Genomic DNA, 72,089 nt, shown 5'->3' with positions numbered 1-72,089 from the left:
AGAAAAAATTTTACACGACTGTGCTTAAACTGACACACAATAGTTTTTAGCGCAACGCAATCTGACTTTCAAAAATCCCTACGAAAGAATGGCCCTGACTAACATTAACCTATACGTTTCACAAATCACTTACCTCACAAAAATCTTCGTTACTCAAGCTACTGCAATACAGCGAGCACCACTACTGCCAGCTAAATAAAATATTCAAACTACTGAAGGCACTAACTACTGACAGGCATAGTTAGCAAATGAAAGATTTTAATACAGAACATACAATGTATTTACCTTAATAGTCATAATATATAAATCAGTTCGTGACACCAATTCTTACAAATTTCAAAACTCCGCCATCTCTCTCCCCACGTCCACCACTGCTGGCGGCTCACCTCCAACTGCCCAACGCTACGCGCTGTTAGCATCCAGCTGCCGCTGCCCAACACTACAATGGCAGACAACAATGCAAACCAGCCACAGACTGCACACGGCACAGCCAGTGATTTTCATACAGAGCGCTACATGGTGTTATCAATATAAAAAACCTAAACAGCCTACCTACATAGCCCCCATGCTCCCCACAAAAAAATTTACAAGTTGTTTTGGGCAGTGGCCAATACAGATTTGAAAATTTTTTTCATAATTACAATAACAAAGAAATGAAATGCACACACTTATCGATACAATGTTGGTCAAAAGCTAAAATTTTCTCACAGTCCATATAGACAGTCCTGATCATTCATCACAGTAAAATAGTAGTGTTTTTCTCAAAGACTGAGCAATAAAAGAAAATGCACACGGAAGTAGTGGATTTCCATGCAGTCTTGAAGAAGTAGTGTTGTCCTTCCAACGAAAGACAGTGCTGACTCTTGACATACAGACAGGTAATGGGCCACAATAGAGTCAGTCGACGTTGAAGACTATCGGTAGGTTGGTCATCACAGAGCAGACCCACTGTAGTCCTGGTAGAGATTACGGTATTGTAGACCCACTGTAGTCCTTGTAGAGATGGCCAGCAGCCATCTGTTTGACTGCGCAGGCGCACAATCACCATTGAAGAGTCTTGCGAATAATATAGCAAGTCCATAACCACCACTTGTGCACTCACAAAATATTTTTTGAAATGTCCTTAGAACCAGCAATGCTGTTATCCAGTCCCTTGCTGAATTATTAACACACGTGCAAACACTATCAGTCCCTACTTCTCACATATTGTCCATATACTATGACCAACAGAAATGTGTGCAGTGAAATGTAATTTACAAGTTACTTAATTTGATGAACTGGTGTCAATTACAATTTTATAACATAAGAATACAATAACAAAGGACAAAATATATCATTAAAGAACGTAATAGTACAGATAACATTTTCTGTAATACAGGCTTTACAAAAGAATCGAAATAACAAATACATCAGTGTTACAAAAATTATGACATAAGTACATACATAAAAGATCAGAATAACTTTTGAAACATCAACTTCACACATGAGCATTAAAACAAAACACAATAAATAATGTCTGAACATATTTACAAAGAAAATAACATAGTTTTTGAAAAATTCTACAACATAAATCTTATTAGCTAAACACATAAAGACAGGAAAAAGACAAATACACAAGGGTACATAAACACATAGAGGGATAATACGAAAGGAAAGGACAGGGTTTGTTTTACTGCAGTATTTTGCATAGAGATCTCCATTAGTTCATCATTATTCCCAAAAAGTCCTATCTAAACCTGCTTTCTGTATTCTGTTCACATCCTCTTTCAAAAATAGTTTTTCTCCACTGTACACTACTTTTTTGGGCAAACCATTTTCTTAAAGCTTCTCAATGCTTTTCTTCCAATTCATCATAGTTAGTTTCTTATATAGTCTACCCCCTCTTAAGCTAACTTAAATCTACTGAGCTCAGATGCTTAACTAAGGGACAAGGCAGCAGCAGCAGCAGCAGCAGCACAAAACAATTAATACAAACAGCAATGACAAAAAAATGCAAGTAAGCTTAGCGAGCAGCAATAAATGTAATAATTTATATCTAAACATGACAAAGCTGAAACAGAAAAAATATTACAGTAAAAATGTGTATTACCTATGTCACATCTTAACACTAGAGTGTTGCATCACTAGAACATACGCTAGAAGATAAGTTACCAAATCATAAAAAAAAATATTTTTGTAAGTCCTGTGAAGGGAAATGTCTATTTGTGCTCTCTTTTCTAAGGAAGTACATCATAAAATGATTCTTTACTGGGTCTGTAGACAGAAAGTAGTTATATTAGTACATGTATTAAATTTTAATTTAAACAATGCTGCGTTGCAACAAGAAACTAGATATTAAACAAAATGAGTAAATAAATATATAAAGCAATCCATATGGCATTTCTCTCAACTAGCAAGACAATAGCCGTGTAATATTTCTCATCGTTTCATTAGGCATTTTAGTAAATATCATAAATTAAGAGCTCCATAGTATAATCATATGTTTTCAAGTTTGAGCGTGTCGTATTTGCGACGCTTTCTACAAAGAAATGTCAACAGCGAGGATAATGAGACCCTTTTTTACCTGTGCCTCTGAAAGGCACACACTAATGGCTTGTTTCCAGGTGGCTGTCACCCAGCTGGGTGCCCACGACGCATTATGTGCAGGTGGTCACTTAACTTTCTTACCGAAATATTTACGACACCAGTTTCCGCTACAGTGGCAGTCTCATATAAAAATATTTTCACAGGTTGAGAATTTGCGTTAAAAACGTGTAGAAAATAAAATCTTGTTGATATAACAGTGTCCAAAAAAATATTCGTCGGCATTGTAAAACATTCACACATTTACATACATTTCATAACTCTTAAAGTACGATTCTTGATTTCCAACAACCTTTTTCACAAATCAGAGTCCCTAACCACTACTCATTATTCCTTACCTTATTATACATATATATATTCGTCGACACTTTTTCAATATTTCATCATAACAGATATGTAGCATAACCAAATAACTCATATAGCATCAGCTTAAACATACCTCAGCAGCATAATTCACATCGTCGTCGTAATAATAACATCATAACACCTCAGTCAAATCTCAAAAATGTCATAGCTTTCTGCAATAATTTCAAAGCCTAAAAAAATTCTCTGCTCATGTTAAAAGTGTCATCTACCTCAAACTTACTTTAAAAATCATGATCCCATACCAAATATATCAGTCAAAGCTCTCATAGTGTCACAATGGTTCCGAAAAAATATGAACTGTTCACAAAGTACAGACAAAAATACAATTTCATAAGTGTGAAGTAATCAAACCGTATAATTACGTAAACATCTGTCACGGATGTAGTAAAAAAAATGTTTGTCTCTCAGTTAAATCATCAGATAGCTGTGTAATTCTGTATTAGAGAAATATGGTACCGACGTGTAAAGTTGTATAAACAAATACCATATTAGCTAGGGCTCCTTGTGCTTGCCAAACACATGGTACACAAAGTAAGCGTGTACCCCCCTGAGGAATAATGTAATTATATCCTCAGGTGTTACAGATTACAGCAATGGAATGAAATGTATCACGGAAAACTTTCTTTGTAATTCAAATATGTTGAAAAATAAATAGTTTAATGCGTGTCCTGTAGCGCTAAATGTGCGTCTTGCTGTAAGACAATCTCTGTGGAAGAGTCGTAGTTATTGTCCTCCGAAAGCTAAGTTCTGCAGAAGTCAATGTACTTACCTCATGATAAACGAAATTGAAATGCTTTGCGTATAGATATCTTAGTTATTACGCTTATTGCCGTGATGAAGTAAGTACTGTACTGTACGTATTGTTGTGCTACAGAAAAGGCTGTCTCATTGTAGCTATACCACAAACGTTACTACTAAAACATGTTTTACTTTCCAGAAAAATTCAGAAAAACTGTTCAGATATAAAACAGATAAACTGCAAAAGCAACATTGTAAATTGTCACTCATTAGTAGCGTCGTGATAAAATCGTGTAGCTGTCACATAAACTATCATCTGGTACTTTAAATCCAGAATGTATTTTCAAGTAAACCAAAATGTTGCATTAAAATCTCATTAGCAATACTGGTAAATGTTCTAAGTATGTGAGCCTTATAATCGTTACGTAATCGTGCAACTAACAAGCAAGAATGTACACACGAAATAACACAGTGATGTCTGTTCACTATAACAATGCATTCGTAAATACTGTCTAAATATGTTCCGTAGGTTCTAGACTGGATAGTGAACTTCAAAACATTATTGCATGTTAACAGTTTCTAAGTGTGACAAAGCATACTAGAAATGTGAAGTGAAATGTTTTATGGCAAAGACAAAGTTAAAAAGCAGATTATCTTTCAATAAACGGTTTTACATATGAAATGTGGTATAAACCTTTACTCTTCCTAGTACGCAGAGTTTCAACTTCAACGCAATTATCAAGTGGTATACGTCGGATTCTGTAAGGTCCATTGTAAACTAGAAAGAATTTGTGACTCAAGTGTTTCTTCTTATGTGACAATGGATGAGCTTTAATGAGAACTTTCTGACCAATATATAATTTCTTTGCATTTGCTTTACCATGTATTTTTTTTCTTTTGTCTGCAGCAGAATTTATATTTTTAATGGCCAAATCAATTATGTCTTTGTGTCGAAGTTTACGTGTATTCGGAAAAGGTACAAGCTCTGATTCTGTTTGGTGGTTCTTTACTCTTCAGTACAAGAACAGCTGGTAAAGCAGTGGAGTCATGAGGCATTTCATTCAGCACGTTTTGAAATAAGTGTAAATATCTGTCCCAATACTGATGCTTTCTGTGACAATAAAGTCTGCAAAGCTTATTGATTTCTTTCATAATCCGTTCAGACGGGTTACAATGTGGTGAGTACAATGAAATAAAAACAGATTTGATTTAATGGGTACGAAGCATGCGTGACCAAACAGCAGATCTGAATTGCGGTCCGTTATCTGAAATGACTTTACTAACGTGTCCAACTTCACGTAAGAAATTTCTAACAAAGGCGTTGGATACAGACCGTCCAGTGGCTTTACGTAACGGAGTGAAAGAAACAAATTTAGATGTTCTAACAAGCGGTCCCAAGAGATCAACAGCAGCAAATTCTTTTAATTTAGTGGGAATGATAGGAAACAATGGAGCACGATGCGAGACAGTAGATGGTTTCGCCTTTTGACAAAGTTTACAAATAGACAAGACTCTTCGAATTCTCTTTTCCATATTGTTAAAATAACAAGTCGTTCGAAGAATATGATAACATTTTCGTGGACCAAAATGTGCATAGCTGAAATGAATGTACCAAATGAGCTTATTAACAAAGTCGTCTGGAATGCAAAGTACCCATAGCTTGTCATCAACAGAGCATCGTTTGAACAGTATGTTGTTTCTAACCAGATAATAATGCCGAATCTGAGTGTGTGTCTTTTCATGCCATTTACTTTCCAAATCGGATCTTTATCTTGTTCATGAGCAATGTCCTTTAAAGATGTGGTGATGAAGTTTTCAAAGGCGACTTTCTGAATGTAAAGAATACTGAAATTTTTCTCGAGGTTGCTTTCTGTGTTACTTTTCTCAAACCCAGCCGGTGCGCGTGACAGTGCGTCCACAACAATGTTCTCCTTGCCGGGAATGTAGACTATTGTGAAGTGGAATTCTTGCAGAAACAATGCCCAACATTTTAACCTGTCATGATTTAATTTTGAAGACATAAGAAATTGTAATGCACGATGGTCACTGTATACTTTTACGTGCTTACCATAAAGAAAGAAACGGAATTTGTTAAATGCCCAAACGATAGCTAAAGCTTCTAATTCAGTAACGGAATAATTTTTTTCAGATTTTGTTAGCACTCGGCTAGCAAAAGCAATGGTTTTCTGAACAGTAATGTCATTTTCTGTGGCTTCTTGAAATAAATGGGCACCAAGACCGACTTTAGAAGAATCCGTGCTAAGGCAAAAATCTTGTGAGAGATCTGGATGAGCTAGTATTGGCGCGTTAAGTAACGATTCTTTCAAAGAAATGAATTCCAACACTGCTTGTTCGTCCCAGTTCCAAATAGTATTTTTTCCAGTGAGAGAACAAAGTTTTGGTGTAACTAGAATTTGCATATTCAGAAAACGACGGTAAAAATTTACGAGACCTAGAAAACTGCGGACTTGTTTTTTTTTGGATGGAACTGGAATGGCTCTGATTGCTTCTAACTTTTCAGGATCCGGCTGGATGCCTTCAGAAGAAATAATATGTACCAAAAACTTCACTTTTGTCCTACCGAATTCAGACTTTTCCAAGTTAACTGTAATTCCAGATTCTGCAAAAATACGTAACACGCTGTTGAGGATGCGATTATGTTGTTCCCATGAGGCTTCCGCTATCAGAATATCGTCCACATATAAGGTGATGAGACGTTTTAAGAACTCAGGTAATATGGAATTTAGCCCGCGAATGAATGCCGCCGAAGAAATGTTCAAGCCAAAAGGAAGTGTCCGAAACTGATAACAAACGCCGAAACAAAGGAAAGCTGTGTATTTCTACATTCTGGATGAAGTTCGATCTGATAAAAGCTGGATCTGAGATCAATGGAAGACAACACTTTTACACCATTAAAATTTTGAAGAAGTTCTTCCAACGTTTGCGGCCTGTCTGTTTCAGGAATAATGATAGTATTGATTTGTCTCGAATCTGACAAGCCTGATCGATCCATTTTTCTTCTCAACAACATGTAATGGATTGTTGTATGAGCTTACTGCAGGCTCGATAATGCCGTCGTCAAGCATAGATTGTATTTCTGTTCTAACACGGTCCCTATAATGCGCTGGAATTACGTATGGTCTAACACAAAATTTAGTATGCTCACGAACACGAAATTGGTATTGAAATCCCTTGATTGTTCCTGTTTTGTGAGTAAAAACTGTGGAATGTGCTTATAAAATCTCAAAAAGGTCCTGCCTATCAGTGTCATTACAATTCTCAATTGTTTGAATTTTATTCTGAATTAACTCATTAGTTTCAATTGTGCCGTCGATATCATCCCTGTCAGTACTTGCAGAGCGACTGTTAGTGTCTAGTTCCGTAGAAAATTCCGAACTGTTGTCTAACAGAAGGTAAAGCCGATTAATTTCCTCGTCATGGTTTGAGAGCCAATCTTTAAATTTCAAAGCTATTGACTTACCTTCTTTCTCTAAACTTATTTCAGCATCGTGAAAGTTTAAGGTTGCTTTGTATTCATTCAAAAAGTCTACTCCCAGTATAATTTCCGTCGACAACAATGGAACAATAAGAAAGTTCATAGAGAAGCTGTGGCTCTGACAAAAGAATTCTAAGTTGGTTTGTTGGCGTACATCTACACCTTTTCCAATGAATGCACCTTGTAATTTAATCTTGCGTAACGAAAGTGTGGGGCAATCGTTCGATTTGTTGCATTTGCTAAAAGCTGTTTCACTGATTACTGAAATGGGTCTGCCTGAGTCAAGTACTGCCGTAAATTTTACGTCATTTAGAGTAATGTGAATCACAGGATATGCAATGTTGTTATGTTTTACGTCGTGTTCCTGGAGTAATATGTCCCTAATGTCTTCCATTTTAACATAATTACTAGCTATGGCAGCTGCGTCGTCAGTTTCATAAGTACGTTTTGAGGCTGCCAGCGGTATGAGTCATTGCCTATTGTGTCTTTGTTGGCGCGCGTCGTTATTGGGATTTGGAGACCTAACTTCTACAAATTCACCTTGTCGAGAGGGCCCTGCTCTGTTTGATTCCCGCCAGTTCTGCTGCAATTCAGGTCTGTCGTTACGATCATATCGTCTGTCGTCATGTCGGCAGATTCCATAGTTTCTTTCTTGTCGGTCACATGGTGGAGAATTTCTCTCTGAATCGTAACTGCGCGCTGGACCGTTGCGTCTAAAGTTATTCTGTCTCCCTTGATAGTAATTATTTTGGTTCCCATATTGTCTGTTTCTCTGATTGTCTCTGTGATAGTCATTACCACGGAGAGGTGACCTTTCCCTGAAATTATTACTACTCTGCCAACGGTTGTCATATGGGTGGTGTCTGTTTTGGTCACGATTTGTATTGTGAGAATAGCCTTGTCGTGTCCAGTTATTATTTCTTTCATCGCCGAATTGCGACGGATGTGACCTGTAACTGTTGTGTTCCTGTTTTCGCGTTCCGCGATTGTCAGTGTCAATTTCTAATTCTTGTAAGAGTCCCTGAAAAGCTTCAATGTCGTCTTTGCAACGGCCTGCCAAAATAATAATCCGTAAATGTTCAGGCAATTTGATTAAGCAAATGCGGATGAGTTCTGATGGGCTGTACGGGTTTGACAGGGACTGATTCTTGTGCAACATGTCTTCAAAATATTTCACAAGACTGGAAAATTCAGATTGTTCGAAATGTTTCATCATCATGATGCCATGTTTTACTCGGTCTTGTGTGGCTTGGGACCAATATGCTGAGAGGAAGGCATGGTAAAATTCTCCTTCACTGTGGCAATCGTGAATGACTGATCGCATTCTTACAGCTGGTTCATTCTCTAAGTAGCCACACATAAATTCTAATCTGTGCTCTAGTGACCAGTTGGGAGAATTGATGGAGCCACGCTTGTGGATGAATGTCGTTGCCAGAATTCTTAAAATGTTTTGAATTTACGTGTAGTAATGAACAGCTTATAGTCAAAATCATCGTCTCGGCGGGTAGCATATCGGTCATTGTTACGTCGTGTCGGCGGTTCCATCTCAGAATTCGGTGTACCTTGCCAATTTCTTTCATAATTTCCGAAGTGCCCTGTGTTATTATTTTGTGGCTGTTCCGTATTTCTATGTTCCTCTTCCCGTATTGGAGTGCGAGTGTCCTCTGAAATACGTAATTGTTGTATTACCTGTGTCAGCTGATCTTGTACTTCCCGGATTTCTCTTTGGTGTTGCGTACTAATTTGATTCAGACTTTGTTTGAATTTCCTAATTTGTTCGCACTCTTCTGTGTTATTAAAGACTAGCGGTTTTGTGTCATTCAAATTATCGTCTACCTTCGTAGATAAATTATTTAGCTGATCCGAAAGTTCAACTACTTTCTCTGATAATGAACTAATGTCCTCCATGTGTCTTTCTGAACCAATTTTCAGAGTATCTACTGTGTCCTTTAAGTTTTCTTGAGTTTTTGCAAGTTGCGTAACGGAATCGGTGGATGTAACTGAGTCAATTTTAGCTTGCAAGGTCTCATGATTTTCATGAACAATAGTTTGCAGTTCTTTTATGGCTGCTTCGTGATTCTGTAATGCATTTTCATGCCGCGAAAAAATAGGTTGGAAATGCTCACAAATTTGTGTTTTTACGTCATTACAGACTTTTTGACATTTCGATTCGATTTTGTGTAATTCAGTAGTTAAATCTTCACGTGTTTGTTCAAGCGTATGTTCCACTGAGTCTAACTTTTGAAGCTTTTGCTCCATTGCGTCTAACTTTTGCTCTGTTTGTCTCTGATTTTATTCCATTGTGTCTAACTTTTGCTGTGTTTGTCTCTGATTTTGTTCCATTGCGTCTAACTTTTGAAGATTTTGTTCCATTGTGTCTAGCTTTTGAAGATTTTGTTCGATTGTGTCTAACTTTTGAAGCTTTTGTCCCATTTGTTGCATTAACTGTAATAACAGTGCACTGGTGTCTGAAACATGTTCCTCAGTGCTTTTCGGCAGTGCATTTGAACCGGCAATATTCGCATTTTGAAAAGCAGAAAATGTGTCTTGATTTATTTGAGAAAACGGTGAGGACGCAAAATCTGAATCTACAGTATTTGCAAGATTGTGTCCTGTCATTTCGGAATCCTGAGGCTAGCTGTTGCCGACCGATCGATCGATAACGCTTCCCTGTTCACTAATTGTTTCACTGCCTACACCATTATTTGCAATCCGCTCCATTTCCCTACACACAGTTACCAAATTACTACTTTGAACATTAGTTAATTCATTACATGGTGGCGCTAACACACTGCTTTCGTCTTTACTGTCATTTCTCAGTTTACTTTGGAGAATAGTATTACGTTTTTCACACGCCATTATTGTCACAATTTTTCACACGACAACACAGAAAAACACAATTTGAAGAACAAAAATAAGAGAACACATTAACATAGCACTGAAAATAATATCTAGTTAATTGCAAGCGCAACTGCGAAATACTTCGTGCAAAACTACATGCATGCCACAAATATTTTACTGTACGACAATGAAAGACTGCAACTACAAAGGAAATTCTCTCTATGATTACGCGCTAGCAATAAACAAAAGCTACACTAATTACACAAATTACAAGGAAAAGATCAGAAGATTCCAGTGAGGTATCCTCGGCTAAGGGTCGACATATGAAACGTCCCCTTAGAAAAAATTTTACACGACTGTGCTTAAACTGACACACAATAGTTTTTAGCGCAATGCAATCTGACTTTCAAAAATCCCTACGAAAGAATGGCCCTGACTAACATTAACCTATACGTTTCACAAATCACTTACCTCACAAAAATCTTCGTTACTCAAGCTACTGCAATACAGCGAGCACCACTACTGCCAGCTAAATAAAATATTCAAACTACTGAAGACACTAACTACTGACAGGCATAGTTAGCAAATGAAAGATTTTAATACAGAACAGACAATGTATTTACCTTAATAGTCATAATATATAAATCAGTTCGTGACACCAATTCTTACAAATTTCAAAACTCCGCCATCTCTCTCCCCACGTCCATCACTGCTGGCGGCTCACCTCCAACTGCCCAACGCTACGCGCTGTTAGCATCCAGCTGCCGCTGCCCAACACTACAATGGCAGACAACAATGCAAACCAGCCACAGACTGCACACGGCACAGGCAGTGATTTTCATACAGAGCGCTACGTAGCGGCGGCGTTACCAATAAAAAAAAACTAAACAGCCTACTTACAGTATAAACATTTTAGGTGCACTTTTTTCTGGTGGTGTTCGTTTTATACCTTGTGTATCTACCATCATTACTCCGAAATTCATTGATATGCATGCTTCTGCCACGATGAAAAAAGGCTGTTGAATATTCAACTGACTATTCGTTGTGATGGTGTGAGTGAGAACGATTAGGAATTCATCGGCATGAATGACCAGAAAAGTATTTTCGTATACAGTTACCGCATGTTTTCAATAAATCAGAATATGTAGCTTTGGTACATTTTTACAGCTTCTGCATCGTTCCTGCAACTAATAGCACAGTGTAATGTGCCGGAACGACGTATCTGTCGTATAGCTTTAAACCACTTAGCGAAACTAATAGACCTGTACGTCTAACCGAGAAGAGCAAAAAGAGCAGCATGCTAGTAATACCGATCAGCGTCGTCCTGCAAGTAGCCGGGTCAACTTTCTCCACACATGGAGAGATATACTTGCAGATTGCTTTCACTTCTTTCACCAATAGCCTACAGCGTATGGAACACACTCACGTTAAAGAATTTAGTCCTCAATTGCTTGTTATACCGGGTGTCCCAAAAACGTCGTGAAAAATTTCTAGGAGAGGTGGGGCACATCATAAGCATTGAATAAACGAGTACACATAGTGTACGACAGTAATACAACTCTCACGTTAAAATAGAAGTTTATAGAAGTTTACCCCATCAGACATCACGCATACCTTATACCGTTTGAACATCGCCTGTCGAACACATTCGAATACACCGGGAGTCTCTTTCACCGGAGCAGTTATGCAGAAGATAATTGCGACGAGATCATTTTTAGACTGGACAGGATCCGATACCTGAGAGATTTCATGGCTCCCCACATAAGGAAGTCAAGACTTGATATATCCGGTTAGCGTGGGGCTCAGCGGACTGGTCCACTATACACAATCCATCGATGCAGGAATGACCTTTCCAATTGCATTCGAACAACCAATTCAAAATGAGGAGGCCTCCCATCATGGTGGAACTACATGCTGCGCCTCACATGTGCTGGAATTCGTTCCAGTACTCTCCTATACAGTACCACCTAACGGCATACGGTGATGTTTGCGGCCATGGGTTGCTATGCAACTCTATGTCCATATGATTTGCCCAATCTCCCCCAGAATTTTGTCGCAACATTTATGGAATGTCCTATATATCTTCTGCTAATTGACTTCCCTTACAATTTGTTTCTTCCACTACGATGTACGTTATTTCCTGATGTACTAAAATAGAGTTTTGTGTATTTAAATAATCAGGAACCACTTGCATAAAAGAAATTTAATATCTTAATCGGCCACCACCCAACACAGCCTCATGTGTCATGTTTTGCTCATAGAGTTTTACCTGTTAGTTTTGTATCTTTTTCTCTATGTTTTTACCCATAAATGGTCTGCTGTAGTGGCAGTGTTTATTATGAGTTCCTGGTATATAATCAATTCCTCTCTTTTATGTAATTAGTTATAGGAACCTGTCAACCTTCATAATTGGAATGTAATCACTTAGCAAGGCACATTTAGCGGAACAATCATTCCACTACAGCCATAATCAGTAGGCTGCACTCCACAAATTACAACTAGTGTGTTGTTTTCCAATATTTTGCAGAATATTGGTATGATCATGGAACAACTAATTGTCACGATTACTACACCTAATCACTTGTAAGAATTTAGCTGTGGTAAGCCAGTTTTGTTCCTGTTCATCACATTCCCCTATCTCTCACTCCCAACCACATCACCTCACTCCAGAACGATTCCCAATTTAATATTTTTTTCATAATGCAGGGCCACAGTCATAATACATTTCCTTAATGTAAGTACCGCCATTAGACTGTTGTTTATTTACAGCATTACATTTACACTTACACAATCATGATTTCGGCTTCAAAGTGCCATTATCAAGTGTTTTAAGTGTTATAAATCGCCTAGGATGGCATACTATCTAAAGAGTATTTTAGTACGACAGTATGCTATCATAGGCAATTTATAATACTTAAAACACTTGATAATGGTACTTTGAAGCCGAAATCGTGATTGTGTAAGTGTAAATGTAACACTGTAAATAAACAACAGTCTAATGGCAGTACTGACTTTAAAGACTTCACATCTGGCTTAGCACCATGCCACACCTCATTCCCCAAGCCCCATTTCAAGCCACCGTCACCTGCTCACACAGTTTTGCATATACTGTTGTTTCTCTACCTCTTTTCCTCCATTTCTGTGTATTTAAAACTAATTTCTCCCTCCCCTCAATTTCCAAATATTCCCCAAATTTCATCAACTCTCCCACTCTTGACAGCTTCTCTTCAACCACGCTACGGCCCCTTCTGCAACTGTTTAGACATTAGTTCCCAAATTTCTCGCCCATAGCACCGCATGTCTTTGATACTAAGTTACTTTACTTATCAAGTTTTTAAGTTACTTCATATGCTGTTTATGTGCACTTATACTTTTGTTTATGCATTATGATAGCTATATGCAACGGCCTTGCCGCAGTGGATACACCGGTTCCCATCTGATCACAGAAGATAAGCGGTGTTTAGCGTGGCCGGCACTTGGATGCGTGACCATCCGGGCCGGCTTGCGCTGTTGCCATTTTTCGGGGTTCACTCAGCCTCGTAATGCCAACTGAGGAGCTACTCGACCGAATAGTAGCGACTCAAATAACACCATCATAACGACCGGGAGAGTGGTGTGTTGACCACACGCCCCTCCTATCTGCATCCTCAACTGAGGATGACATGGCGGTAGGATGGTCCCGATGAACCACTTGCGGCCTGAAGACGGAGAGTGCTATGACAGGTATAGTTGTGTACAGTTTTATTTTATTATTTTATCGTACTTTCACACTCTTCTTGAGACCAACTTCAAGATATGCATGTCATTACATGATTAGCTCCAGTTCTGACATGATGTATGCACTTCTTGTTTGACTTCTATATACCATTTTTACAGACACTATCAACTACAAGAATGCACTTACGAGCTCTTATTGTATTAATGGTTATTGCATTACATCTTGTATTTTTACGACCACCCCAATATGCTGCTTGTATCTTATTGTTGTCACTCGCAAATAATGCGATACATATAAATAGGTATAAATACACTCCTGGAAATTGAAATAAGAACACCGTGAATTCATTGTCCCAGGAAGGGGAAACTTTATTGACACATTCCTGGGGTCAGATACATCACATGATCACATTGACAGAAACTCAGGCACATAGACACAGGCAACAGAGCATGCACAATGTCGGCACTAGTACAGTGTATATCCACCTTTCGCAGCAATGCAGGCTGCTATTCTCCCATGGAGACGATCGTAGAGATGCTGGATGTAGTCCTGTGGAACGGCTTGCCATTCAATTTCCACCTGGCGCCTCAGTTGGACCAGCGTTCGTGCTGGACGTGCAGACTGCGTGAGACGACGCTTCATCCAGTCCCAAACATGCTCAATGGGGGACAGATCCGGAGATCTTGCTGGCCAGGTTAGTTGACTTACACCTTCTAGAGCACGTTGGGTGGCACGGGATACATGCGGACGTGCATTGTCCTGTTGGAACAGCAAGTTCCCTTGCCGGTCTAGGAATGGTAGAACGGTGGGTTCGATGACGGTTTGGATGTACCGTGCACTATTCAGTGTCCCCTCGACGATCACCAGAGGTGTACGGCCAGTGTAGGAGATCGCTCCCCACACCATGATGCCGGGTGTTGGCCCTGTGAGCCTCGATCGTATGCAGTCCTGATTGTGGCGCTTACCTGCACGGCGCCAAACACGCATACGACCATCATTGGCACCAAGGCAGAAGCGACTCTCATCACTGAAGACGACACGTCTCCATTCGTCCCTCCATTCACGCCTGTCGCGACACCACTGGAGGCGGGCTGCACGATGTTGGGGCGTGAGCGGAAGACGGCCTAACGTTGTGCGGGACCGTAGCCCAGCTTCATGGAGACGGTTGGGAATGGTCCCCGCCGATAGCCCAGGAGCAACAGTGTCCCTAATTTGCTGGGAAGTGGCGGTGCGGTCCCCTACGGCACTGCGTAGGATCCTACGGTCTTGGCGTGCATCCGTGCGTCGCTGCAGTCCGGTCCCAGGTCGACGGGCACGTGCACCTTCCGCCGACCACTGGCGACAACATCGATGTACTGTGGAGACCTCACGCCCCACGTGTTGAGCAATTCGGCAGTACCTCCACCCGGCCTCCCGCATGCCCACTATACGCCCTCGCTCAAAAGTCCGTCAACTGCACATACGGTTCACGTCCACGCTGTCGCGGCATGCTACCAGTGTTAAAGACTGCGGTTCCTGGTGTGTCCGCTGTGCCGTGCGTGTGATCATTGCTTGTACAGCCCTCTCCCAGTGTCCGGAGCAAGTATGGTGGGTCTGACACACCGGTGTCAATGTGTTCTTTTTTCCATTTCCAGGAGTGTATGTACCAATTTGTCTATAAATTTTTAGATTTTTTAAACATTTTGCGTCCTTAATCTTAATTTTCTTTTCTAATTTCCACTTATTTGTGGCATACTTTCCTGGACGGCCTTCTGGAAAAGGGCGCTAAGTTCCTGAAACGGGTTAAGAACTAAATTTCTTTAGCGCAACTGTTGGCCAATTATTTCGAGACGTACAACTACAGTTCCTGAAGATGGTAAGTACTAAAAAATATTAAGTCCTTGTGTCTATTCCTCAAGTTGTTTCCTTTCTCCGCCAATTTCTTATCCGTCCACATTATTTTCAATATTCCTTAAAACCGAATCTGAAACGCCTCGATTCTCTTCATTCGTGGTTTTCGGAAGATCCGCGATGATCCATTCTCATAACTTTATTTCTCAAATTAAGAACGATGTTTGATCTTATCAGATTTCTTCTAGCAAAGTATGCTCTATTTGTATTCGAGATGTGGAGGAGACATTGTGTGCTATAGTGGATCGTACGGGGTGTAGTAGTATACAAGTTGTGGCTCACGTTGGTACCAATGACGCCTGTTCTCAGGCCATTCTCTTTTCGTAACGACGGCTGGGGGAGATGGTAAAGGCCACTGGCCTTGCATGCGGGGTACAAACAGAGGTCGGAGTTTGCAGCATTGTCTCCAGGGTGGATCGGCAAAAAGCTTCGTTGACTTTGTCACGGTTTTGGTTGCAGATTTCTGTATCTGTGTTATCTAATGGGGAATTGTACGACTCTCCTTGGTAGGTCGGGACCGCTATACACAAAGAAGACAGCTAGTTTGAGAGTAGAATACTTGTGGAGCGCACACAGGGGTTTTTAGGTTAGGAGGTAGTTTGAGATTCTCTCATGAGTACTCGCCAGGCGACTCGCAGATAACGAAATCATACCGCATTCAGAGCAAAGACACTCCGACTATCAATATTTTATCGGTAAATTGTCTAAGTAAACAATTTACCGAAGTATTCTAGGTGAAATCTTGTTAATTGTTGGACTTTTTACATGCCACGTGGATTCAATTTGAGGATTTTAGAGTCACTGAAAGAAAGTCGACATTCAGTACTGCGGAAATACCCAGTTCATGCAATATTAGATAGAAGCGATTTTAATTTACTTTGTATAGAAAGGGACGTCTACAGATTCGTTCTGATATCCCTGCGAAGCTGTTTTGAACACGTTTTCCGTGAACTATCTTGAGCAGTTAGTTCGACAGACCACAAACTCTGGAAATATTTCAGATCTCGCAGCTACAAACCGGCCTCACCTAATCGAGGACATCAATATAGAGACAGAGATTAGTGACCATTATGTCATCGTAGTGACTTCGGTTACTAAAGTTAATAACTCAACCAAGAAGGCTAGGAGAGTACTTATGCTTGAAACAGCAGATAGACAGTTATGAACAACCCACTCAGACAATGAACTGAAAACATTTACTTACAGCACAATGGATGTAGAGGAATTATATGTTAAGTATAAAGGGATTGTGAATCACACTCAGCAGACGAATGTGTCCAATAAGTGGATTAAGAACGGAGAAGATCTACCGTGGTTTAACACTCCGCTATTCGCGCGGGTTTCGAGGACACAGATACTCGTGCGTAGTACAAATGCCCCCCCTTCTTTTGTTCAAAATACGTTTCTTCTATATTTAATTATTTTATTTCTATTCTACGACATTTGCGATGCACGAGTAAATTCGTTACTAATACTTTTGAAACGAGGGAAGGAATTAAACATTTAATTTTTTAAATGCAAAATGAGTTTTTGTCACTCCACCCATTTATTACTCACAACATTCTACATTACACAAGAAGTAATTAAAATATTCAAAATAACTTTAACGAGGAAGCTCATAATGTACAAATAATTAATCACAGTTGATATGTACAATAACAAATCACGTATAATTCTTACAAACAACACTAGTTGTCGAATGTTCAACATACACCCATTCGTTACATTTTGCGCACACTCTTCGTGTTCATTTATTTCTTGATCTACCACTTATTTATAACGTCTGTTCCTCTCTTCTTCTTAGTTTAGCTATTTTGAATTTTTTCTTTTGAGTCCCCGCCTAACAACATCAGTCCTCGACTTTTTAGCTATCTGGGTATCAAGGACAGTTTCATGAATTCATCAATCTGCGGTTTCAAAATTTGCCAATTAATTTCGTAAAAGGAATCAGCTCGTTTCACTTTGACCCAGTTTTTGTTTGCTGAATACATACATAAAGCACCGATAGCAGTGATTTTTAAATTACGGTAAAATTGCTGTTGGCCATCTTTTAGTAGTTCTTGCTGTATCATAATTCGAACAAATTTGATCGAGGACGTCTACTCCTACTTTTCTGCGATTGTAGAATGTATCAATCACTGGTTTGCTTTTTGAACTGGTGGATTAGTCAATCGTTGCATCAATGTGCATACTTGAAAGTAAAATTACTGCTTTCTTTTTCCTTTCGGGGTAGGATACAACTGTTGCATCAAGGCTAAAGCTGAAAATAGAAGTGTTTATTTCTTGAGACTTACTGGGTAAAAAATCCTGAGGTATTTCTTTTTTGTAGTGTCTGATTGTTAACCAACGTAAGTTGCCTTTTTCTCAAGCAGCTCTTGAAGCAGAGGATATCTAGTAAACCAATTATCGCCAGTGATGTTACGTCCTGTGCGTAAAATTAGTGTCGCAATCTTCCAAACAAAGATGACACATATAACATATAAGTGCAGCATGAATATTTGTCTCTGGGCAGGTATGATGATGATGTTTGGTTTGTGGGGCGCTCAACCGCGCAGTCATCAGAGCCTCTACACAATCACAATTTTTACACTGTCCAGTTTTTACAGAATCCACGAATGATGTTGATGATGAAATGATGAGGATAACAAAAACACCCAGTCCCTGGGCAGACTGGGCAAGTACGACTGTGGAAGTCCGACAGCAACTCTATGTATTCCACCTGAAAGTCTGGTAACGGATGGATATTGTTGGTAAAAGGTATCATATAAATAAAAAAATTTTAATTACTTTTTGTGACAATTCTGAAACCGATCTTCATATTCTTGCATCAAATTGAAAAGTGTGGCCCCATATTTCACCTCGTCCTTAGGATTATGTTCCAGCTTATCATAAATAACCTTACACCACCGGAATCTTATGGAAATTTTTTCCTGTCGTGTTACAAATGTTCACTTCTTAGGCAACACTGGTACTTGCTCAGAGCTGCATGCGGCCCGTGGCATTAGTAGGATATGCCTGATCTAAGCAGAGAGGCTGCACCTTGAAGGGCACATAAGACCTATAATAACGCACTAACACTGGAATCTTCTGAAACTGAAAGTGGCAAACCACAGGAAACCATTTTCAAGGTTGCCGGCGGATAGGTTAGAACCATCCCGCGTCCCGAATCCAAGGATTGCTAGTTCGGCGCTTCAAGGTGTGGCGCTACACCGTTCGGTGGAGAATTTGGAAGAAACTGATTGTTGTGCATCGTCCTCAAATAAAATAAATTCATCACAATGATAGATGGAATTCTGACATTTTGAGCAAATTTTTGAAGATACGCAACCAACGCCGTCTGGGCGAAATTTTTGTCGATCAACGCGATTTTTGAGTGACACAGCGAAATCCAGGTATACTTTCAAATTAATGTTATTTGCAATGACGTTTACCGCTCCACTGCCTTATAAAATTCTTCAACCCAAAAGTTGTACCAATCTTTAGATAACGACCCCACTGCTAACAATAAACCATTATAGAAGATTAATTATTCTATTATGGTAGTGCGTACATGTTTTTAACTTATCATAACGCTAGTGGACGAATAAAAATCGGATTTTCTCTTTTTCTTGTTACAAACTTATCCATAACTAGAAACTATCAGAACAGCACGTAGCACAGAAATAAACGGCAGCACTTACATTAAATTCAACTGTAAGCAAGACTGAACTAATTAACGAAACAACTGCAGGACTCAACTAATGCCAACAACGTACAGAAGCTGTCCTTGGCTACAGTAGGGATACAAGATATCCGATATTTCAAATGCTTCAAATGGCTCTAAGCACTATTGGACTTAACATCTGAGGTTATCAGTCCCCTAAACTTAGAACTACTTAAACCTAACTGACCTAAGGACATCACACACATCCATGCCAGAAGCAGGATTCGAACCTACGACCGTAGCAGCAGCGCGGTTCCGGACTGAAACGCCTAGAACAGGTCGGCCACAGCGGCAGGCTAGCCGATAGTGCTATTAATAAAACCATAGTTGAAATCTGTCAATGGTCTTGTTGAATATTGGCATTGTGGATCCATTTTTCGTCCTATGAAAATATAAATAAAGGGGGGACCAAAAATTTTGCGGCCGAAGAGCGTACAGTCCAGAATGGTATGCCACTCAGGCAAATCGCATTGAGGTAATTATCCCATCGACGCAAAGAGGGTGTCCTGTTGCGTGAAGGATTCAGAAACCGCATTCTGTACATCATCGTCGACCATGCAAGTTTTTTTTTTGTTTTTGTTTTTTTTATGGGACCAAATGAGTGATAATCGATGGGGAGAGATTGGGGGGGGGGGGGGTGCTCGAGTGTCCCCAACTTGAGTAGGCATAGCTTCTGCAATATGGGGATGTGTGTGTTATCAAGAAACAGCACTCGTTGTCACATCATTTCAAAACAGTCGTTTTCGACAGACTTGCTGCCCCATATACGTGCTTTATTATCCGATGGAAGTCTACTTGTGTTTTTACTCCAGCAGCTAAGAAAAGACTAACAGTAAGTTCGTCCGGTTTGGACGCATTGGTAATCACGTCGCTATAGATAACGTTTCCGCAGTTTCTGCAGTCACGTTGGAAAGTCGCAAACGCCACACTAATCCCTTGTCCATATGTCGCACTTACGCACCCATATAAGAGTCACGCTACCTTCCATATACGCTGTACCAACGCCCTCAAGCGGAATATTTTTGAGCGCCCCTTACATTTTTTTCATGTCTCTACATAGTAACTAGGTCGTGTGTAATTTTGATTGGTAAGGGCGAGGTGCCGGACCGCCTGGACCACTCGTTTGGCTTCATCTATAGTTAATGATACGCTTCACGGTAGGACATACACAATGAAATGGAGACCTATGGGCGACACAGCCGATGATATTGTCAAACTCATGAACAATTCGAACGAGACTTTTTGTGAAAATATTATTCTGACATTTATTATTCGTGAAAAGTGAATGCATTTACAGGAAGACGATCTGGAACACTGTGTCGGTACCAGATTCAGCTGACCTTATACCCGAAGATCTGAAGCCCAGCAAAAACCTGTACCTTGATTAAGAACAGCAATAACAGCTATTACAGTGAGTCGCCGCCGAGCCAGCCGCGCACGCAACAACACGGCAGCGGGCGATCGCCCAGCTTTTGCTATTCGCCTGTCACATTCGAAGTCATTCAGGTTTAATGCGAGCGATCTGACCAATGTCTGACGAATATGAACAGAAATAATAATAGGAAATAACAACCAGTATCATCTCCGTTATCAGGGAAATGAAAATGGACGAATTTACAGGAAAGAAATGCAAACCAGAGCCAGAGAAAAGAAAACAGTATTTACCCGTAGCATAGTCAGGCACCACCTGGTCCACTGACAGTGGCTGGCCCAATCATTGTCATTGTGTGCATATCACAGAGGTCACGAATGAAGCGCCACCCGTGTTCATGTCGAAGGTTCAAAGAAATGGCTCTGAGCACTGTGGGACTTAACAGCTATGGTCATCAGTCCCCTAGAGCTTAGAACTACTTAAACCTAACGAACCTAAGGACATCACACAACACCCAGTCATCACGAGGCAGAGAAAATCCCTGACCCCGCCGGGAATCAAACCCGGGAACCCGGGCGCGGGAACACTACCACACGACCACGAGCTGCGGACGTCGAAGGTTCAGAAAACTACACTCGACCTCAATAAGCCCTCCAGTATTGGTCGTATCAAAGTGTGGGGGCAATGTAGACAGTCAACTAAACATGTTGCGCTATAATCAAAGTAATGATATTAGAGAGGAATTGCACAATGATCAGCATACAGATTCGAAGGAAATGGAAGAAATGATGCAAGAAACTTTAAATGCTGCTCCAGGGACAATCCCTACCACGATAATCCTGGGTACTAGCGCCTCAGTGAATTGCATCAGACAACAATTATTTAACAGAATTAAGGTAGTAAACAAAGTACCAATACACCCTGAACAGAATCGTCGGATAGCAGGAGATTTTGGTGCAAGATAACAGCCACTCGAATGGCAAACTCAGGTAAAAGTTTTTATAGGAAATGGAGTGACCGTATGCTTGTTCATAATTGTAAAGAATCTTTTAGTTGACTGTTTGATAGATTTAGTATTTTATCCGTCCTCAGCAACTGTAGTTGTATGTAACGAAATAATGAGCAACCTGCTGTTTAAAAGAATTTTAATTTCTTTACTGGTTTCGGGTATTCTGCAGAAGGTGATACCTATAGCACTATTTAGGAGTTTCAACAATCATGTGCATACAGCAAAATGTCGTGGTCATGACACTATGAAACACGTGACCACGGAATTTTGCTGTATACCTCTTATTGTTGACACTTGCAAATAGCACGAGAGGTATAACGTTCAAAAGAAAAGCCTTGCATGCAACTGGTCGCTTTTTAATTCGTTGCATGTCTGATAGGTATTGAGTTTTTAAGGAATAAGGACAGATGTTATCGTGGAATACTATCGATCCTTCACACTCTCAGCATTGTGGTCCTTCATTACCTGTAATGAAACCTGATAGAGGTATACATCTGGTCCTAGACACACGAGCAGTTAATAAAATTACAACAACAGCATGTACTAAACCTGAGAGTTTCGAGAAGCAGTTATAAAATTTTCATAGTGTGCACTATTTATCTAGTCTCGATCTGAGATCTTCCTACTTGCAGATCCCGTCAACCATAATGCCTTGTTTACCTGCAAGAAACTATTAGTTTTGTGTTTTACCTTTCGGTCTAACTGTGAGCTGTGGTGTATTTATTACACCGCTGGACATTGTGCTTCGAACTAATTAGGTAGACCACATAATGTTATATGTTGATAAGATTTTAGTTGACCCTGGCAGATGGAAAGAACACCTGAATTTGTTAGGTAACTCTATTATGAAATTTAATAGTTGCTATCCACCGTATAGCAGAGATGCTGAGTCACAGATAGGCACAACATAAAGAAAGTGAGCTTTCGGCCAATAAAACCTTCGTCAGAAAAAAAACAAAACACTCTCTCTCTCTCTCTCTCTCTCTCTCTCTCTCTCTCTCTGACACACTCACACATATGTAACTCACACACATATGACCATAGTCTCTGGATAGCTGAGTCCAGACTCTGTGTGTGAGTGCGTCTGCATGAGGGTGTGTGTGCGTGTGCGTGTGTGTGTGTGTGTGTGTGTGTGTGTGTGTGTGTGTGTGTGTATGTTGCCTTTTTCGGACGACACGCATTCTTGGACGAAAGCTCACTTTTTGCCGTCTTTTTGTAGTGCGTATTGCGATTCAGCATCTCCGCTATATGGTGAGTTGCAACTACCCTCTTCATAATATTGTTACATTTCATGTTGGACTTTCCAGTGATTTGATAGATTTTTGTGGGGATTTTCAGAGCGGGGTCTACAAAAGTCGGAGTTTGGCAGAGAGTAAATTATGTTTGTAGGTCATATTATTTCACCATCATACGTGGTATCTGATGCCACCTAAACAAGTAACAACAAGAACGTTCCTACACCATACACTAAACAACAGTTAAAAAGCATTCATTGGTTTATTTTCTTTCTGTCGTCGATTTGTGTACAGTCAGTTACTGAACAGCCCGTCACCCTTAGGATTACTAAAGAAGAACACAGACAGTTGTGAAACAGACTTTGAGGCTTTTAAAGGTGTGCTTATGAATCTCGATATCCTACGCCATCCTGACATGAAGTGACATTGCCATTGACTTATCTTTTACAGGAATCAGAGTTTGTGTGCGTGTATGTGTGTGTGTGTGTGTGTGTGTGTGTGTGTGTGTGTGTGTGTTGCAAGAGATAAATGGTAAACTTGAGATTCAAATTATTGGTTTTTCAAGTAGCTACCGCGCCTGACGCTGTAGCTGTCATTTGGGATTTTAACAAACATAATTATTATATTTATGGTAAACATACCAAGTACTGCGCTCACCAGGGACTTAGGTTTCTATTAATAGGTAAGTTACTGTACCCGAGAATTGCTAAGTGGACAGCATTTCTTCATGAATATGCCCTTATGGTAATACCCATACCAGGTAAGGATAATGTGGTCGCTCACGCTTTATCGCGTTTGCTCATGGAGTAATTGAACTTTCTGATGTCACTGAACAAACCAAATACTACAGAAAAATTTAATGGAAGACGCCCACTACATCTGGTACTATTTAGACATGTTTAATAACGTGGCAACATCGAGGGATTCACATGCTAGGTCGCATAAGTTAAGATCATTTCTATGAGACAAGCCGTCAGAGATAATTCAGTAACAGTAGAAGATTCTTCATGGAGGACTGTTGCACCGACGCAACGCCAATAGTAGTAATAGTACATGCAGAGAATCTCTGGTTTGTAATACTCTTTACGTTTGCAGTCATTAAGGTGCTGCTAAATGCTTGAGGGACTACGATTTACACTGTTGTTTTCGAAACATGCGAATATACACTGAACAGCTTTGAAAAACCTGTCTCGTGTGCCGGAAGGCTAAGCCAACAAACAAGTGCTGTAACACTGAACTACACTCAATACTATCAACACAATGAATGCGTTTCGTATCTATCGATACAGCTGGGCCAGCGCCGACTACACGAGGTGGTGTCTGATATTTATTAGCTTTGTATTACATTTTCTTTAAATAAGTTACGCTATATGGCTTGACGTCAACAGCAGCATGTTCTATAGCTAAAAGGATTCACAAACTGCATATACCCACAGTTGGAGCTCTATTGCTTTCCTTAGCGTCAGTGCATCCAACTTTACATGTAGCAAATGGAAACATTTTCTGATAGACAATCACATTAAGCTCGTTTTCACACTCCGCTTTCAACCGCAAAGCAATCTCATTGAACATATTTTCGGGGACCTTAACAGATATGTAAGAACATATGCAAATACACAACACACACCCTGAGTCGGGCTCATAGAACCAAAATGGAAATAACATTCCAATTCACACCACTTCCTACACACCTGCTGAATTACTGAGTAACAACAAAGAAGCAAATGAATGGATAGTCCCTTGCAACATCTGCAGAAAGAAGTACCTTTACCAGAGAAGGTAAAAGACACACTAATAGCGCTGACAGAATACGCCAAAACTCGGATGCAAACACATGATGAAAAGTTAGGACGATTCCAAACATACACTCTTGGAGAAACATTATTTCTAAAATTCTATTCAAAATTTTCAGCTCTGCATAAACATAAGAGAAAATGGCAGTTGCTTTAAACTGGTCCATATAACATCATTAGCATACCTAAAACTGGCAGCTATCCTTTGGCTTTTCCGAGATCAGAGGAAATTAAATGTTTATCTTCCAACCAAGTTCTGAAGAGATATTTGCATAGTTATCCAGCAACTTTTGAAGCTGAGAATCATCATAAAGATACTTATTTACTACCGGCAGATTATGAAATCGTTGACGCTGGTACACTGAGTACACTGGATCGAATTGTTATTTGTATGAAAAACTAAAGGGTAATCTGATGTCCAAACATCCGTACTGTGTTTCCATTATTTTGGTTACCATGAAACGAAATGCACTTACGTTCTGAGACAGAACTCTCATTTTAACTGTTTGTTTGCGTTATCAAAAAAGTAGCAGTGTCTAGACATCTAGAAGCAAGAAATACAGGTGAAAATGATTTAACGTTTTCGTGACATTAATGAATAACAAAAATGAACATTTTTAACAAACAACTTATCTTAAAATAACTGAAGAGTGTGCTCCATAGATAAAAAACAGGCATGAAGTATGTTACGATTATATGTTGAAGAGTAATATGAATTGAAATCTACGTACTAGTTCATAAGTTTTTTCTACACAGTATAATGCCGTCGAAACTGCTATACGCCCACGAAAACATCCGACATAAGCCTTTATGGCGAGCGCCGAAAAAGTATTTTTAATTTCAAGACTTTACGTTAAGCAGTATTTTAAATGCATATATTTGGTTCTTATCGTAATTCATGCAAAAATGGATTTATGTAGAATAAGTAACTAGTGGATGAAGGTTTTGGTGAAGTTGACTGTATGTACACCGTTCTAGCGTGCTCCGTGTTTGAGCTTTTCTATGTGTTGACATAGCTCACCTGTGACTTAAACACGTTTTGGTTTTGCTTGCTGTCCCATGTGAAGATGTTTCTTACATGATACAGGGTATGCCGTATGTCTGAATTCGAAATACTGTAGCGCCGGTATTGTAATGCGTATTCAGAAAACTATATCGGCCTAACTGCTATTTACTTGCCTTTACTTGATGTTATGAGATAGAAATTAAGGGCTTTGTAGACGACTGGGATAGACTCGCAAATGCAAACTAAAACTGTTGATGTTCCTAAGTAGAACATGCAAAATAAGTAAATTTGTTTCTTGTCTAGAACGGCAGGGACGGAAATCTGAAGTGTTATTGTAGCAAGTAAAAAACTATGACAAGCTACAAAATGAAAGTACTATAGGGGGAATAAAGTGAAAATTATAGAAAATATTTTGCAAGTGTGTGTATGTGTGTTTGTATGTGTGTATTTGTGATGAACTTAAGCAGGCTCGAGTGTTCAGTGTAACTTCCTTACAAGTGAGACACTCAAGGAAACAACATGCGCTTTGCTCACCAGACCTACGAGTATATCTGGTGAGCAGTTGACTATTTGAGAACTATGGTGTAAGGTGCTGGATGGGGGGGGGGGGGGGGGGGGGGAACACCATCCCTCCCTTCAAATTCAGAGAAAATCACTATATCCATATAGGTGAAAAAAACTGAACTACACTTTCAACTACACAGATTCAACTCACTTTGAAAAAAACTTTTGTGAACTTCTCTGCTTCAAAAAGGGGACAGCAAAAAATCACCAACAAATGTACAGTAAAAAGACAACAGCAGAAAAAAGAGCATCAAATGGACAACAAACGAACATAAAAAGGAGCACTTAGGTGATACGTTTGTTTTTACGTTTAACATGCGATTGTTTGCTGTTCATCTTTTTTGTTGTCCATTTGACGCTCATTTGTCTTTTTGTGTTCGTTTGTTGTTGACCGTTTTACGTTCATTTCTTTGCTGTTCATTACTTGTTTACCATTTGATGTTCTGTTCGTTGCTGTTCCTTTTTTTTCTACATTTGTTGGTAATTTCTTGCTGACCATTTTAAACATGTAGAAAAATTCGTTTCAATTTATTAGTTTTCAAAGGTAGTTGAAACTAGGTAGTTGAGAGTATAGTGTAATACTTTGTATTTTTTTCTATATGGAAGTAAGGTGCAGCGCTTTCTTACCTATATGAATATTGTGTTTTTCTGTGAATTTGAGGGAAGTTAATGGCTGTACTGCGATATGATGCTCTTTTTTCCTGTTCTCTTATAGCGCAGTGCTTTTTTCATGTTGATTTTTTTCCGTCATTTATAGTTCAGATCGATTTCATGCTCATTTTGCCTGCTCATTAACAGCGCAGTGCTTTCTTTCCTTTATGAATTTTTTAACTTCATTTATAGTGCAGAGTTATCAATTTGCTGCTATTTTCTTCTGTTCATTATATTGCTGTTTTTTTTTCCTATATGGTTTTTCTCACAGTTCATTTATAGTCCATAGCTATCGATTTGTTGCCCATTTCTTATCTTTTCATTTATAGTTCAGTGGTTTTTTTCCTATCTGATTTTTTTGCTGCTCATTTATTGTCCAGAGCTATCGATTTAATGCTCTTTTTTCGATTCATTTACAATGCAATGCTTTTTTCCTGTATGATTTTTACTTTTAGAGCTATCTGTTTCAAGCTCTTTTCGTCTGTTCGTTTACAGCGTAGTGTTTTGTTCAATCCCGCGTCCGGCCATCCTGATTTAGGTTTTCCGTGATTTCCCTAAATCCCTCCAGGCAAATGCTGGGATGGTTCCCCTGAAAGGGCGCGGCCGCCTTCCTTCCCCATCCTTCCCTACTAAGATGAGACCGATGACCTCGCTGTCTGGTCTCCTTCCCCAAACAACCAACCAACCTCTCCTTTGTGTCTGACTTCCTACCTTGGAGTGCCCTTGATGGTTCCAAATAGCCTTAAGCGAAACAACGTACAAGTCATTATGTCGTCAATATATGACAATTTATACCACAATGCTTTTTTTCCTATATGATTCTTTTCGCTTATAGATCTTATAATTAAATTTTCCCCAAGACATTTAAGTAGATGTAGGAAGCAAGAAGACCCGTATTCGAGTCCTGGCCGTGGCACAAATTTTAAATCATTTTTTTCTGCCTCCATCATTAGCGTAGATGTTGGTTTATAGCACAGAGCTATCGATTTGATATCCATTTCTTTTCTGTTCATTTATAGCACAGTGCTGTGTTTTCGTGTATGCTTTTTCCGCTGTACCTAAAACTAAGTAGCTGAACCTGTAATGAACTAATCCTCCTACCTATGTGAAGAATCTTAAAAATTACGATAGTGAAATTCTTGTCATAGAATTACTTGTTTAATTAATATTATAGCTCTTATTCGCCGTGAGCCGCTGCCGCTGGTTGTTTCTTTCTGACACTAGTTTTCTTGAAATTTCAGCTACATCTTTAGTTTTAAACAGTGATTTTAAAAAAAGACTGATTTTTCTACCCCCAATTGCGTTCAAGTGCCCAAATTAGTGGTGAATACTAATGTTCACTAACAGTTTTATTTTTCTTGACCTAACTCATTTTTATTTGTTTCAGAATTTGTAGACGAGACGACGTGAAAGTCTCTAACATCACCCTGTTTATGACTGACCACGGAAACCACCTGTGCCCAGTATTTTATTTTCGTTGTCAGTCTAGTCGATAGAGTAATTTTTTCTCTCTCAAAAAAGAACTTAGAGAAATCTTTTACTATAAACCAAAAAATAGAAAATATAATGTAATGCTGTTCTCTTTTCTTGTTTCCCTGGTTTTCATACAGTCCATAATTCGCTTTCATACAATGGTGTGGTCTAAACACACACACACACACACACACACACACACACACACACACACACACACAGACAGACACACATACACAAAGAAATTTTTTCCTCAAACTAAGACCTGGCTTTCATAGTAGTAGATTTGTTTTAGCAAGGAATGCATACTTTGTTTCTGTTTTTCTTGTAGCCTCCTAGTTTCGTCCATCATGCACTTTTTTATTTTTCAGGGTAACAGAGCTACTTCACGTCGTCTACTAATTGTCTCTCCATTTCGACGACGTCAACCAGCTGAACATCCGAAAACTTTTAAAAAATGAGTGAGCTACAACCTGGACATGACTTCGAACGATAAGCTATTTGGTTGTACGAGTGGTCATAATTTTCGAACCAGCAAGTAAATGTGACTACCAGAAAAGAACAACGAAGTATAAGGAAAATGAGTATGAGGAACACAGGAGAAACCATTAAAAATACATATCCCAAGTTTCCAGTGATTTATTAGATCCGTGAAATGCAGATACTGAAAATGCTGGCATAGGAACAATGGGTGCTAATGCTGTTGGAGGAACTTTCTCCCATTGTGCTACGCTCGTCAACAAGTCGCTCTACAGTCTCTGTAATATATCGGACTCTCTCTAATTTGCTGTTTCTGCATTCACAGTATCAGCTACTGCTGCCACAGTCCGTAAAAACGATGTCCAAGGTGAAAAAATAGCACGCAAGGATTTGATATTCTGATCTCTTCTTTTGTGTTGTAGCGTGACACCATCTAGGCAGGTCACTAACACACGCCACTTACCATGGGAAAAGAAAGGATTCTCACCTAATTTGTTCGCCGCGGCCTCTGTAGTCGCTACAGTGGGAAGCGGTAGTAGTGTGTGTGACATAAGGATATCGTCGTACTCTGGAGTACAGCTGCAGTAGTGGGATACTATATTAAACATCCTGAACAGCATTTTACGAAAATTAATTTTATTCCATGTATCAATGTTCACAGAGGATTTCCATCACATTCTCGTGCTGACTGTATCTATAGGTAAAATATAAAGCAACATGCCTCTCAATATGTACCACCTCTCACCCTAGTGAAGGTCCTTCAGGTTTTTAAGTGAAACTGCAGTGCTTCAGTTTTTTATCACTATAGCTTCAGCTTCTTAGTATTTGTTTCTAAAACATACATATTTTCCGTTTTCTTAACTGTCCATCTATAATTTTTAATTTAAAATTAAATACCACAACAAATTTTGTTTATATTTCTCTTTGCAAATTTTTGGCTGAAGAGTGGAGAATTGCACTGTTGACAGGTCACCTCCTCCCATAGGAGGCGAAGGGCGTGAAATAACAACAAAGGAAAACAAAGAAAATGCTACAAACTTTTTTTTAATCCTATTTGATGAAGATCCCAAACACTAGATTAGCACTCAGCTTGACGAAGTCCCTAAGGTAGAAAGAATTCCAACTCGACGAGTCCCAGAGGAGGTTTCAAATTAATCTCTTGTCCACCATACTGAGCACCCTGATCCCAGTTTCACAACTGTAACATTGATTTTCAATAAAATACCAGCACCATTTGCATTTTTATTTTTTCATTTGCACATAGTCTGTGTTTATAACACCTGTATATAATACAATTACAGTGTCCTTCAGACTTGCACACATGTCTGAAGGGAAAGACAGTGGCTGACAGTTCACAGCTATTTTATTACGAAATTGGTTCGCAAGTTGCTGAAACAGTTTCCCGTCGGCTCTACCTTTTATTAACGACACATGAAATTAGCACCTGGCTGGGACTCGACCTCGGATTTGCCGCTTATAGCAAGTGGTCGCCGCCATTTTAGTCCATCGAGGCGTGTATCTGCATGATTTGCAGAGTTTCTGTGTTTTTCGGTTTCTCTGAAAGTGGGCTGTGGGAAAACCATAAAAGGAGACAATCGAAGCGTTTGAGATGTTGAAAACTGATACATAAACCCTTTAAGAGAATGGTGAAACGAAACGGAAAAAGATTAGAGTTTAGCAATCCGTCGACTACAACAGCATTAGAGACTGAGCTCAAGTTCGAAGTGTTGAAGGAAAGGAAGAGACATCACCGTGTCCTTTTCAAACGAACAATTTGGGCACTTGTCGTAAGAGATTCAGGGAAACACCTGGAGACATATCTCGATGGTCGGATGGGAATTTGAGCCGACATCCTCCCATATGCGAGTGTCTCTACTCTCATTAATCGCGAATTTCTAAAGCTGAGGTTTGTTTTGTGATGATTGCTGTCAAACGTAATTTTCTTGGTGTGTAGGTTGGTTTTCCCCGTGGCGATTATGATGGTGAAAGTTCAATACACAAATACGAATGTCACTGTTAGGACATTTTTAATCGGCAGAGGCATGCAGAGACAATAACTGCTCTTTTCTTAGGTAAACTAGTAACAGGTATACCTTATACTCAGCAATTACGGGTTTAAAGGTGTGACTGAATGTAGTACAGTTAATCAACTTGTAGAGCAATGTACTGAAAGTTTACCAAACACTGCTCTTGAATTTATTGGCCACAGGTATGGTTACAGCAGAAAGGGTCTACAGACATAATGTAGAATTTTGTTTTATTTAACGTACAACGATTCACAGAAAGTAAAGAGTAATGATTCTTCTCTCCTACGATGTGGGTGAGAGACGTCTTCATCACATGCTGATGCCCTTCTGCCTCCAGCTGTCGCCGTACTTGGCGAGAGCCTCGCCGTTGGGGTCGTATTTGGCGAGCAGCTGCTTCATCTCTTCTGGCTTATTCTTCGAGATGAACCCCAGAAATTTGGCGACACCCGCCTTCTGCCCTTCTGAACACTCGCCGCAGTTGGTTTTCACCATCTCCGCAATCAGGCCTGTTACCAATAAACATACATTAAATCATATGTATAACTCTTCCTACTCAACTTCATAATTTCGGCAGGATATTAAATGATAAATTTACTCTTAGTGCAATAACAAAACAGGTAATAGATGTTTGATAGTAAAGTTTAACTGTTAGTGCTATTTACAGAAATCCTTTAACAAAATTTACTGGACTATCTTCGAAACTTTGAAGGTAGCAGAGATAAAATACAGTGAGCAAAAATTTCTTTATAACTTGTACACTCTGCAGTCATAAGAGTTATAAGACATGAAAAATGGGTTTGAGGGAAATCTGTACCATATCCCTGATATTATTCTACCTATCCTTTGAGCAAACAATACCAAGAAGAAATTTAGAAAAGGAGCTAAAGTTCATGTAGATGAAATAAAAACTCGTAAGTTTGCCGATAACGAAATTCTGGCAGAGGCGAAAACGGACTTGGAGGAGCATTCGAACGAAATAGATACTGCCTTCAAAAGACATTGTTAGATTAATAAAAACAAAAGTAAAACACGGATAATGGAATGCAGTCGGATTAAACCAGACAAATCTGAGACAAATAGATTAGGAAACGACACAATAAAAGTAGTAGCTGAACTTTGCTATTTGGGCAGCAACTTAACTGACGATTGCCAGAGTGTGGTATAAAATTTAGACCGGCCATAGCAAGAAAACTTTTTTTTTAATATGAAAGTTCATCATTTTTTCACTTCTAATGGCTGCGTTTGTTGCTATAGGTACACGTTTCTTCATAAGTAAGAGAGATTCTTCGATGAATTTTGCACAGCATACAAACCATACTTACAGGTGTATGAAACTCTAGAAATTATTTAATTTATGAAAAAATGAATGTGCTGTTAAACTTTATGTTTATAAAAAACTCAAATATTATAGTTAATTATCTCAATTTTTAGCACAGTTTTTAATATATTTGGAAAATTCTAGAGTTTCATACGCCTGTAAGTATAGTTTGTATGCAGTGCAACATTAATCGATGAACCTTACTTATGAAGAGAAGTGTACCTATAGCAACAAATACAGCCATTGGTAAGTGAAAAAAGGTGAAATACAAATGTAAAAAATAGATTATTTTCTTATATTTTTGAACTTCCACCACTATAAGTGTAAATCCTGAATCATGTTTGGTAATTCTGACAAATTTTTATGAATTTATTTTAAAATTATAGGCAGTGGTAGTTAAAAATGTCCTGTGGTGTCTCTCCTGCTCCAAGTCGTCCCGTTTTACGTCCTACCCCCCTTAAGTGACTTTATGAGTCAGTACACGGAAGGAAGAAAGGAATTTAGCACCAGTAGTGAACGATGTCATCGTCCAACCATCTTTCGGAGTAGTGTAAGGAAGCTTTAACACGGTCCACTTTTGTAAGTAAAAATGGGATTAACTTCTTCGTATGTTGACAGGAAATTCTTCACAAATTTCATTGCAATTAAATATTTTATTGCCTTATCAGGAACAGATTAAAGATTTACCAAGGTTTAATACCTATATTTATGCATTTGCGAACAGTTTCAGTAAATATTAGATAATTTGGATACAACGTTACAAGTTCGTCTTATGATTTTGTTGCGCAGTTGCGGCAGCTTTACAATTTACGATGAAAGCGTTGGTTTGTTGTATCGTACAAGGTTATGAAGGAAACATAACCGGACATACCTGAATTATTCACCAAAGAGCTTCTGTTTCAACAGCAAAACCACTATTGTTTCTAGTTTGGAGGAGAGAGACTCACTTTTAACGAGTTTGGAGCGGACGTTGCAGTCCTGGTCGGTGTCGCTGAGGAAGCAGGTGACGGCGGCGTCCACCCTGGCCGGGTCTGCCAGAACCTCGTCCACGTTGATGTTGTCCAGCTGCGAGAGCAGGCGGTTCTCCGCGGCGGACAGCGCCAGCAAGGCGGCGAGGACAAAGAACGTGAAACGGGACATAGTGGGGAGTTGCATCTGGCTGGATCAGAAAGGCTGTGCAGTGTGCGGAAAGCGTGGACGGCGGCGCTTTTTAAAGAAGCTCCTGGGCCCAGCCTTGGTGCTGAGGCACTGCGAGTTCCCTGAACTGTTACTCCGCGCTAGAGTGCTGCGTCACGAGTTCAACAGGCCGTAATTGCTTGTGCAAAGTCCAGTGCGAGACAATTCTACCGTTCCTCCGGATTTTCCAGAGTTGATATCTTAGAAACTATTGAGGCCAACCGCTCTCAAAATTGTGCTTACAAAGTACGATATGTGACACTTCTGTTGTTTCTGCGGACTTTTGCAAGATGTCGTTTTAGAACTAACATGTAGTTTACCATACTGTAAAATAAAGAGGCATCTTATGAGTAACTTACAATTACTCACATTTTTACTGCCGTTGTAGACGTATCTCTGTTGTCTAACGTATTAAAACTTTTTTACATCAACATTTCTAGTGTATTAAGAATATTGTGACACATAACTTTCTTCCCCTTGCTGCTTCGGTCGGCCAGCGCGTCATCGAGTTTGCCGAGGGAAGGAAGAACGGTAGAATTACAACTAAGCAATCGAAACTGCACTAAGCTTGGTGACTAGCGTTATGAAGGGGATGGTATATCACAGAAGCGGTAGACGCCAAATTCTTTATCTGCTGCATTTCTTTACCAGACACTCACGTCGTCGTGTGCTGCATATTCATCTTCACTCTCCTGACCAGTATTGATTATTATGTTCTCTATTGCTTTTATTATGCCATCTCTGCGCCAATATCCATTTTAAATTCACTGTACTTGTTTGCAAGCTTTCAACCAATCATTGTGGATAATCTTACATAAAGACACTATGGTTATATTTTTTGGGTAGTTAAAGTAATGGAATAAATTTTTTCTGCAATTTTTCATTTAATTTTATTCTATATTAACTCTATGGTGTTCAAAACACAGTACCGTAGTATGGTGGGAGCGTTGGGACAACATATTCAAAACGGCATCTTCATAAGGTTTATTATAACGTAGAATTTGCAAAAACTCATTTCTTGTTAAGCATGGTTTAGGGCAGATTTTGTTATGAATGAGTAATTACGTTACCCTTTTAGCGAGTTGCAGTTGTGGGGGCTTTATTTGTGTGGACTGTATGATACAAATGCGTTATGAAAAATAACAATACTATCAACTGGGATATTAGGAATAAATTTCTCTTCTAACCACTTGTGATATACTTCCTCATTCATAACATCTCGATGTGATGTAAAATCACAATTAAATGTGCTCCCTCTAGGAATCCTGTTCCTCGGCCAGCGTGGACAACAAGTACTCTTTGGCCTACACTGCTAATAATAAATACATCAAGAACTTTCTCATTCTGCAAGCAGTTTTTCATGGTACAAGGAGTATACACCCCCCTTTCATCCGTGAATACCACTTGTGTATTTGCACCTTTCCATTATTTCCGATTGTCGTCAAGCATTCCTCATTCTTTGCCACAAAGTCGGGATGTTCAGTTAGGATATTTCTGTTATTTCCTACGTTGTTTGAAATTAATTCCCATCCCTTCCAAATTTTTTCGAAATGTTTCTATTCCCCCTTGCAACTCTGCTCAGCTTTCTCAAACTTGGGATTTTATTCTTTGCTTTATAGAACTCATTTATAGAAACTACTTTTGTCGAATGCCTTTCTTTTTTAGGAGTTTTAACTCTTTTCCCTGTTTCTTCGCCTTTCTTAAAGTCTGCAAAATGTATTCTACTCTTATTTCTGACTTCCAACAGTTTTTGCCACCCACAAGATTTTTTTTCGGTAGAGGCATCACTAACTTAGACCGCCTTTTTTCTTCGTGGCGCAATTCTGTAAGTCTGAGTATATACCCTTTTTCACCTGAACGTGCCCACTTCCGCGACATCTTCCTCTGTTTCCATTCCCAGGTGTACTCACGGTTCTGCATCAAGCCCACTGCGCTTTTATCTGTATTTCGCGAGGATGTTGATGATGATGATATTCGGCTTGTGGGGCCCCCAGCTGCACGGTTATCAACGCCAGTATAAATTCTCTGTCTTTACAGAGGAGTCTCCCCATTTTCACGAATGATGAGGACAACACAAATACCCAGTCTCTGATCCGGCCGGGAATCGAACACAGGACCCCGTGATCCAGAACCAGCAACGCTAGCCACCAGAACATGAGCTTCCGACATTTCGCGAGGACACGCTGAACCACTTCACAACTGATCTGTAAGTATTCGCAACGCTATGCGTTTTCCTTCATCACCACTGTACTTGTTTACTATGACGTCATCGCGTCTTTCCGATAACTACCACGGGAGCTAAGTGTGATAATATCGTGATTGGGTAATAAATAGCTTTCTGCTACATTCCTAACACCACACACGCATAGTCACACTAACACCACTCACTAACACCACTGGAACAAATGTTATAGCGAAGAACGTTTTAGTCACATTACAGTGCACCCTTTGCAGTAAACAGGAAGATTATTTTGCTTTGAAGCGCACTAGGTCGTTTCAGCATGTATCAACTACACTGGGAAATCGCGTGATTTTGCAATTCATAGACAGTATGATTACCATTCAAACCCTTGTTTGCACACAATGGCACTAAATTGGCAGTGTTTCTGGAATAAGTAGTAAGTGATGAACGATAGAGTGCGAATTATTTTCCGTAGCGGAATTCTTGCATAAATGCATTCAATTTTCTACTAGCTTTACGCCCGCGTCTTTGCCCACGTACGCCTGTGTCACATATACTGCGTACATTCATTCACCGCTGTTTTACACCATAAGACTCCACAGAGGTTGTTGAATTTATCTGTGGTATTCAGCCGTGTCGTCCAGATTCTTAGTTCCGAAACACATCGACGAAATTATTGGTTCGTTACAGTGCTCATTCCCTCAGCCTGCTCGACACAAGGAGCAACACAAACAAAGACAAGTTGCACTTCATACTTTTAAAGTATTCAAAGTCGATTAAATACAGGAAATAGGAACCGACAGTTCGTTTTAGAACATTTGTATGTATCATCCCAATAACAATCTCTGTGGCAAGTACGATTATCTCACTCCCGCAGTACATTTACACATAAAATGACTCGTCTGTATACCAAATTTGCTTAAAATTGCTCTAGGCGTCCTCGAGTTGTGCTTTTACGTAGCACTCATTTTCAGCCACATGGACGCTAAGGGCATCTTAATGACACAGGTATTCTTTTTTTTATTTCCAGGCACCATGAGAGATGTGTGTCCATTTTGGGAGGAATTACTTCAGGCTTTACAGAGATGGCCCGATGTGTCCCCATCTAGCAGACCCCTCCTTACTCCTCGACACCTCTCTGCCACAAAAACGCACCCATCTACGAGGGAGGTGTTATAAGGCATGTCTCCAATAAAACTAGGGACTTCAGAAACTATGTCAACGATACTAATATCTGTCGTTATCGAATACTTTTACACATCATGCCTTCTCAGCCCCACACTGGACCGTGAGTGTAGTAGGTAGGAGTGTATCAGCAGACACAGTATTTTTAGACAAGTAATTCAAATAATGAGTCATATATATAGAAATTTAGATTGCACGTGGTCCACAACTTTGTGTGTCCCCACACTTTTCCCCACTAAATGTAGGTTGCTCTTACTCACACAGTGCTTATTTCCAGATTGTAGTTGATTTGTGTACCAAAATTACTTGAAATCAGTCCCGTGGTTTAGGAATAGTTGTGTAACATACATAAACATACATGTTAATGATACATACAATATTATTAGCTCAGAATTCCAGCATTGTCCGGGTACTTCTTTATTCCATTCCTCTATTAGTCCATCCCCTCCTCCCTTTTCTCTGCCCATCTCCTCCTCCCCTATCCCAACAATCACCTCCTCCTCCCACTCTCCCTCTTCATCTACTCTTCCCCCTCTCCTCTATCAACCACTGCCTCAACTCTCTTTCTATCCATCCCCACTGTCTCTATCCATTTACTCCTCTCCTTCCTCTCTCTGCCCATTTTCTCCTTCACCTTCTCTCTTTCCATCTCTTCCCAACTAACCCCATCCTGCGCATTTCCTCCTCACCTCTCCCATGCCTGTTTCCTCCTCCCCTCTCTCAATCCATCTCCTTCCAACTAACCCTATCCTGTGCATCTCCTCCTCACCTCTCCCTTTGCCTGTTCCCTCCTCCCCTCTCTCTGTCCATCTCCTCCCAACTAACCCTATCCTGTGCATTTCCTCTTCACCTCTCCCATGCCTGTTTCCTTCTCCCCTCTCTCTGTCCATCTCCTCCCAACTAATACTATCCTGTGCATCTCTTCCTCACCTTTCCCTTTGCCTGTTTCCTTGACCCCTCTCATTGTCCATCTCCTCCTAACTAACCCTACCCTGTGCATCTCCTCCTCACATCTCCCTTTGCCTGTTTCCTCCTCCCCTCTCTCTGTCCATCTCCTCCCAACTAACCCTATCCTTTGCATCTCCTCCTCACCTCTCCCTTTGCCTGTTCCCTCCTCTCCTCTCTCTCTGTCCATCTCCTCTATCTTTATTCCTCAATTCACCTTCTCCCTCTCCTTTCTGTCGGTACATCTCCTCCAACCTGCCTTCTCTGTCTACCAATCTTTTATCACACCCAACCCCACCTCAATGAGACATTGTGTTATATCCCTTTTTTTCAAAATTAATTGCACTGTCCATCATTCCAAATATGGAACAACGCTACGTTGTAAGCTTTGACACAAAAGACATAAATTTCTTTGGTAGGGGATTTTGTCTCCTTCGCACTCACTCACTCACACTCTTGTCTTCTGTATCGTTGTGGAAACGTGATGTAACGAGGAGGTACGGTATTTTCTCGTGCTTGTACATTTTATGACACTATATGCCTTCAAAGGGAATACTAATATTTACTAACACTTTTATTTTCCTTATTCTAACTCATTTTTTATTTCTTTTAGGATTTGTAAGACCAGACGACTTTGAATTCTTGATATGGTGATGTAATTGATCGGCCGCCATTATAGCCGCCTATATGCAAATTTGCATGATCAGTCATGGAACCTCCCTTCATTGTCTTTTCATAATTTACAAAGTCCGATTACCATTTATTGAATGCATTTTTATCAAAGCATTATTACTGATATCTATATTAATTATTGACCACGGAAACCAGATACGCCGATCAATTTATTTTCTTTATACCTAAGTCACCTCGTTATAATTAAGTAATAAACATAGCGTAATCTTCTATTATAAGTCAGTGGAGAAACTTTATTATAAATGGCGAGACCTAGACATTAAGTGTAAATTCTAATTATTTTCTTTATGTTTCCTGGAATTGAGCCTCACCGCTGTGGGATCAAGGCATTGTTATTCTGAAACTGAATAAAAAGATAATGCACGAGAAAAATTGGACGCAGTAACCTTACATGAGAAAGCCATTGTGGAAGACGACGCAGCAACATCGCTGTTTCAGGTAGCGACATTAGGCGTAGCAAGCTTTCTCCTCCACTGCCTATGATATTAATTGTAGGAACTGGAGGATAAAGCTTGCTACGCTTAACAGTAATCGTCCACCAGTGTTTGATTAATGTATATTTGCCTTTATGTATGTATAATGATGTGTCACAATATGGCCTATGTTTGCTTAACTTGTGTATAATGGCGAATGTCCAAATTCATATGTAATTGAGGCAGTTACTATTAATTCCCAGCTTAATTCTGTAGATACCTCTTCAAATCTTGGTCTTCTACAAAATTTTTCTACATTATTTTCTTAAATATGTTTGTTAAGGTGAAAATAAGAAAACTGAACAAATTGGCTTCTTGCGATAACAATGATGTTGAAATGAACGCTGAACAAAGCGAAGTTGACATCATTGGATGTATAAAACTCTCTTGTTTCCGATCCCGAATCAGAGTCATTTATGGAACGGAGGTAGATATTTTACTTGAAAATTTCCTGTGTGAAGACAATGTTTACGCAGACAATGAAACACTAGGTGCAGGCTTTGAAACTGAGGATTTTCCACGTGAACCAGACGTTCCAATGGACAGTGCTTCTCGTGAATCTGAATTGCAAACTAAGAACCCACATATTGATCCAGTTATGCTATTAATGAAAAAACTTAATGAATTGTCAGCTAAACAACAAGACTTTTTGACTGAACAAGAAAAGTTATATGAGGATTTTCAGATTTATTACTAAAAGGTACGTAAAGTCTTAGAAATTTTCAAACAGGACAAAAAAGACATTTCTATGAATTAGTAACTTCAACTGCTAATTTAAATAACTTTTCACTGCAGTGCAATCGTTTGGAAAGTGACCTACTACAGTTGTAAACAGCTTATTGTGATAGTCTAGTAGTCATATCAGGTTTGAAAAAAGATCAGAAATAAATACGTGGTATCGTAAAATAATCAGAAAATAAAGTGAATACTCCTGTCGAAAAGCAGGGGTCCAAAGTGGAAAAACGGTTGAAAGATCAATGAAATGGCTGACAGAAAAAGAAATGGAGACAGGGGATAAACTGAATTCCGAATTCGAACGAGCTGTGAATGAAACGGTCAATACCGCCGAATGTAACAATTGTGGGACTTGAATAGCTCAGACAACCTTTCGATAAAAATTTACTGGAATGGCGTGGCCAGATGACTACGCAGATTTGTAGCATGCAACAAGAAATATCTGCAGTCAATGGTTTATTTCAAAGCACAGCACGGACTGCACACCAAATTCTCAATGAAAGTACTAATCGCAATGTTTTACCGAAACCGCACGGTAATGCTGTGGCTTCTAGTGGCTTGTTACCGAAACATTTACCTCACGAAATACCAGCAACCTCTATGTAGCACAATGTTTTGTTTGAAGACAGTCTTCTCAAACACAGCTAATTCAGGCCTTATATCACAGAAAAGAAAAGTCTACACACGATTGTATTCATTAAATCTTCCAAAGAGGTGTTACCGTCACCTAGGTCGGGAATGAGCCAGTCTCGCACAAAGATGTGCTGAAAATTGCGAAGGCAAAATTACTATTAGATATTCGTGAGAAGGTAACACATTTACAGTAAGGCAATACAAACGCTTTATGTCGTTTCTAGATTCAGCTGAACCTATACACGAAGATGTGAAGGCCATTAGGAACAACAATAACGGATATAACAATACGCCCGCTGCCGAGCCGGCCGCGCGCACACCATGGAAACCAGACCCAGAGAACTGAAAATAGTATTTACACACAGCATAGCCAGGTAGCAGCCGGACTGCCTGATACGGCAAGCCCTGTCAAGGCCATTCTGTGCTTATCATAGAGGTCACGAATGACCCTCTACCCGCTGTTCATGTTGAAGGTTCGACAAACTGGATTCGACCCCATTAAGCTCTCCGATCTTGATCATATCACAAGATGGGGGCAGGGTGGTCAAGTGAAAATGTTGCGCTATAATGAAGATAATGATATTAAACAAGAACTATGCAATGATCAGCATACAGATCAGAATCAAATGATGCAAGCATCTATAAACGCTACCATAGGAACAACCTTTACTACGATTATCCTGGATACTGATGCCTTTGCGAATGTCATGTCATAAAAATTACTTACTAGAATTAAGGAAGTAACCAAAGTACCAACATATCTGGTGCAAGGTCGCAGCCTAGCAAATGACAATGCCCGTTCATAATTGTGAAGAATTTTACAACTGTTTGGGAGGTATTGAGTTTTTAAGCAACAAGGATGAAACGATAAACGTGCATCGAGAGTGAACATGTTCAAGTCAACCTAACCTGATAAATACCACCACGGAGGTACGTTAAGATTTTTAAAGGCTAAGTGTGCCCCTCTTGACGATACGTGTATTTGGTGCAGTAAGAACTGTGCGGGCAACGCTAGTGTCGTTGATGATGTACTTAAATTAACCACATCTTGGTGACCAAAAACAATAAAAATTTAAAAAATTGTTAATGACACATTTACATGTGTTCGATGAAAACAGTGGATTGATAAACACTTATCTCTGTCATGTGGACATAACACCATATAATTTTCTGTAGAAGGTCATCTCCATCCCCTGGGCGAAACTTGTGGCAGTAGGACATGACATTAAGAAGTCATTACCATGGAATATTATTGAGCCTTCACACTCTCAGTATTATAGTCCTTTATTATCTGTAATGAAGCCTCATGGAGACGTACATCTGGTGCTAGATGCACTTTCAGTTATTAAAATTGCAGTAACAGTATGTACATAACCTGAGAATTCGGAGGAGTACTTACAAAAGTTTCTCGGTGCACACTCCTTATCTAGACTCGACCTGACATGGTCCTACTGGCAGATCCCATCCAACAGCAGAGTCTAGGTAACACGCGGCTTTTGTTAACGCTGGCAAGAGCTACCTGTTTTGTGTTTCTCGGCTTTCGGTCTAAATGTGAGTTGTGGTGCATTTATTACAGGGTTAGAAACTGTGCTCAGACCTGATATGGTAGACAACGTAACGTTACATGTCAGTAAGATTTTAAATGCTGCTGCCAAATGGAAAGAACACCTGTATGTATTACACAGAATTTTGTGCAGATGGTCGCAGAGTGGAGTGATAGATAATCTACAGAAGTCGATGTTTAGCAGAGAGGAAATTAAGTTTCTAGATCTTGTTACTTCCCCAACAGATATAGTACCTGATTCTGACAAAATTACTACAGACGAACACAGGTTGGGTTTGGTCAGACAGACCTCAAACAGACTTTGATGATATTACAGATGCACTTGTCAATTCCCATATCCTACGTCACCCTGAGATGAGATTAAGTGATTGTATTGCCACTGACGCATCCTTTACGGGGATCCGAGATTCCGTTTCAGATATGAGAGAGAAACCGTAAAGCCGAAGTTGACATGATCAATATTTGGAAGTAAGACGTCGTCTTCATGTGAAAGAGGATATTCGGCTACCGAACTTGAAGCTCTAATTTTCACTTGGGCTTTTGAGATATTTAATCATGCATTTATCGTAAACATATCAAGGTGTACGGTGATAACTAGACACTTAGCTTTCTGCTAAAATTTCAGTTCTTGCATCGTAGAATTGCTAGATGGATAGAATTTCTTCAGAATATGATTTTCAGACAGTCCATACACAGACTAAGAATAATGTCGTCGCTGACGCTTTGTCGCATCTTCCAGAATGAGTAACTGAACTTTTTGATATCACTACACAAATCATAGACCACTGAATACTCTCGCTGAAAGACATTCGCTATGGGCAGTGCTATTTAGACATGTATAATGACATAGCAACAGTGCATGATTCAGTTCCTAGGTCGCATAACGTAAACACTTCTATCAGACAACCCATCTAAGACAATTCAGCAACATTACGAGATTCACAATGTCGCATTGTTTTACCGAAGCAACGTCAACAGTAATAATTGGTGTGTATGTATCTTTAGTACGTATAGAGAATCTTTAATTCGGATTACTGACTGCGTTTGGGATCACAGTAGTGTTACTAAATACTTGACGAAACTGAATTTATACAGTTATGTTACAATCGTGTGCATGTACACTAAGCAGTTTCTAAAAACCTGCCTCGTGTGCCAGAAGGGTAAGCCAACAAACAAATGCTGTAACACTGTACTGCACGCAGTACTACCAACGTAACCAATGCGTTTAGTATCTGTCGATACTATGCATGAACGCAGTAGCAAGTGGGAGTTGTTTTACACCAGTCCATTCAAAATCATTAGCATACCTAACCCTGACAATTATCTTTTACCTTTCCAAGATTAGAGAAAATCAAAGGTTTATATGCCCTTCAGCATCTGAATACATGTTTACATACGTAGCAACCAAGTTTTCAAGCTGAGAATCATCCTGACATATATCTGTTTACTGCAGGTCGATAATGAAATGTTTTGTCAGATCCAAGTTTTTTTACATGTAACTACATTCCATGAAAAGCCATTAATGGTGGTACACTGAGGATACTCGATTGAAGTATTACTTGTGTGAAAAAACTAAAGAGTAATCCGATGTCTAAACATCCATTCTCTTTTTCCATTATTTTCTTTATCGTGAAAAGTCATGAACTAAGATAGCAGACTCAATTTAATTGTTTATTTGCATTATCAGGAAATTACCAGTGGCCTTAAGTAAGATTTTTCCGTGAAAATTATTTATTGTTTCCATGATATAACCAATGTATACTTTGAAAAAATAGTTTATTTGAATAATACTCGACTACTTTTCTCCATGATAAAAGCAAAAGAGGCATCAACTATACTGTTCTTAGTACCTACTAGGATTTTATGTTGAAGAGTAAGATGAATTTAATTGCACATACTAGTTTTTAAGTTTGCTCTATGCACCATAACGCCGACTAAACTGCTATATGCTCATGACTACATGTTACATGAACTTTTATGGAGAACGCCGAAGAGATTTTCTGTATGTAAACATATTACATTGTAACAGTATTTCGAATGCTGGTATTTTGTTTTTATGGTATTCATACATCTAAGCTTCATAATATTGTATCTATCAAAATAATTCATTAAATAATTATTTTGATAGAGACAATATTATGAAAATTATAATTGTTACTCGCCACCAATTAAATTTAGACAAGAAGATAATAAAAGCTTTCAAAATGTGGTGCTACAGAAGAATGCTGAAGATTAGATTTGTAGATCACGTAACTAATGAAGAGGTGCTGAATAGAATTGGGGAGAAGAGAAATTTGTGGCACAACTTGACTAGAAGGGATCGGTTGGTAGAACATGTTCTGCGGCATTAAGGGATCACCAGTTTAGTATTGGAGGGCAGCGTGCAGGGTAAAAATCGTAGAGGGAGACCAAGAGATGAATACACTAAGCACATTCAGAAGAATGAAGGGTGCGGTAGCTACTTGAAGAAGCTTGCACAGGATAGAGTAGCATGGAGAGCTGCATCAAACCAGTCTCTGGACTGAAGGCCACAACAACAAACTCACCACATGCCAATAGCTTACCTGCTGACAGTCTTTTTGTTGTGCCTATCTGCGACTCAGCATCTCACCATATTGTGAAAAGCATTTATCCTTTTCGTAATACTATCATTATTCCATCCTGCGTGTTCCATTGCAATATTTTGACAGCCTTTCGTAGTATCTAGTGGATGAGAGTTTCGGTAAAGTTAATTATGTGTATACAGTCCAGTGATACTCTGACCTGCTCACGTATGACCTAAACATATTTTCGGTTCTTCTTGCTCTGCCGTGTGCAGATATTGCCTGCGTCATATTGTAGGATATGCCCTATCGCGAAATGCAAACGAAAACAGTTAATGTTTCCAAGCAGACCATGCAAAATAAGTAAATTTGTTTCTGGCCGAGATCCAAAGGGACAACACTCTGAACTATTATTATGCCATGTAAAAATTATGACAAGCTGCAGAGTGAAAGTAAAATACGGAAACTAAAGTGATAAACTATGGGAAACCATTTTGCGAGTGGTGTACCTGCCGTAATGTGTTCGTGAAAGTAAACTCAGGGTGGAGTGTTTCGTGTACGTTGCTACCTATGAACGAAGTATTTTGCGGACACTCAAAGAAAGAGCAAACGTTTTGCTGACCTGAACAGTATACGGTGAGCAGTTAAGTATATCTGAAGTATGATCTGATGTAAGATGATGAGTGCCAGTGGACTTTTCGTAGTCTCATCATCTTGCATTTATCAGTCGGGAACACGTTACGCACTCTGCAGCTACACTCTTCATAGAGTAGGGTGAACTCAAGCTACCAATCTGTGTTAACTCGGGTTGAGGGTATTCCAAGTCTACCCGAGTTACATTGTTAATAACTCGAGCTGAGTTCCCATGGTATGCTTCGGCCACCGCTACCGATGACGGTATCACGTGAGGTTATAGTTTACCCCCGTGGCGCCTACCTAACCCGCACAGCTCAGTTTGGTTAAGTGTGCTGAATGGTAAACAGTATAAAAAAATAAATATTAAGAAAGGTCCTTTCCCTTGTCAGAAAACTTAACGCATCTCGAAAATAAAGACAAAAGCCATCTTAATACTAAATCTCTAAACTTTATATCGAATACAACAATTCTTTATTTTTGTGTCTACAGTTTTTCTTTCAGCACGACCTTCGTGCGTTGTGCTGAGGTATCACTGATTCTGTTGTGTAACTGTACCATGATTTCTCAACTTGCTGAACGCCTGAAACTACCTCCATGACATCCTGGTCATCCTACAATCCGGACTTCATGCTTGGTTCCTATTTCCTGGATTGGTGCTACTCGTCACCCTGTATCATCACCCGTCACATGTGATCTGTATGCTGATAACTGTTCTACGTCTACGCACATAATATCTTCGATGCAGAATCAGTGAGACATCTAAAACTACAGCCCTTATTCTTTAGATAAACCCTTACTTGTTACCAATGAAATTACTATTTATTGAGAACGACATACAGAAACGAAAAAGGCAATGCAGCTTTAAAGTGAGCAAAAGACAATAACAATGTAAATAAAATAAAAATTACCATTTGATATCTCTAACTTTACAAATATGTAAAATGAAACTGTATAACATGGTTTGTGAAATAGACTTGTGAATTGTTAGTGAAAATATGTGTTAGTTGGAATCCAGTTTGTGTATTACAGGCAGCCAATTGCAACCATCTGACTACATGTTGAATGCTGTCGCCAAGTTAGGCTATGACCTATGTCATTCAAGGAGGCTCTGTAATACACCTTATCGTAAAATCGATGATTCCATAGGTGGATAACGCTACGTTGTGGTCTTGGGACAAATGAAGTTAATTTCTTTATTGAGCAATTTTGTCTCCTTCGCAGTCACTCACTCTCTCCTCTTCTGTCTCGATGTAGACACATTATGTAGTAACGAAGTGCAATATTTTCTCATGCTTGTATATATTATGACAACATGCCATATTATGACGATATGAAAATATGACATTAAAACGGAATACTAATGTTTACTAAAATTTTTGAATTCCTTGCTCTAATTCATTTTTTGTTTGTTTCAGAATTTGTAAGACGAGACGACGCGGAAGTGTTGATACGGTGATGCAATTGACTGGCTGCCATTATAGTGGCCTTTATGCACATTTGCATGATCAAGCAAAGAACATGCCTTCATTATTGTTTTATGATAACGATTTAGTACATGCATTTTATGCACGCCAGCATTGCCGATTCGGACCTTTATTTCTTTACACTGTCTTGCGTCACCCCATTAATCACCGACCAAGGAAACCGGCTACGCTGAGCATATTATTTTCTTTATTTTGAAGTCTCTCCGTGACAATAAATTTTTCTCTCTCAAAAAATTTTGAGAAATGTCTCATCATAAATCAGAGGAGAATGTATTTTTTTCCACACACTAAGTAACACATGCATCAAGTCTGGCTGCAAACAATCGAGGCGCTTAGGAACAGATATTTAATATCTGAGTACGTGACATATATTGGTCATATCATGCCTCATTCTCTGTTTTTTTAGACCATACGGCTGCAGGAAGGATATTAAATTTATCTGTTGTGTTCAACTGTGTATATTGATCTTATATTCCGAAATAATCTGACAAAATTATAGGCTCGCTGCAGTGCTAATCCTCACGACCTATTTGAAATACTGAACAACACAAACAAGTGACGAAGTACTTTTCACACTTTTAAAAGTATTTCAAATAAACTAAACACGGGAAATAAACACCTGAGTAGCTTCTGTTTCAGTTTCCATTGACGTGGGGCCTGTGGTCTCAATTGTAAGTATGTCGATTTAGGATTCCATCTCATTACTATCCTCATGATGCGTTCTTATAAGTAGTCGAAATGTTACCATGCCATAGAATATAATTAATATTTAAATTAAAATACTTTCACTTACCTGGTTGTTATTGTTGTTGTGGTATTCAGTCCTGAGACTGATTTGATGCAGCTCTCCATGCTACTCTATCCTGTGCAAGCTTCTTTATCTCCCAGTACCTACTGCAGCCTACATCCTTCTGAATCTGCTTAGTGTAGTCATCTCTTGGGCTCCCTCTACGACTTTTACCCTTCACGCTGCCTCCAATACTAAATTAGAGATCCCTCGATGTCTCAGAACACGTCCTACCAACCGATCCCTTCTTCTAGTCAAGTTGTGCCACAAGCTCCTCTTCTCCCCAACTCTATTTAATACTTCCTCAATAGTTATGTGATCTACCCATCTAATCTGCAGCATTTTCCGGTAGCACCACATTTTCAAAGCTTCTATTCTCGTCTTGTCCAAACTATTTATCGTCCACGTTTCTCTTCCATACATGGCTACACTCCATACAAATACTTTCAGAAATGACATCCTGACATTTAAATTTATACTCGATGTTAACAAATTTTTCTTCTTCAGAAACATATTCCTTGCCATTGCCAGTATACATATTATATCCTTTCTACTTCGAACATCATCAGTTATTTTGCTCCCCAAATAGCAAAACTCCTTTGCCACTTTAAGTGTCTCATTTCCTGATCTAATTCCCTCAGCATCACCCGACTTAATTCGACTACATTTCATTATCCTCGTTTTGCTTTTGTTGATGTTCATCTTATATCCTCCTTTCAAGACACTGTCCATTTCGTTCAACTGCTCTTCCAAGTCCTTTGCTGCCTCTGACAGAATTACGAAGTCATCGGCGAACCTCAAAGTTCTTATTTCTTCTCCATGGATTTTAATACCTACTCTGAACTTTTCTTTTGTTTCTTTCATTGCTTGTTCAATATACAGATTGAATAACATTGGGGATAGGCTACAACCCTGTCTCACTCCCTTCCCAACCACTGCTTCCCTTTCATGTCCTTCGACTCTTATAACTGCCATCTGGTTTCTGTACAAATTGTAAATAGCCTTTCGCTCCCAGTATTTTACCCCAGCCATTTTCACAATTTGAAAGAGAGTATTCCAGTCAACATTCTCAAAAGCTAGAAACGTAGGTTTGCCTTTCCTTAATCTTTCTTCTAAGATAAGTCGTAGGGTCAGCATTGCATCACGTGTTCCAACATTTCTACGGAATCCAGACTGATCTCCCCCGAGGTCAGCTTCTATCAGTTTTTCCATTCGTCTGTAAAGAATTCGTGTTAGTATTTTGCAGCTGTGACTTATTAAACTGATAGTTCGGTAATTTTCACGTCTGTCAACACCTGCTTTCTTTGGGATTGTAATTATTATATTCTTCTTCAAGTCTGTGGGTATTTCGCCTGTCTCATAACTCTTGCTCACCAGATGGTAGAGTTTTGTCAGGACTGGCTCTCCCAAGACTGTCAGTAGTTCCAATGGAATGTTGTCTACTCTGTGCTCTGTCAAACTCTTCACACAGTATCATATCTCCCATTTCATTTTCACCTACATCCTCTTTCATTTCCATTATGTTGTCCTCAAGTACATTGCCCTCGTATAGACCCTTCTATATACTCCTTCCACCTTTCTCCTTTCCCTTCTTTGCTTAGAACTTGGCCCCCATGAAAGCTCTTGATATTCATGCAAGTAGTTCACCTTTCTCCAAAGGTCTCTTTAATTTTCCTGTAGGCTGTATCTATCTTACCCCTAGTCAGATAAGCCTCTACATCTTTACATTTGTCCTCTAGCCATCCCTGCTTAGCCATTTTGCACTGCCTGTCGATATCATTTTTGAAACGTTTGTATTCCTTTTTGCCTGCTCCATTTACTGCATTTTTATATTTTCTCCTTTCATCAATTAAATTCAGTATTTATTCTGTTACCCAAGGGTTTCTACAAGCTGCCTTCACTACTTCATCCCTCAAATCTACCCATTCTTCTTCGACTGTATTTCTTTCCCCAATTCCTGTCAATTGTTCCCTTATGCTCTCCCTGAAACAATGTAAAACCTCTGGCTCTTTCAGTTTATCCAGGTCCCATCTCCTTAAATTCCATCTTTTAGCAGTTTCTACAGTTTTAATCCACAGTTTATAACCAATAGATTGTGGGCAGAGTCTACATCTGCCCCTGGAAATGTCTTACAATTTAAAACCTGGTTCCTAAGTCTTTGGGTTACCATTATATAATCTATCTGATACCTTTTAGTGTCTCCAGGGTTCTTCCATGTATAGAACCTTCTTTCATGATTCTTAAACCAAGTGTTAGCTATGATTAAGTTATGCTCTGCGCGAAATTCTTCCAGTCGGCTTCCTCTTTCATTTCTTACCCCCAATCCATATTCACCTACTATATTTCCTTCTCTCCCTTTTCCTACTCTTGAGTTCCATCTACCCATGACTATTGCATCTTCGTCTCCCTTCACTACCTGAATAATTTGTTTTATCTAATTATACATTTCATCAGTTTCTTCGTCATCTGTAGAGCTAGTTGTCATATAAACTTGTACTACTGTGGTAGGTGTGGGCATCGTGTCTATCTTGGCCACAATAATGCGTTCACTATGCTATTTGTAGTAGCTTACCCACACTGCTATTTTTTATTCATTATTAAACCTAATACTGCATTGCTCTTATTTGATTTTGTATTTATAACCTGGCCAAAAGTCTTGTTCCTTCTGCCACCGAACGTCACTTATTCCCACTATATCTAACTTTAACCTATCAATTTCCCTTTTTAAATTTTCTAATCTATCCGCTCCATTAAGGGTTCTGACATTTCACGCTCCGATCCGTCGAACGCCAGTTTTCTCTCTCCTGATAACAACGTCCTTTTGAGTAGTCCCCGCCCGAAGATCCGAATGGGGGACTATTTCACCTCCGGAATATTTTACCCAATAGGACGCCATCATCATGTAATCATACAGTAAAGCTGCATGCCCTCGGAAAAATTACGGCTGTAGTTTCCCCTTGGTTTGAGCCGTTCGCAGTACCAGAACAGCAAGACCATTTTGGTTAGTGTTACAAGGCCAGATCAGTCAATCATCCAGACTGTTGCCCCTGCAACTACTGAAAAGGGTGCTGCCCCTAATCAGGAACCACACGTTTGTCTGGCCTCTCAACAGATACCCCTCCATTGTGGTTGCACCTACGGTATTTCCCTGGTACTAATACTAAAAAATATGACGAGTTATAAGAACTAATAAAAGAAATTTGCAAATTTGAATGTGCTACGTCACAAAAAAGCTAACACTGATGGGTCGTCTTAGCTTCGAGCCATGCAAAATCAACAGTACTGCCAACGTGACTCTTACGTGCAACGTAATTAATACATTTAAAATGTTCAAACATTATAAATAGCAGGTCATTAACCATCTACTGTAAGAGTCATCTTACATAACCAAATGAGGTCGAACAATAATGACCTTACATCTGTTGTAGCGATGCAATTTTTATAAACTAATTTTTTTCATAATTTGATATTTTCTTTAGAGTTTTTGCTTTATCTTTACAGGATTTTTAAAAATAATGCTCTTCATTTTCTTCTCGTTCAGGCATTGTTAATTTCTCCATCGTGTTTTATGTATCTGAACATAGAAACGAAAGCCAGATATTAAAATTTCAATTGTTTCTAATATGTATCCTGGAAGAAAGCCGTACCTTCCCGCCCGCATTTTATAGTAACCTTAGAATTTATTTTTAAAGTACTCGAGTGCAAAGGATAAAATTAATATAAAACTGCCGTATCTACAAGTCGTCGTATCGAGTATTCACACTTCAAAATTGATGGGACTGAAATTAATACAAATATATAACGTTTTCCCATCACAAACTCTTATTCGAATCACTCAAATCTGTAACATTGGCTCCTGTCATTGCTTAGAAGCATCTGAATACGTATTGTATTGCAATTCTTATGCAAAGAAATGCTGATTTAAATATAATCGGACTTCGTTTTGTATGGCAGCAGATTCTTTGTGGCAAATATGAAAATACTTAATGGTAGTGTGCAACTGCTGCACGATCGTTTTAATCAATAAACGACCTGGCCCAAAATTTTTATTTAAACGATAACTTTAAATATGTCGAATACTTACCGTTCATTTAATAACGTAAACGATCTTTAAATACATTTCGTTAAGCACAATTGAACTGAGGAACTGTTATTATTAACATAAAGTTCCCGGTGCTGCACTTACATCCTCACAGGCCAGCGCCTAAAGAAAAAAGGAAGATTCTTCCAGAAATGAAGAAAGAGACGTGCGTTCCAAAAGTTATAATTAAAAAAAATGATATGCATTAGTAGCTTCTATGGCTATAATCTTGTAGTACAATTCCGTACCACACAGTGGCTTGTTTGTACCGATTTTTCTCTTTATACACGGTCTTATATGAATTACTCAAGCCAACGAAAAAAAATTTTTTTAAACTTTTTTTTACTTTGATGGTTGGTAGCGTTTTTCCATCACTTTAATGTCCTGGTGAAAATGCTCTCCTTGCTCCCCACTAACATCTCCCATATTGTGAGAGAAGTGATCAAGGTGACTGTCGAAAAAGTGAACTTTAAGCTCATTAAACATCCTTAAGTTTTAAACTTCTTTAACATTGTAGCTATAATAGAGACATATTCTGGGTCTTTCTTATGTCCTAAGAATTTTGTAACGACTTGTTTGAATGACACCCATGCTTCTTACTCATTTAAAGTCATTGTGGATTCAAAGATAACATCAAACATCAATTTTCTAATGTCAGGTCCGACAAAGACGCCTTCTTTTAGTTTAGCTTCTGAAAGGTGTGGAAACTTTTGGCAGAGATACTTAGAACACGGTCCATCTTCAGGCAAAGCCTTTACGAAGTGTTTCATTAGGCCTAGCGTTATATGTGGAGGTGGTAGGAGTATGTTTTTTGGACCTACAAGGTTTTTGCGTAGAATATTCTTCTCACCAGGTTTAAAGCCTCCCTCACAGGCCAGTTCTTTTTGTACCAGTGTTGATCCCTATGGTCCCATTCACACAAGGAACATGGAAATTTAGTTAAGCCACCATGCTGACCTAGGAGCTTGCATGTTACTTTTAGATGGCCACGAATCATCCAACCATGAGCAGAATAGCCCATTTTATTTAGCACTGTTTCTAGATTTTCATAGCTTTCTTTCATATGTACAGAATATCAAACACGTGTAGATGTTTACATGTTACAATTACGTAACAAAACAGCCTTTAAACTAGTTTTGTATGAATACCAAACTCATTCATCAGACTGGGACTGTCTGAGAGTACACTAAATCACCTCCTTGTTGAAAAAAACTTGGAAAATTGCTGCTCTCTCTTTCTATACACCTATATGCTGGTTCCAACTGCCATTAAGTTCTTTTCTTTTAATCTAGAGCCAAGCAATTCTGCTTTTTCTTTTGTTGAGCCCAGATCCTTAACCAAATCATTAAGCTCAGTCCGAGTAAACAATTTGGGCTCTAGACTTACTTTATTACAATGGAATTCATCATCATCTGATTCATATAAATCAGATTGTACATCAGAGAATACTTCTCTTGGGATAGAATTTAAATCATCTGGTGGTTCAGGAACTGGCAAATCTACACCATACCCTACTGGTTGGATGGCGGATGGAAGGTTGGGGTAGCTTATTACCTTCTTGTTTTTCGAATTAGGACCAGTAATATCAACACTGCAGAAGTAGCAATCATCCTAATGATTTCTTGGCTCTCTCATATCATAAGAACAGCAAATGTAAAGACTCTTTTCTCCTTTTTGGACCCTTTTCTCAGATCTTCAAAGCACCGATGACATACCTTATGTGGCACCCAAGATTTATCTTGATCATTAAGTTTCGGTCCAAAGTGTGATAAATAAACCTTTTTCACAAACTCTGTAATGTTTCGTTGGTGTATTTTAATCACAGTTTCACCACAAATGTAACAAAAACTGTCAGCAAAGTTTTTACAATCACTATTAGACTTATAGCGAGCTCGAGTACAGGAAATGGGAAAGTGAGGTTAGGTTGACAGTAAACAAAACACCATGTGTTAATACAAAAATAGAAACGACTTTTTTGCCCGAAAACGTTTCTCAGCAGTGTTACCAACGTGATCTACAAGTTATTACACCTCCTTTTTAAAGTATTTTAACTATATAAAAGCTGTTAAATTCCTTAAAAATCGCTTAATTTAATAAATTTAACTATAAAATATGAAGAAATGGTGATACTGTTTTTTAAGTATGATATTTGGATTTCACACCCTAAAAAATAAGAATAAGGTATTTTCAGCAAAAAAGTTTTTCCATTGTCGGCCTGTGTTATTTGTGTTTTAGGGAGACATTACAAAGGAAATGAACCACTATAGCTTGAAAATACTAATTTAAATCTCTGGAGTCAATATTGATTTGCCAAAGGCGAAGGGAATAAGAAAAGTCTGTGAACTTTTCAACGGAAACATCAATCATTGCCGCTTTTCTTGACGGTAAGAGCGCTTATGCTCAAGTGCAGATACCGATTGTCATGAACAAGATGAGGAATTACAGTATTTTTTCGAGACTGATGTATGGTACAAGTATTATGGTCGTTCAACAAACGATCTATGTCAAATTCAAGGGAAACGTGCCGCGGCCGTTCCTTTCTCCCAGGGCCTACCCCAGGGTGTTTCTTTCAAGCACCGTCTCAAATACTCTTCATTTAGAATGAACAATCACTCTCACCACAAAAATTTCGCAGTATGTAGACGATGTACGTATGTGTTTTATTCAACTGAAAAGTCGTATCTTTACGCCCAAACGGAATTACCCGCTACTATGGAACACATCGATGAATTGCTGTCTAACCATTGGGCTGTAGATTTCTGATGAGAAATCGGTAATCGTTTCCAGATAAAATCTCATGCACGATTTCTCGGAATGATATTGGACAATCGCATGAAGTGGACGCCTTACATGCAATCTAAGAAGTGCGAAGAATAATGAAAAGTAATTTTCTCTCCCAACCGAGAGCGGTGGAGTACGCGTTAAAGTATTCTGCTCACAGTCTCTCGAGGGATTATTCCACCCAGATTGGACTGTAGCTTTATACTGATAACAATGTACCTAAGATTTATCTCATCAAATTACATTCAGTGCTCATCCGTTCGTATCTGTATCAGAGCCATGCGATAGATGTCTACAAACCCCCATTTAGCAGAGGCGGGAAAGAGTTCCTTAAGCTTTAGACGTCAAATTCTGTCAGATATATTTTTCACTCGAGGCTTGGCCTTCTTGGAACATCCTGTCTATAAAATGTAGAGACTGGATTCATCAATTACGGACTTCCTCCAATAGAAGATGTAAAAGTCCGGCCGTCTGCCCTAGCTTTGACACTTGATCTTCTGTTGTCCATTCTATGCGATGTTCTTCGTAATTAGCAGTATATGTTTTTACAGTGAAGAATGGCGAGTTTGGCAGCAATCTAGTTTGTATCTTTAACCTCCTTCTTGAACTTATTGATCGTGTCCGGCTCCCGGAGTACTTCCAAAAATATTCAACACCAGAGATCGAATAAAACAAAGAACTGCTGCACATCAGAAGTAGTGCTGTAATATATTCGCTGTAAATAGAGAGGGCAGACCGTCCATCTGCTGTGGGTGGCTTCCCATGCTGACATTCACTACAACGAGGAAGCTGATGTTTAAACGAAGCAAGCTGCGTCTGTAAGAACAAGAGGTGTGCAATGTGTCGCAGCAAATGAAAGGAGGATGTCATGTGGCATTAAAATCTCAAATTCCTACGGAGCTGTAGTTTACAAAGGCGCATTTGGACAAATCGAGGGTCTACATTATCATTCGACTGTTCTTTAATAGTGCTCTTTCCTTCTACATCTATACCGAAAATATCCCTTTTTTCCAAGACATTCGAATTTATAAAGTGGTTAGTAATCTAACTAGTGTAAGCTAAAAACCTCTAGATTGTAATGGCACTCGTACTTTCACCACTCCCAGCAGAGTATGATTAAATGTAAGAAATATTGAAAACCGATAACATAAAAATGTCTAGTTGACATAAAAAATTGCCGTCGAAAAAAGCTATGATGGATTGAGCCTCCAATTCTGTAAATATGCATTTATGTATTTCCTCTGTACAATTACGTATACTACGGGAAGATATGTTTCACAAGGCTAAATAGACTACGAACCCTGGAAGCCAAATAAAACAGAAAGAAGGACTGAGATTCTTTCACATGGGCTTGTAAAGTCAACTATTGACTCTAAAATCGCTTTCTTACTGTAAAGGCAGCTTCAAGTATTGATGAGCCACCTTTGATTTTTATGGCTGGCTTACCCTGAAATATTCTGAAAGTTTCAGGGTCGATATGGTCTTCATCTGGGAAAAGCGTTTCATGGGTTGCCGTGAATTCAATGACGACTTTGTGTAGGATGAGTGTAATGCCAACGAGCTCGCCGCAGTGGTAATACCGGTCCCTGTCAGATCGTCGGTGTTAAGCACCGTCGGACTTGGCTAACACTTGGATGGGCGACCGTCCGGAACTGCCGACCGTTGTTGGCAAGCCGGTTGCACTCAGCCCTTGTGAGGCTATTTGCTTGAGAAGTAGCTGCTCCGACCACAAAAAGTGACAACGACCGGGAGAGTGTAGTGCTGACCACAAACCACTGCAAATTAGTATCCACGGACGCCTTCGTCTGAGGATGACACGGCGGTCGGTCTGTACCATTGGCTCTTTCGAAGCCCGTTCCAACTGAGAGAAAGATAGAGAGAGATTGTAATGGATGTAAGTATCTTATAGTGCTGAAAGTTGAATTGCTTTTAAAATGGAGACTATGTTGAAAGCCACTTGAGCAATACGAGCGGTAGTGTCAGTGGGTTTACCATCTACAGAGGCGAAGTGAGGTAAGGAAATTTGAAAACGGATTTGTCTCGACAAGCAAATATCAGCTGTCTGTTTTGCCCAATGATTATTGGGGGTGGCGATGGGGACGGTGGGGGCGTGGGAGGGGGTGGGAGGGGGGGGGACGAGGCCTGGCTCATTCCAGTCGAATTACAAGATAATATTGAATCACTTTTCTTGCATGCCATGCTATCGGAAGTTTATGAAGCATCATTTTTACCTATGGTGTTCCGTAAATTTATGCAGTGGTGGTAAAATATATGACAAATGTAGCCAAAATGTATGTATTCATTTCATTTTACTTATGAACATACAGACAGTATAATACAAGTGAGTCTTTTCATCTTCAGACGGTAATGCCCTTCTGCCTCCAGCTGTCACCATACTTGGCGAGAGCCTCGCCGTTGGGGTCGTATTTGGCGAGAAGCTTCTTCATCTCTTCTGGCTTGTTTTTCGAGATGAACGCCAGGAACTTGGCGACACCAACCTTCTGCCCGTCCGAACACTCACCGCAGTTGGTCTTCACCATCTCCGATATAAGACCTGCCACCAAAATCAATACTTTAAGATAAAATAACGCAAATTATCGGGAGAAATTTGAAACTTATTTTTGTTATTTGAATATGCTTATGACATACTTAAGGTATTTCATCTCATCTAAAGTCTATAGTGACCCAATAATGTGAATCCATAGATCAGTTATTATTTTCCTAGCCTTAATCCCGTATCTTCCCACCGTCGGCATATTAAATATTGGATTTGACAGTGTTAGTGCTACAGAGTGGCTGTATGCCTTTTCTGCCACCAATCACCCCCCCCCCCCCTTTTCCCACTCTCACGGCACGAATTTGTGTGCCCCAACTACCTGCATCTAGTGTGATCCCGTGTGAGTGGGTGGGAACGTTTTCTAATTGTCTGCGAATCGTGTCATTGAGATAGGACCAACCCAGTATTCACCTACCTGGATATGGGAAACTATCTATAAACATAATCTGGCCGACATTCCGGCACACTGTCGAGAGTACACCGGACGGATAGGATCTGGAGCTGGCGCGTCACCTCCTATCCCAGAAGTGGTGTGACAGAGCGAGATGGCGTAGTCGTTATCACACTGGACTCGTATTCAGGTGGACGACTGTTAAAATCTGCATTCGGCCACCCTGATATAGGTTTTCCGTGATTTCTCTAAATCGCTTCAGGCAAATGCCGGGATGTTTCCTTTGAGATGGCACGGCCAACTCCCTCTCCCACCCTTCCTTAATCAGATGGGACCGATGACCTCACTGTTTGGCCCCCTTCTCCAAACCAACCAACCAACCCGATGAGCTAACGCGCGCAGCAATCCGGGCAGCTTTGCTTACATAAATCAATACATAGTTGACACTTAAATGATATTTCTAGATACGTTACTACTCTTAAGGTTCATTAAATATTTTTATTTTTTAACTGAATTGCGTCTGCATTTCAATATACCAAAATTTTGGTCGAGAGCCCACGACTTTCTGATTTATATTTATTTGAGGTGACACTAACATTCACCTGTGGTAGCATGTCAAAGACAGGTAAGTAAATTCGTTGGTGAACTGAAATTTTGGTGGTTCTAGTTATAATTTCCCTACACCTGTTATAGGTGTGTACTGACGCCTAAACATAAACTTTGGAAAGATGTTTCGTTATATGTTCTAACGTCGAAAAATGATTCTATTCCAAGTCTTTTTGATTTTATATATTAATTTATCTTTTTTCTTACAAACAATAATCAGCTTTCTTGATAGTGACGTCATCGGCATCTTACTCACTGACGATTATAACGCATTTGTTGCTTGCCGTAAAATTCCGGGATGGCTAGACTGTCCCTGACATAGTATTGAATAGTCTGAAGTTTTAATCGGGTATGTAACAGAATTGGATTCGAAAAATCTGTATTTTCAAACATTTTTTTTCCTGGTCTACAGAGTATATATGTGTATACGAGTATATTCTATGTCGAAAAGTCAGAATTAATATGCTAACTCCGCACTTGCAGGCACGCCCACATTATTAGACATTTGAGAAATGGTTATGGCGGCTGTTATTCTTTCACAGCTGAAATAGTTAATATACAACACAATACTCGCAAAGAAAAGTTGGCATATGTTGGTAACAAACAAAAGAAGCTTGGTGCTAAGTTTCGCCGCTTACTAGAGGAGGACAGGGGTAGCGCTTGGAGGGTGGAAAACCACTAGAAGGAAAAGAAAGGCTTACTCTTAAACACATTTTTTCTCTCTAGTTATTTTATGAAAGAACTATTAGAAAAATACAAACAATTAATAGGCAATGAGCCCTGCTGAGTGAGTAATTTCTCTTCAATTACTATCAAGCCAGCGGCCAAACACCAACGCTTAATCTGTGCCCGAAACATGACTCGTGTGAGTACCACCGTACAGGTGCTGACAGATTGAGTACGGGAGACCTTTACTTTCAATAAAAGAAAAGGGATTTTTTTCCTCAATTCGTGAGCTATGGATGACAATGGATCTTCACAAAGCCATGCACGGGTCCTGGGTTGGCGACACATCAGATTTTTCCAATGTGTGCCGCTATCCCACGGCTTGTTTACGTGCTCCACGTACAAACAACCTTTCTGCTGACGGGGTGACGCTTAGGGAAGCGTCGCTTGCCTAGGGAGAGCTCCTGCACCAGCCAGTCAGAAAGGTACAGGAGATCACGTGTGAGCGCCCACCGCGCCGAGCTGCGCGAACGAGGCGATTGGCTCGCTCTTTTACTGACAGGCCCCCGTGCACTTTTCGAGCCCTGGCTCAATCTGTTTGCGCCTTAGGGCCGCTAAACTCACGTAATGTACCCCGGCTAGGTCATCAGTAAACTTTCTTTTTTTTTTCAATAAACGGGAGGCAGGAGTTCAAAAATTAAGACTTGTACTTTTTTAGACCCCACTTCCACCTCAGCCACATCCTGACATGTACAACCACATAAGAAATGAAACATATTCACATAAGCACTCACTACCAGAACCTGTTATAAATCTAATTAATCCTATATTAAAATTTCTTGCAAAGCCTCATATATTGAGGAAGTGTCTTCACTGGAAAACCCAGAATACGAATAAAAGCCTAAATAATTCAATTCGGATTACTTGTTCCAAGAGCACATTTTGAAGTTACTGCTAGAAAAGTTTTAAGATGTAGTTTTATAATACACTGGGAGAAATACTGACAGGATTAAAGTTCTGACGAGAGTTGGTGTAAATGCAGATGTGTACACAGTAAAATCAATTAACACCACCGATCAGAGAAGGCTCCAGACAGTTGACAGAATCTAGAATTAGGAGCCAGACAGGTTAAGAAAGGTGGAGGATAGAAACCTAGAAGATGGGGAACATCAGTATGGAGGATTTTATAATACACGTAAACCTGTTAAACAATGAAATGTATGAAATGAATTTTTAAACTAAATTTTGTCAGTGTTACATGTTTTGCATAGTTATGAAAGAATCTATGATTGAAAGCTACGAAGTTTTCAAGAGCTGTTCAAAATATGTAGCTGTATGATTGGTGGTGGTGGTGGGTAGTGTTTAACATCCCGTCGACAACGAGGTCATTAGAGACGGAGCGCAAGCTCGGGTTAAGGAAGGATTGGGAAGGAAATCGGCCATGCTCTTTCGAAGGAACCATCCCGGCATTTGCCTGAAACGATTTAGGGAAATCACGGAAAACCTAAATCAGGATGGCCGGAGACAGGATTGAACCGTCGTCCTCCCGAATGCGAGTCCAGTGTGCTAACCACTGCGCCACCTGGCTCGGTGTATGATTGGAATTGGTTCAAGTGGCTCTGAGCACTATGGGACTCAACTGCTGTGGTCATCAGTCCCCTATAACTTAGAACTACTTAAACCTAACTAACCTAAGAACATCACAGACATACATGCCCGAGGCAGGATTCGAACCTGCGACCGTAGCAGTTGCACGGTTCCAGACTGCGCGCCTAGAACCGCGAGACCACCGCGGCCGGCTATGATTGGCATTAAAGAACATAAAATCCTTAAATTAAATTCTGATTTATACATTGAATGTTAACAAAAATAGTTAATTTTATTAGTGTAAAATTCAAAACTTTGTAATTATAAACATAAATTACTGATTGCAGTTTAGTTATGTTATAGCCTCCTTACGAGCCTACCATAAAATTTTCAAGTTCTTTGCTTAATTAGAATTTTATTTATGGCTTCTTATAGAACGGAAATTAAAAAAATAACATTAATTTGGGTGGGGAAGTGCTTATCCTGGGTCTTTTCCTATATTTTTCTATTAAAATACAGCTATTTTCCTTTGAACATGCAAAAGTTCTGATCTCTACTTTACCAACCATGGCGGTAAACATTTCTGCTTGGGACCGATGACCTCAGCAGTTTGGTCCCATAAGAACTTACCACCACCACCAATTCTGCTTTTAAATTAACTTTTATGTGTTCTGCCACATCTCCTTTCAGGTTCCTAATTCGTCCTACGATTTCGTGTCCATCCCTTCAGTTGTCTTCACTCTATCATCCCTCGACTATGCGAAAAGCCTTAGGGTCATTCTGATTTCTCTAGATTCCTGAATCGACTGTTTTTATTGACGGGGTTGTTGCTTTGAGTGAAGCACGGCCAGGTAACTATTTGAAGGAAAACAGAAACGTACTACCAGAAAGGACGATATGGTTATCAGTCTGTCTTCAATTCAACGAAGAGAAAGATGCTATAGGTCTGAAAAGAGGATATATTTTTTTTACGATGCTGGCAGAAGTTAATAACAAGTTACACTGAGATCGACTGTGTTACTGTTTTAACATGACTGTAGAAATATTTACAAAGTCTTAACGGTTACAAGCTTCAGAATGAAATACAGACTAAATGCGTCTGAGAGAAAAAAGACAACTGAACAATAGAAATATGGTGGTATATGAATACCAAAGGTAGTATTTCAAGTGTATGAATTCATTGTCTCGCGGAGATGTGAATTATAAAAATCTTCTCGAGATTCCAGTCGCATCAGGTGGTTAAAATCGGACGAGATTTCGACCCAGCTGTCCGCGGCCATTTTCAAGTGTTAAACGCTATTTACCACTTGACGATCGACACGGAGAGATCGGTCGAAATCTCTTCGGATTTTTAACCACCCGATACGTCTGGAAGCCCGACGGTATTTTATTAATAACCTTTCTAATTCTAGTAATTTCATGGTTTTCTATGTAAAAATCTGAGTGTTATGGTTTTATGTTGTGTTACACAAGGCTGCCAAACGACGTGAATTTAATGTGAATTACTAGAAAAGGACCACCAAAAACTATCTGTTAAAAAAGCAAGCGAAATAACGTGGTATGTTTGTAGTGAGACTCACTTTTAACGACTTTGGAGCGGACGTTGCAGTCCTGATCGGCGTCGCTGAGGAAGCAGCTGACTGCGGCGTCCACCCTGGCCGGGTCTGCCAGCACCTCGTCCACGTTGATGTTGTCCAGCTGCGAGAGCAGGCGGTTCTCCGCGGCGGTCAGCGCCAGTAAGGCGGCGAGGACAAAGAACGTGGAGCGGGCCATGGTGGGGAGTTGTGTCTGGCTGGATCGGAGAGGCTGACCAGTATGCGAAAAGCGTGGACGGCGGCGCTTTTTAAACAGGCACCTACACCCAGCCCTGATAGGCAGGGAACGTGAGTTCCGAGAACTGAAAGTCTATACCAAAGAGCTGCGTCACAAGGCCAACAGGTCGCTCTGCCCGTGTGATGACCGACATGCGGGAATTCCATCGTTCGTATCAACTTTCTAGAAACGTAAGGAGTCTTAGAAACAGTGAAGGTGTTTGCTATACCAAAAAAAAGGTCGTAGTACCTTAGGCGAGGCAAGGTAAACATCTCCGTACTGGCCCCTAGACGGACCATTCGCCGGCGACCCATTGCTGTGTCATTCTCTGCCACTGATGTCATTGTATGTGGATGGAAGGCATGCGGTCAGCTCTGCCGGTCGTTGTCGAGTTTTGTTTTTTTTTTCTCCTTGTTACCCCTAATGACCGGTCGAATAACTTCTCCGCTGTCCGCAAGAGGTTGAGTGCTCGCCGTACCAGTCCTCCCATCAAGGAAAATATCCCTGTCAGAACCGGAAATCGAACCCGGTTTCTCCACTTGTCAGTCAGAAGAGCTGACCACTCAGCTACGTAGTCGGACACCTTACACTTCTGAGATACAAAAGTCTAATGTCACAATGACCAAATAAGGCCGTAAATTTTCTGTAATTATTCAAATTTAACGTTGACTCTAGAACATGTGCAGATGAACCTCAGTTTATTTTCTTTAGTTAGATTAATATCTGTAATTACTTTCTAAATGAGCGTAATGTTTACTGCAGCAACGAATTTCTGGAGCTTACGTTACGTTTGATACATAAAATATGAGTCATACGCTGCCCAGCCTCCTTACCTAACATCGTAATGCACGCTTATTTGTTTAATGTTGGGCCAAAGATGGGTGATTCGAGTTTGGGGCACAACTAATTTCATCACAATTATTGCTCAGTGAGGAAAGGCTACAGCACGTCGTTCGTGATACATTTAAGACGCGCCAAAATTATTGGATTCATTGGAAATCATTCCGCCTTGTATATCACAAAGAGAGCATGTTCGGCAGTTGATAGTAAGCCATTCGTCAAAGAGAGTCAATTTTGGGAAATTGCTTGGTGCTATTGCTGTGAAATAGAGTATGTGTCGGTTGCGGATTTTACTCTTGTCATTTCTTTGAGTCCATACTAATTCAGGAGAAACGCTAAACGCCACACCACATTGCGCTAGTGTTGACCACGGTCATCCACATTGCAGAAATACAAGATTAAGACCTCATAACAGGTCGCACAAAGGCAAAAGCACACAAACGGCCTGCTTTAGAACATTGCCTCTGGCTCGCATTGCCTAAGTTAAGGATTGCTCTGACGCGTAGAAGTCTGGTTGGCTAGCTACAGGGGTAGGTCTCAGATTACAAATATGAAGCTTCTTATACGCCTGAAACTAAGATTGGCTTTCTCTTCTGACAACGTCTTACTTGCGTGAAAATAAACTTGCAGTATGGTCCATATTACACGCTGAACTTCAGGTCAACGCTGGATTGACCATATACTTCGATTTTCACTATAACTTGATGGCTGATTCACTTCTCAGGGGTGAAAAGGCAATTATTTGCAAGGCTGACATGTAGTAAGCCAACCAGTCTTAGAGTTTTACGCCTTTCTGCGCTCCTATGTTGCTTGCAACGGGACTTATTCAGCCTTGTTCGTTTTTTATATTTAATTTCACGCGACACAATTAAGTAGTTGATAAGTTTGTGAACTGTCCGTATAGTCTCTATCGCTACGAAAGACATGAAGAAAATCTACTTCAACACACTACTGGACATTATACGTTTGTGATTGGGCCCTTTGTGTTTACCTGAAGAAAATCACAACAGCCGTTACGAGCAGACTGGAAAATTGTAAAGCTAATGACCCCAGTGCTTGCTTCTGTGATGAAGTCTGCAGATTCTGAGGAGGTATACTGTAATGTTGCTATAAGATACTTTCAGAAGAAATTCATTTATACACAAGAGTCGAACGGAAGTATAAATGTTACCTAGAACCATGAATGTATTTGGTGTATAATTCAGTTTACAGGGCTGTAAGTGCAAGCTAGCCACCCGAATGAATAGTACGAGCTTCGCTAATCTTTGAGAAAAGGCGAAAATGGATACCGGATTTAAGCTTCGTCCACGTTATCTGTGATGGCGACTTCTGCTTCAGACTTGTCGCTTAGCCTTTCAACGGAGACTCTGATCAAATTAATGTACGATTTGGCTGTCAGTTACGCATTTCTGGGACGTCATTGATGTATGCAGACGTGTACTCATCGGTTTTGCTGAGCTGTAACAACATATCCCACATACCACCTGCCACCCAGTAATAAAATACCTGAACTAAGGTTTATCTACTGATTTACCATTTTTGTCTCATAACAGCAAATAACTGACATGCTGACTAATCAGATCCTGAGATGAGAAATATCATGATCAATAAGTTTATTTAACCTATTACACTACTGCCCATTAAAATTGCTGCACCAAGATGAGATGCAGATGATAAACGGGTATTCATTGGACAAATATATTATAGTAGAACTGACATGTGAATACATTTTCATGCAATTTGGGTGCATAGATCATGAGAAATCAGTACCCAGAACAACCACCTCTGACCGTAATAACGGCCTTGATACGCCTGGGCATAGAATCAAACAGAGCTTGGACGGCGTGTACAGGTACAGCTGCCCATACAGCTCCAACACGATGCCACAGTTCCTCAAGAGTAGTGACTGGCGTATTTTGACGAACCAGTTGCTCGGTCACCATTGACCATACGTTTTGAATTGGTGAGAGATCTGGAGAACGTGCTGGCCAGGGCAGCAGTCGAACATTTTCTGTATCCGTACAGGACCTGCAACATGCGCTCGTGCATTATCCTGTTGAAACTTAGGGTTTCGCAGGGATCGAATGAAGGGTAGAGCCACGGGTCGTAATGCATCTGAAATGTAACATCCACTGTTCAAAGTGCCGTCAACGCGAACAAGAGGTGACCGACACGTGTAACCGATGGCACCCCATACCATCAGGCCAGGTGATACGCCAGTATGGCGATGACGAATACACGCTTCCAATGTGCGCTCACCGCGATGTCGCCTAGCAAGGATGCGACCATCATGATGCTGTAAACAGATCCTGGATTCACCCGGAAAAATGACGTTTTGCCATTCGTGCACTCAGGTTCATCGTTGAGCACACCATCGCAGGCTCTCCTGTCTGTGATGCTGCGTCAAGGGTAACGGCAGCCATATCTCCGAGCTGATAGTCCATGCTGCTGCAAACGTCGTCGAACTGTTCGTGCAGATGGTTGTTGTCTTGCAAACGTCCCCACCTGTTGACTCAGGGATCTAGAAGTAGCTGCACGATCGCTTACAGTCATGCGGATAAGATGCGTGTCATCTCGACTGCTAGTGATACGAGGCCGTTGGGATCCAACACGGCGTTCCGTATTACCCTCCTGAACCCACCGATTCCATATTCTGCTAACAGTCATTGGATCTCGACCAACGCGAGCAGCAATATCGCGATACGATAAACCGCAATCGCGACAGGCTACAATCCGACCTTTATCAGAGTCGGAAACGGGATTGTACGCATTTGTCCTACTTACATGAGGCATCACAACAACATTTCACCAGGCAACGCCTGTCACCTGCTGTTTGTGTATGAGAAATCGGTTGGAAACTTTCTTCATGTCAGCACGTTATAGGTGTCGCCACCGGCGCCAACCTTGTGTGAATTCTCTGAAAAGCTAATCATTTGCATATCACAGCATCTTCTTCCTGTCGGTTGAATTTCGCTTCTGTAGCACGTCATCTTCGTGGTGTAGCAATTGTAATGGCCAGTAGTGTATTTAGCTATACTACACTTCAGAAGTGCCTGACATTGTGGTAAATTCGTTATTATTCCACTAAATTATTTTTTAAGTCATCAGTCTTTCGAGTGGTTGGAAATTGCATGCCATCTGTCCTTATCTTGTGCAATTTTTTTCATCTCTGGTTATTACTCTTAGCGTATGCTATAAACAATTTTGCCTTTTCCAGTCTCAGTTCGCCTCAACTAACTTTTCTACCTTACTGTCGTACTGGCCCTTAAGCACATATTAAAGCAACTGTAGAGCATCTACATTCCATCTAAGAATATAATAAGTTACATTACTTGATTAGTATATAATTTGAACATCCCTTATTTGGTTAACGAATCACAGAATAGATATGATCAATTATGATCACATGTGTTGCTGTTAGCTACCTCTTACTTCACAGGCTTCTACACACTGCTCAAACTGATTACGAGGCTTCTTGGTCTATAAACCTTCCTCGCAAAATGGTATTGAATTTAAACAAAGATAATTTCAATGTTTTATACTTTCGTTTATAAGTGCAGTCTTTATGGAACACAGGTGTAGGTGGTTTTGTACAGTGAAACGATGGAATCACAGGTGATGTGTGCTGAGGGAAATGAAAAATGTTATACCATGTACATCCGACAACATTGATGCACCAGTATTCCCACGGGTGTTGGATATGTTGATTAACATTTCATCCCAATGCGGGCTTACTTTCAGTATTGTGTGTGAAAAAATAGCAGTCCTATAGATGAAGAAGATGAAGATTAGCTGAGTACTAATGGATACTGGATGAGTCTAACGTTAATGCAATCTTTAAGGTGGAGATCACGCACAGCACGCAAAGTGGAAGTGCACTTGCAGCTTATCACCATATTTCAGAAATGGTCAAATCATTTGCGTAACGGACACGAGAGTGTCATCCTGACAGATCATACAAACAGCTTTAGTCCAATAGCTGCAGAACGAGTAGTGACGAGATACGGTTAGGACAACAACGTAGCACGAGTCATTGCCAAAATACTACTCAACGAGAAGATCGTAAAACTGTGAATCTAGCCTTGACGAATAACTAAAATTTGGAAGAATGTTAAAAGTAGAGTATCCTACAAACCTCGTGAATAGATTATTGATAACCAGGTTGAAATCTAGAGCTACCGTGTTTCGTTTATCTCAGCTACCATACTGCAGACAGCAAATACTTGCGTGGTGTAAAGTCAGAGTCAACTGCGACATTGAGTGGCATTCTGCGGGGTTCAGTGATGAGTCAGATTGACGCCAACATGGCCATAAATGGGCTGGTCTAAGAACACAGGAAGCAGCGATTCTCTCCAACACTTGCTGTCATAGTGAGGGGAGCTATTGAACATGACAACAGGACTGATTTGATAATTGTAGACACATAGTTGATTGCTCGGCAGTATGTGGCAAATACGGTAAACGAGGCGCTCATACCCTTCAAAACCATGGTGGCATACTTCAACTGGATAAGTAACGCTACAAACTGCAGATGCCTCGAGGCATGTATGGGTTCTTAATTAGCTTGCTGTGTGAAATACCTGGAACACCATGGGAATACAAACACATATACGCTTTCATATCAAACTCCAGCCAGAAGTCTCAATGAACAGGAAGCAGTTCTATTGTGGAAGTGGAAACATAAGGAATAGTACATTATATCGATCTCAAGTTCATAAAATCAGCTATAGACATAGCTTTAACGTTTTCAGAAGAGGAACAGCTTCAGATATGATACTGGTAAAAAAATCAAACCATCTAAATTCTCAATAAATGGCAGCTATTTGATAGATGTTACATAGCCTATGCACAACACCTCTAATCAGAAATAACTATGAACTATGACCATCAACATAAGACAAAACAATGGATACACGTGTTACAAACCACCATTAATGTGGAGATGCAAAATGAAGGCAGCAAAAAAATAGAAACAATCAAGGGATATGAACACACAACAGCAATACACAATGCATACTCACATAATGTCTTATCCTCCAACGCAGTCACAAAATGGTACACCGTAACTAGCACCAGCAACCCACACACAAAATTAGCAATAACTTCAATAACATAAAACTAACGTGAACAGAAAATCACCACCACACTGTGACAAAAATGAGCATGGAAAACATGGGGCATAACAACAAAAGAAAGATACTGTTCATTCTGCAGGAAGAGAATTTCATACAGATAGGTACAAATAAATAGGAGGATCTACATCTACGTCTATATACATACTCTGGAAATCACATTTAAGTGCCTGGCAGAGGGTTCATCAAACCAGCTTCACAATTCTCTATTATTCCAATCTCGTATAGCGCGTGGAAAGAATGAACACCTATTTCTTTCCGTACGAGCTCTGATTTCCCTTATTGTATTGTGGTGATCGTTCCTCCCTATGTAGGTCAGTGTCAAGAAATTATTTTCCCATTCGGAGGAGAAAGTTTGTGATTGGAATTTCGTGAGAAGATTCCGTCGCAACGAAAAACGCCTTTCTTTTAATGATTTCCAGCCCAAATCCTCTATCATTTCTGTGACACTCTTTCCCATATTTCGCGATAATACGAAACGTGCTGCCTTTCTTTGAACTTTTTCGATGTACTCCGTCACTCCTACCTGGTAACGATCCCAAACCGCGCAGAAGTACTCTAAAAGAGGACGGACAAGCGAAGTGTTGGCAGTCTCCTTAGTAGGCCTGTTACGTTTTCTAAGTGTCCTAACAACGAAATGCAGAATTTGGTTAACCTTCCCCACAACATTTTCTACGTGTTCTTTCCAATTTAAGTTGTTCGTAATTGTAATATCAAGGTATGAATTTACGGATTTTGAATTAGACTGATTTATCGTGTAAGCGAAGTTGATCGAGTTCCTTATAGCACTCATGTGGATGACCTCACACTTTTCGTTATTTAGGGTCAACTGCCAATTTTACCACCATTCAGATATCTTCTCTAAATCGTTTTGCAACTTATTTTAATCTTCTGATGAGTTTATTAGTCAATAAACGACAGCGTCATCTGCAAACAAGCTAAGACGGCTGCTCAGATTGTCTCCCAAATCGTTTATATAGATAAGGAATAGCAAAGGGCCTATAACACTACCTTGGGGACCCCAGAAATCACTTCTGTTTCACTCTATGACTTTCTGTCAATTACTACAAACTGTGACATCTCTGACAGGAAATCACAAATCCAGTCACATGAATGAGACGATATCCATAAGTACGCAATTTCATTACGAACCGCTTGTGCGGTACAGTGTAAAAGCTTTCCGGAAATCCAGGAATACGGAATCGATCTGAAATCCCTTGTCAATAGCACTCAGCACTTCCGCACTTCCTGTGAATAAAGATGTTTTGTAAACCCATGTTGACTGTGTGTCAATAGACAATTTCCTTCGAGGTAATTTATAATGTTCAAACACAATGTATGTTCTAAAATCCTGCTGCGTATCTACGTTAACGATATGGGCCTGTAATTTAGTGGATTAATCCTACTAGTGGTGTGACCTGTGCATGTTTCCACTCTTTGAGTACAAAAAAAGAATGGCTCTGAGCACTATGTGACTTAACATCTGTGGTCATCAGTCTCGTAGAACTTAGAACTACTTAAACCTAACTAACCTAAGGACAGCACACACATCCATGCCCGAGGCAGGATTCGAACCTGCGACCGTAGCATTAGCGCGGTTCCGGACTGAGCGCCTGAACCGCTAGACCACCGCGGCCGGCTTTGGGTACCGATCTTTCGTCGAGCGAACGGTTGTATATGATTGTTAAGTATGGAGCTAATGCATCAGCATATTCAGAAAGGAACCTAATTGATATACAGTCCGAATCAGAAGACTTGCTTTATTAAGTGATTTGAGTTGCTTCACTACTCCGAGGATATTTACTCTACGTTACTCATGTTGGCAGCTGTACTCTATTCAAATTCTGGAACATTTACTTCGTCTTTTTTGTGATGCCATTTCCGGAGGTTGTGTTTAGTAACTCTATTTTGGCAGCACTGTCTTCGATGGTATCTCCATTGCTACCGCGCAGAGAAGGCACTGATTGTTTCTTGCCGCTAACATACTTCACATACGACCAGAATCTCTTTGGATTTTCTGCAAGGTTTCGTTGTGGAAACTGTTATAAGCGTCTTGCATTGAACTCCGCGCTAAATTTCGAGCTTCTGTAAAAGATCGCGAATCTTGGGGATTTTGATTATGTTTAAACTTGGCATGTTTGTTTCGTTGTCTCTGCAATAGTGTTCTAACTCGTTTTGTGTACCAACGAGGATCAGCTCCGTCGTTTGTTAATTTATTTGGTATAAATCTCTCAATTTCTGCCGATACTATTTCTTTGAATTTATGCCACATCTGGTCTACGCTTATATTATTAATTTGGAATGAGTGGAGATGGTCTCTCAGGAAGGCGCCAAGTGAATTTTTATCTGCTTTTTTGAATATGTATATTTTTCTCCTATTTTTCGAGGATTTAGGGATTACAATATTCAGTCTCGCTACGACAGCCCTGTGTTCACTAATCCCTGTATCGGTTTTGATGTTCGTTATTAACTTAGGATTATTTGTTGCTAAGAGGTCAAGCGTGTTTTCCCAACCGTTTACTATTCGCGTGGGCTCATGAACTAACTGCTCGGAATAATTTTCAGAGAATGCGTTTAGCATTATTTCAGATGATATTTTATACGTACCTTCGGAATTAAACATGCATTTTGGCCAACATATTGAGGGAGAATTAAAGTCACCACCAACTTTAATTTTATGAGTCGATAATGTGTTTCAAATCAAACTCAAGTTTTCTTTGAACCTTTCAGCAACCGTATCATCTGAATTGGGTGGTCGATAAAAGGATCCAATTATTATTTTATTCCGATTGCCAACAATGACCTCTGCCCATAATAACTTACAGGAAGTATCTACTTCAATTTCGAGAGAAGTTAAACTACTTTTGACAGCAACAAACACGCTACCGCCATCCGTGTTTAGCCTATCCTTTCGAAACACCGTTACGTCGTTCGCAAAAATTTCGGCTTAGCTTATATCCGGCTTTAACCAGCCTTCAATACCTATAACGATTTGAACATCAGTGATTTCTATTAGTGCTTGGAGCTCTGGTACTTTCCCGACATAGCTACGACAAATTACAACTGTTAAACCAATGGACCCTGTATCTGCGTTCTACCTGTGTTCAGCATGCACCCTTTGTGTTTTCCCGAGACTCTCTAACGTAAGAACACGCCCAGTGCACACCACACAGCTCCTGCTACCCGTGTAGCCGCCTCCGGCGTATAGTGGGTACCTGACCTATTCAGCGGAACCCGAAACCCAACCACCCTTTGGCGCAAGTCGAAGAATGTGCAGCCCATACGTTTGCAGGACTATCTGAGCCTCTGATTCAGACTCTCCACTCGGCTTTGTACCAGAAGGCCGCAATCGGACCTGTCGACTAGGCTGTAAATGGTCAGCTCTGCTTTCATTTTGCAAGAAAGACTGGCAGCCTATACCACTTCTGTTAGCCGCTCGAAACCAGAGAGAATCTCTTTTGATCCAAAGTGAGACGCATCATTGGTACCGACGTGAGCAACCACCTGCAATTGGCTGGACACTGTGCTCTTCATGGCATCTGGGAGGACCCGTTCCACATCTGGAATGGCTCGACGCGGTATGCACACGGAGTGCACATTGGTTTTCTTACCCTCCTTGTAGGCCAAGTCCCTAACGGGCCCCATAAAGTGTCTAACGTTGGAGCTCCCAACTACCAATAATACCACCCTCTGCAATTGCCCGGACCTTGCAGGTTGAGTGGTTTCCTCTGAAACAGGACAGGCGACAGCATCTGGCTCAGCGACAGTGTCATTCACAGACAGCAACTGGAACCTGTCTGTCGGCACTGCTGCCTTACGTGCGTCTGCCTGGAAAGTCCTTCGCCGCCTGCTTCACCCCAGAGCGACCTCCCACTCGACCTCAGGTGAAGGGTCAGCCTCAGTGCCAGCAGTAACTCCGTATGCCACCGGTGAGGACCGATCGGAGGACTCCGACGTGCTGGACGTCCGTTGGATCCCCGCAGCCGGCCTACAACAGTGGCACCCATCCACTGCAGCCTTAAGCTCTGTAACCGAAGCCATCACAGCCTGAAGCTGAGAGCGAAGTGTCACCAACTCGGCTCGCATCCGCCCACAACAATCGCAGTCCCTGTCCATACTAAAGACCGTGGAAAACTAAACTATTCAGATAAACGGACTATCAGCACGTGCTGCGCAGATCTACTGTAGACCCTGACGAAAACAAACGAACTATGTCTAGTAATACGCAGATATTCAAAAACCTAACTACCAAAGCACTCAAGTGAAACTAAATAATTTGCCCCTGATTAGGAACTTTTTAATATGTCACAAAATCGGTTTACTTTCTGGTGCAAACG

General features: G+C 40.0%; 1 protein-coding gene across 3 annotated transcripts; it reads right to left on the bottom strand.

Moving 5' to 3' along the window:
* Window positions 1-31,064: 31,064 nt before the first annotated feature.
* Window positions 31,065-61,838, bottom strand: LOC126272341 (ejaculatory bulb-specific protein 3-like). 3 transcript variants are annotated; one of them, XM_049975135.1, is made up of 2 exons: window positions 61,549-61,769; window positions 31,065-31,451 (listed from the first exon to the last, which is right to left on the bottom strand). In XM_049975135.1, the coding sequence occupies exons 1-2, from the start codon at window positions 61,739-61,741 to the stop codon at window positions 31,255-31,257; spliced, it is 390 nt and encodes a 129-aa protein (XP_049831092.1). In that variant the 5' UTR covers window positions 61,742-61,769; the 3' UTR covers window positions 31,065-31,254. The 3 variants fall into 3 exon arrangements, with proteins under 3 accessions (XP_049831092.1, XP_049831091.1, XP_049831093.1); XM_049975134.1 differs by lacking the exon at window positions 61,549-61,769 and adding an exon at window positions 33,211-33,475; XM_049975136.1 differs by lacking the exon at window positions 31,065-31,451 and adding an exon at window positions 56,454-56,715 and having other exon boundaries at window positions 61,549-61,838.
* Window positions 61,839-72,089: the final 10,251 nt, after the last annotated feature.

The sequence above is a fragment of the Schistocerca gregaria genome, chromosome 5, assembly GCF_023897955.1.
Source record: "Schistocerca gregaria isolate iqSchGreg1 chromosome 5, iqSchGreg1.2, whole genome shotgun sequence".
Lineage (NCBI taxonomy): Eukaryota > Metazoa > Arthropoda > Insecta > Orthoptera > Acrididae > Schistocerca > Schistocerca gregaria.
Note: the sequence above shows the minus strand (reverse complement) of the source record. Positions and strands in the feature narration are given on the sequence as shown.

Excerpts from the sequence above, each read along its gene's own strand:
- LOC126272341 (XM_049975134.1), bottom strand. The coding sequence starts at position 33,418 with ATGCAACTCCCCACTATGTCCCGTTTCACGTTCTTTGTCCTCGCCGCC. Across the intron at positions 31,452-33,210 it reads CCGCTCCAAACTCGTTAAAA|GCCTGATTGCGGAGATGGTG; the intron begins GTGAGTCTCTCT and ends TATTGGTAACAG.